Source organism: Neoarius graeffei, chromosome 18, assembly GCF_027579695.1.
Source record: "Neoarius graeffei isolate fNeoGra1 chromosome 18, fNeoGra1.pri, whole genome shotgun sequence".
Lineage (NCBI taxonomy): Eukaryota > Metazoa > Chordata > Actinopteri > Siluriformes > Ariidae > Neoarius > Neoarius graeffei.
In genome coordinates, this window is record NC_083586.1 from 7,476,478 (window position 1) to 7,548,566 (window position 72,089).

The 72,089-nt window shown below is 43.5% G+C and overlaps 2 protein-coding genes across 2 annotated transcripts; one reads left to right on the forward strand and one right to left on the reverse strand.

Moving 5' to 3' along the window:
- Window positions 1–26,732: 26,732 nt before the first annotated feature.
- On the forward strand, window positions 26,733–36,920 carry LOC132866579 (uncharacterized). The gene is made up of 5 exons (XM_060899392.1): window positions 26,733–26,764; window positions 35,321–35,449; window positions 35,901–36,041; window positions 36,137–36,251; window positions 36,543–36,920. Exons 1-5 carry the CDS (start codon window positions 26,738–26,740, stop codon window positions 36,758–36,760), a joined length of 630 nt encoding a protein of 209 aa, XP_060755375.1. The 5' UTR covers window positions 26,733–26,737; the 3' UTR covers window positions 36,761–36,920.
- Window positions 36,921–37,489: 569 nt separating this feature from the next.
- LOC132866610 (uncharacterized) lies at window positions 37,490–41,126 on the reverse strand. The gene is made up of 6 exons (XM_060899405.1): window positions 40,048–41,126; window positions 39,437–39,482; window positions 38,782–38,873; window positions 38,561–38,671; window positions 37,868–38,108; window positions 37,490–37,609 (listed from the first exon to the last, which is right to left on the reverse strand). The coding sequence occupies exons 1-6, from the start codon at window positions 40,137–40,139 to the stop codon at window positions 37,490–37,492; spliced, it is 702 nt and encodes a 233-aa protein (XP_060755388.1). The 5' UTR covers window positions 40,140–41,126.
- Window positions 41,127–72,089: the final 30,963 nt, after the last annotated feature.

The following is a 72,089-nucleotide window of genomic DNA, read 5'->3' on the forward strand; positions in this document are numbered from 1 at the left end:
ACCAATAATCTTACTGGCCGTGTTCACTGTGCATTGCAGAGTCTTCTTACAGGAGGCATTGCAGCCTCTATACCACACAGTGATGCAGCCAATGAGGATGCTCAATGGTGCTCCTGTAGAAAGAGCACATGATGGGGGGGGGGGGGGACTCATGCACTCCTCAGTTTGCGGAGGAAGTAGAGTCAAGTTTGAGCCTTCTTAGCCAGCGATGCAGTGTTGTTGGACCAGGAGGGGTCCTCAGCGATGTGCACCCCCAAGAATTTGGTGCTGCTCACCATCTCCACTGCAGCACCGTCGATGGTTAGAGGGGGATGCTGTGAGTGACCTCTCCTGAAGTCGACTACAATCTCTTTAGTCTTCCCCATGTTCAGGAAGAGACTGATATCTTTGCTCCACTGGACCAGTTGGCTCACCTCATTCTTATAGTTGGTTTCATGGTTCGTAGTGATGAGACCCACAACAGTCGTGTCATCCGCAAACTTGATGTGGTTGGTGTTGTAGATTGGTACACAGTCATGGGTCAGCAGGGTGAAGAGCAGTGGGCTGAGCACACACCCTTGTGGGGCCCCTGTGCTCAGCATGATGGTCCTGGAGGTGTTACTGCCGACCCTCACGTTCTGTAGCCTCCCTGTAAGAAAGTCCAACACCCAGTTACAAAGACAGGTGTTGAGTCCCAAATGTTCATTTTTTTGTATTAGCTGCTGGGGAATGATTGTGTTGAATGCGGAACTGTAATCCAAGAACAGCATTCGCACATAGGTGTTCTTTGAGTCCAGGTGAGTGAGGGCTGGGTGTAGAGCAGCGGAGAGAGCATCCTCTATGGACCTGTTTGACCTATATGCAAACTGGAATGAGGTCATGAGAGGGAGGGAGGATGGACTTGATGTTCTGCATGACCAGTCGCTCAAAGCAATTCATGATGGAAGTCAGTGCTATGGGCCAATAGTTGTTATAGCTGGATGGGAAGAGCTTCTTTGGCACTGGTATTATGGTTGTAGCTTTGAAACAAATGGGTACAACAGCTTGGTTTAGGGAGATTTTAAAAATGTCAGCAAGGACATCCTTGAGCTCCATGGCACAGTCCTTCAAAACATGACCAGGTATGTTGTCTGGTCCAGCTGGTTGATCCTGGAGAGGGTCCTCTCCACACTGGTTGGAGCCAGACATACAGCCTGCTCATCCTGGGGAGAAGTGGTCTTTTGTGCTGGTGTGTTGTTTTGTGTTTCAAAGCATCCAAAGAAGTCATTGAGGCAGTTTAGCAAAGTGATGTCACTCTCACAGGACCATGGTGGGAGTTTGTAGTTTGTGAGGGTTTGAATACCATGCCAGAGAGACTCTGCATCTCTGGTGTTACTGAAGTGTCAGCCCTCTCAATATATTTCTGAGAAAGGGGCAAGTAAGAAAGAGTAGTAGGCAGAGGTTAAGCCAGGGATCCCAGCAGTAATTGAAAAAAAAATAGAGGAATGTAAGAAACTATCAGCATGGGTCAAGGGTGTTGCAAGCCCTTTGTGGGGTGCAGGGGCAGCACCCCTGCTGGGGGCACAGGGAGCGAAGCCCCCTGAAGTTGTTGAGATTTTAACATTTAAAGATGCTATAGAACACATTTTTTACATAGATTTAACATAGAAAAGCAACAGAATTTAACAATAATATGTACCTATTTGATGCCATATTTTGTAATCTATGACATAAGTGGCAAAAAAATTGTTATTTATAAAAATTAGACAAAAATGTAGCTTTGAAGAATATACTTGCCAAAATATTCCACTGATTAGTATCCATAGTTCATGTCATTTGTTTATTTTTTTTGTTTCGAATTAATCTCAATACTAGTCTACTATAAGCCACACTCATTTTTCAAAAATCATGAATATGAGCAGAAATCAATGATTCAGTAATATTAGATACATACATATGTACAGCAAAAATTGGAGATATTTGATTTAAACCTTTCTCTTTTTGAACGGTTTCACTGCAGAGGAATTTAGTTCTCTTTTCTGGGGTGCATTCTGTGATCTTTCCTCCAGTTTTCTCTGCTTTTGTTTCTCTGATCTTTCCTTCTGCTTTTTCTGATGTTCCTGCAGTGCTCTTTTGGATAGTTTCTTGGCTACTCTGTTCGCATGAGCTTTTGTTTCAAGTTCTGTATTCACCACATTCATTAATCTCTTCTTGGATTCAACTTCCTCTCTGGCTAAGTGCAACTACGCTTTCCATGACACATTGAATTAAGTTCAACACATTAGAAACAAAAGCACAAACAGAGTTAAAACACGTTTTCTAGCAAATGGGCACAGCCATATTGTTTTCTCGTTCTATCGCATACAGTCTCGTGGTATTTACATCAATTTAACTTCTGAGTGTTCCCGAATGTCAATGAGAATAAACAAAGCCAACAAAAACATCGCTAAACAAGCAACCCAAATCAGAATGTATTCTGCTGGTCATTTTACTTAAACAAACATATTTTTAACGGATATACAAGAGATTAAAAAAAAACACTTTGGCTAGAAAAATAGCGGAATTCCGCTAAATAGTGGATGTCTGGGATCCATGTTAAGCGTAAGCTGAGCAGAGGCTGAGTTAGCCGCCGCCGCGAAGTATAAAAAAGGGGGGTCCGAGGGTCCTCCCCCAGAAAATTTTGAAAATGTAGATGTTAAATGGTGAATTCTGAGTGATCCTGAATGCAAAATTTTATTTTTATGAAGTATAAATTATGAAGTAAAAACTTATGAATTTCAATTCTTTGAAAAACCACTGTGAGTAGCCGGCAATGGAGTGTTTGTAGGCAGCAAAATTGCTGGTTGCCGGCAGTTATGGAGAGGACTGACGTGTCCAAATATTTTCTTGCTGTACTGATGTTTTGCCTCCCTGATGCCGCAGGACAGATTGGCTCTGGCTGTTGCTAGTCCTGCGATGTCACCAGCCCTAAAGGCTGCATCCTGAGCCCGCAGGAGCCTGTGAACCTCTCCTGTCAGCCAAGGCTTCTGGTTAGCAGAAACAGTGATGGTTTTGCAGTGAGTGACATTTTGCGATGTATGTGGTGACGGCCTTGGTGTATTCCTCTAAGTCAATGTGGTCACTCTAAGTGGCTGCTTCTTTGAAAATGTCCCAGTGCGTAGTGCTAAAACAGTCCTTCAAAGCATGGGATGCGCCCTCTGGCCACAGAAGTACCTGCTTTTGTGTTGGTCTGATGGCTCTCACTCTGGGTCTGTATGCTGGTCTCAGCATGATGAGGTGATCAGAGAGACCCAAGTGGGGGAGGAGAGGGGCCTTGTAAGCTCCTTTGTGGGTTGTGTACACCAAGTCCAGTAAGTAGTCACCTCTTGTTGGAAAGTCCACATGTTGATGTAGTTTGGGCAGTAAAACCTTTAAATCTGTGTGATTGAAGTCTCCTGCTGTGATGAGGAATCCCTCTGGGTGCGCTGTCTGTTCACTGATGGCCTGGTAGAGTGCATGGAGTGCCTTGCTCCTAACATTGGTGTTAGTGGTGGGAGGGATGTAAACTGCGACAAGCAGAATCGATGTAAGCTCCCTCAGTAGGTAGAAGGGTCGGCACTTGATGATGAACTCTGCCAGCAGAGAACAGTGTTTGTGCACAACAGTAGCATTCTGGCACCAAGCATTGCTAATGTAAACACACATTCCCCTGCTGCGGGTCTTGCCTCCTTCCGTAAAGGCTCAGTCGGTATGGTAGCATGTTAGCCCAGCTAACTGGATAGCGGAGTCCGGGATGTTGTTATTCAGCCAGGATTCCATAAAGATGAAAGCCTAGCAGTCTCCCACATAACATAGTGCAGATCTCATGAGTTCCATGTTATCCATTTTGTCTAGTGAGTCTACATTAGCCAGAATGAGGGATGGTCTGTGTGGGCTAGCAGCTAGCCTAGCCCGGATGCCTCCACACTTGCCATGCTTCTGTTTTCTGTCACACTGATCTTTTTTTTTACAAGATCACTTTATTAATAATAAACTGCTGTTATATTTATAGAAAAAAGTGGAGCTCACATTGTGATCAGATATATCAAAATTCCTGAAAGTATTAATTGCTTGCTAGCTGAGATGAATGCTTTTTTTTTTAACTGCACAAAATATTAACATATCTGGGAATGATCAGGCAAAAATGTAATACGGCATTATTTTTAATGATACACAATACATATATCTTTCTTTATATATTAGGAAATATTGTGTGTATAAAAATAACACAAATGCACCAACTCAAATGAATAGCTTTTGGATTTTTTCCAAGTCTTTTTCAGTGTAAATAAAATAAATAAATAAATAAATAACACACCTCGAAACAATCTTTTAGTTGTATGACCATGCATTCAGCAGTACACTTTCAAAATCAACAAAATGGATTATCCAAGCCCCAAATTCTAAAGATGGCAGTTACTCTAATGGAGATTAAATAAAATTTAAATGAATCCAGATGAGTAAATTAACTTAAATGGGTACTCAACTAGTTATCGGTTAAAAGTTGCAGGCCTGTATTGATGCTTGTGTGCATAGTAGCCTGTGCATAGAGATGGCGGCGCGAACAGACACAGTGGCCCCTCTCTATGTGTTTAGTGTCTAAAAGTGTATTCTCTAGTGTTCTCTGTGCTTTGTCTATACATGTGCAAGTAGCGCACCAACAATGTCGCTCACAAGATATCGTCGCCACTGCCTTCTGGGTATAGGAAACAAGACCAACCATCTCTTCTTGGACCAGAAAGTCACAGAGAAACTTCAAGGCCTGGGTCTTCTCTGCCGGACTACTATATCACCGGTCTCGCTTGCTGTGTCTCACCGAGACAGAAGGCGCCGGAAGCAGTGTGAGAGGAAACCGAAGCAAGGTAAGCGTGGAGGCATCCAGGCTAGGCTAGCTGCTAGCCCGCACAGACCCACTATACCATCCCTTGTTCTGGCCAATGTATGCTTACTAAGCAAAAAATAGACCACATAGAACTCAGGAGATCTGTGCTATGTGATGTGGGGGACTGCTGTGTTTTCATCTTTTATGGAATCCTGGCTGAATGACAACATCCTGGACTCCACTATCCAGCTAGCTGGGCTAACATGCTACCGCACCAACTGAGCCTTTACGGAAGGAGGCAAGACCTGTGGCAGAGAGTGTGCATTTACATCAGCAATGCTTAGTGCTGGAATGCTACTGTTGTGCACAAACACTGTTCTCCGCTGGTGGAGTTATCAAGTGCCGACTCTTCTACCTACTGAGGGAGCCTACATCAATTCTGCTCGTCGCTGTTTACATCCCTCCCACCACTAACGCCAATGTTAGGAGTGAGGCACTCAATGAACTACCAGGCCATCAGTGAACAACAGACAGCACACCCAGACAGATGCCTCATCACAGCAGGAGACTTCAATCAAACAGATTTAAAGGTTTTACTGCCTAAACTACATCAACATGTAGACTTTCCAACAAGAGGAGACAACTTACTGGACTTGGTGTACACAACCCACAAAGGTGCTTCCAAGGCCTCCCCCACCTGGGTCTCTCTGATCACATCATCATGCTGAGACCAGCATACAGACCCAGAGTGAGAGCCATCAGACCAACACAAAAGCATGTGTGTACGTGTGTGGCCAGAGGGGGCCTCCCATGCTTTGAAGGACTGTTTTAGCACTGCACACTGGGACATTTTCAAAGAAGCAGCCACTTAGAATGACCACACAGACATAGAGGAATACACAGAGGCTGTCACAGCATACATCACTGTGGCAGCGGGGGTGTGGCCAAGCAGCAGTCTGTGAATGAAGGGCGGGGTCGGGGAAGGTAAGTGGCTAAGTCATTCCACCTGCTGTCAATTAATGTGTGTGTGTGTCACTGTTTGTTACAGGGATGGAGGATAAAAGAAGAGATAGAGCAGAGAAAGGGAGCTCTCTCCCCAACCACAATGCGTGTGAGTGAGTGAGAGAGAATGAGTGATAAAAGGAAGCTGAAAAGCTCAATAAAGTTTTTGGATAAAACATCAACTCTCGCCTGCTGTGCTTCTGTGCTCCACCCACATCAGGAAGTGTTACAGTGGTGCTGAAACCTGGGAGCGCAGAAGAGAACCACCCCATGGAGTCCCCGCCATTCAAAAAGCTCATCCTTGCCCTTGCTACCGCCCAGCAGAACCAGCATCAAGCGCTGATCGCCCTCCGAAAGGAGCAGGAGCAATGCTTCAAAGCCTTGGTGCTGGCCCAGCAGGAAGATCGCCAGGCGTTCCGGCACTGGCTTGCGTCAGCAGGGCGGCGACCACCACTGCCGCCACCCTCACAAAGATGGGACCGCAGGACAATCCGGAAGCGTTCCTCGCTCTTTTCGAGCAAGCAGCTGAGGCGTGGGGGTGGCCGCAGGAGCAGTGCACAGTGCATCTTCTCCCACTCCTGACTGGCGAGGCACAGCTTGCAGCGCAGCAGCTCCCCGCTGACAGCCGGCTGGTCTACATTGGCCTAATGAAACCCATCCTGCAGCGGCTCGGCCGTTCCCCAGAGCAACATCGCCAGCGCTTCCAGACACTGGCATTGGAGGAAGTTGGCCGGCCGTTTGCATTCAGCCAGCAACTCCGGGATGCCTGCCCGAAGTCATCTGGGCCAACTAAAGAGCGGAAAACTCCGGAAGGAGTTTTCCGCTCCTCAGTTGGCTGAGGGTGGAAAAGCGTGATGCTGACGAGATCATCGATCTGGTGGCACTGGAGCAGTTTGTCTTTCGACTTCCGGAAGGAACGGCGGAATGAGTCCAGTGTCATCACCTGGTGTCACTGGAGCAAGCCATCGAGCTGGCGGAAGACCATCTGGAGGCGGCTCCGATGGCAGGCAGACGAGGCATCTCCCCTCGCTTCTCTCTAACTCTTTTCTCCCCCTGTCTCTTGCCCCCCTCCCCACCCTGTTCCCCTGCCATGGAGGTGGCGGCTGGCTCCTCCCCAGCTGGCCCATCACATCCGTGGTGTCCTCCCTTCTCCTGTGTCTGTGTTGTCTCCCCCTTAGGTGAGTGACACCCATAACACCAGTGCAGAGGGAAAGCCTGGGCCGGTGTGCTGGTGCGGCAGGGAATCGGAGCACCTCCAAGGTCAGAGCTCCGCAAGGTAGGTGGGCGCTGTAATCCAGATCCCCGACGCGCCAGAAACCGCCCCCGATCAGGCCGGAACATATCGCATACTGGTGTGTATCCAAGGGGCTACATATCACGCTTTGGTGGATTCTGGTTGTAATCAGACCTCAATTCACCAACGCCTGGTGCAAGATGAGGCATTGGGGGGAGCACAAGTGGTGAAAGTGTTGTGTGTGCACGGGGATGTTCACCATTACCCTCTAGTGTCTGTCCAAATTCTATTCCAGGGCCAAATGCATAGAATAAAGGCGACGGTTAGTCCCTGTCTCACCCACTTGTTGATTTTGGGTACTGATTGGCCGGGATTTAAAAACCTAATGGAATATTTCACATGCAGTGGGTCCTGCACTAGTAGGTCACGGGAAGGTCCCGGCGTGGCGTTGACTGGAGAAGCTGTCACAGAGCCGTCTACATCAACACCGAGACAGAGTGAGGAGCAGCCTGCTCCTCCTCCCTCTCTAGGGGATTCCCTTGGGGATTTTCCGTTAGAGCAGTCGTGAGACGAGACTCTGCGGCATGTGTTTGACCAAGTGAGAGTAATCGATGGTCAAACTCTTCAGCCAAGCGCAGCACCGACCTTCCTCTATTTTGCCATTATTAAAGATAAATTGTACCGAGTGACACAGGACACTCAAACCAAGGAACAAATAACCCAGTTGTTAATCCCAAAGAGCCGCACGGAACTTGTGTTCTATGCAGCTCACTTTAATCCCATGGCTGGACACTTGGGGCAAGATAAAACACTAGCCCGAATAATGGCCTGATTCTATTGGCCAGGTATTTGCGGGGATGTCCATCGGTGGTGTGCAGCATGCCATGAATGCCAATTAGTAAATCCCGTGGCCACTCCAAAAGTGCCTTTGTGCCCTCTTTCTCTAATCGAGACCCGGTTTGAGCGAATTGAGATGGATCTCATCAGGCCATTAGATCGGTCAGCAAGGGGATATCGCTTTATTTTAGTTCTAGTGGACTATGCAACGCGATATCCGGAAGCAGTGCCTCTCCGCAATATCTCAGCACGCAGTATTGCGGAAGCACTCTTCCGCTTTATCTCCCGGGTTGGGATTCCGAAAGAAATCCTGACACAACAAGGCACTTGGTTTATGTCACACACACTGTATGAGCTGTATGGGTTACTGGGGATTAAGTCTATCCACACCAGTGTTTATCACCCACAAACGGACGGTTTAGTAGAGCCAGACACTCAAAAACATAATCCGTAAATTCGTAAGTGAAGATGTGCGTAATTGGGATAAGTGGCTCGAGCTCCTGTTGTTCACAGTATGAGAGGTCCCACAAGCCTCCACGGGGTTGTCTCCCTTCAAATTATTATATGGGCATAAGCCACGTGGCATTCTGGATGTGCTACGGGAAAATTGGGAGGAGGGACCTTCACCAAGTAAAAATGAAATCCAATATGTTCTTGACCTGCGCACAAACCTCCACACCTTCATGCACCTAACCCAGGAGAATTTATGGCAGGCACAAGAACATCAAAGCCGGCTGTATGACAGGGGCACACGCCTTAGAGAGTTCATGCCGGGAGACGAAGTGTTTGTATTATTGCCCACGTTGAGTTCTAAATTAGTCGTCAAGTGGCAAGGGCCCTTTGAGGTCACATGGTGAGTCGGGGATGTCGACTATGAGGTGAAGCAAATGGATAGGGGTGGGGCACAGCAAATCTACCACCTCAACCTTTTAAAATGCTGGAATGAGGGGGTCCCCGTGGCATTGGCGTCGGTAGTCCCAGAGAAGGCGGAGCTGGGGCCTGATGTAAAAAAGATAACATCTCGGACCACTCCAGTTCCTTGTGCAGACCACCTCTCACCGGCCCAACTCACGAAGGTAGCAAAGTTGCAGAAGGAATTTTCCGATGTGTTCTTGCCCCTTCCTGGTCATTCCCACCTCATAGAACACCACATCGAAATGACCCCAGGGTGGTAGTGCATAGCCGCCCTTACCGCTTGCCCGAACACAAGAAAAAGGTGGTTCAGGAAAAACTCAAGACCATGCTCGAAATGGGCATAGTTGAGGAGACCCACAGTGACTGGAGCAGCCCAGTGGTCCTGGTTCCCAAGACCGATGGGTCGGTCCGGTTCTGTGTGGACTATAAAAAGGTCAACACGGTGTCTAAATTTGACACATAACCAATGCCTCGCATTGATGAGTTGCTTGATCAGTTAGGCGCTGCTCGCTTTTATTCGACACTGGATCTAACAAGATCCCCTTGACTCCTCTATCCCGAGAGAAAATGGCCTTTTCCACACCCTTTGGATTATACCAATTTGTCACGCTCCCTTTTAGGTTGTTTGGGGCACCTGCTACATTCCAGTGGCTTATGGACAGGGTCCTCCACCCTCACGCTGCCTATGCGGCCGCTTATCTAGAGGACATTGTAATCTACAGTAATGATTGGCCATGGCACTTGGAACACCTGAGGGCTGTCCTAAAGTCACTGAGGTGAGCGGGCCTCACAGCTAACCCAAAAAAGGTGTGCGATTGGGTGGGTGGAAGTACGGTATCTGGGGTTCCACTTGGGCCATGGGCAGGTGCATCCCCAAATTAACAAGACCCCAGCAATTGCAGCCTGCCCAAGGCCCAAGACCAAAAAGGAGGTGAGACAGCTGGCTGGCTATTATCATAGGTTTCTACCTAATTATTCGGACATCACTAGCCCGCTTACCGATCTCACTAAAAAGAGGGCTCCAGATCCGGTCCAGTGGACAGAGCAGTGCCAACAGGCCTTCTCTGAGGTAACAGCTGCACTGTGTGGGGGCCACTTTTACACTCCCCTGACTTCTCTCTCCCGTTTATTTTGCAGACTGATGCATCGGACAGAGGGCTGGGGGCCGTTTTGTCCCAGGAGGTGGAGGGCAAGGAACGCCCAGTGCTGTACATCAGCCGGAAACTCTCGATGCGTGAAAGCAGGTACAGCACAATCGAGAAGTGGTGTCTTGCCATCAAGTGGGCGGTCCTTGCCCTCCGATACTACAACCCCGATTCCAAAAAGTTGGGACAAAGTACAAATTGTAAATAAAAACGGAATGCAATGATGTGGAAGTTTCAAAATTCCATATTTTATTCAGAATAGAACATAGATGACATATCAAATGTTTAAACTGAGAAAATGTATCATTTAAAGAGAAAAATTAGGTGATTTTTAAATTTCATGACAACAACACATCTCAAAAAAGTTGGGACAAGGCCATGTTTACCACTGTGAGACATCCCCTTTTCTCTTTACAACAGTTTGTAAATGTCTGGGGACTGAGGAGACAAGTTGCTCAAGTTTTGGGATCGGAATGTTAACCCATTCTTGTCTAATGTAGGATTCTAGTTGTTCAACTGTCTTAGGTCTTTTTTGTCATATCTTAACTTTTATGATGCACCAAATGTTTTCTATGGGTGAAAGATCTGGATTGCAGGCTGGTCAGTTCAGTACCTGGACCCTTCTTCTACGCAGCCATGATGCTATAATTGATGCAGTATGTGGTTTGGCATTGTCACGTTGGAAAATGCAAGGTCTTCCCTAAAAGAGACGTCATCTGGATGGGAGCATATGTTGCTCTAGAACCTGGATATACCTTTCAGCATTGATGGTGTTTTTCCAGATGTGTAAGCTGCCCATGCCACACGCACTAATGCAACCCCATACCATCAGAGATGCAGGTTTCTGAACTGAGCGCTGATGAAACCTTGGGTCGTCCTTCTCCTCTTTAGTCCGAATGACACAGCATCCCTGATTTTCATAAAGAACTTCAAATTTTGATTCGTCTGACCACAGAACAGTTTTCCACTTTGCCACAGTCCATTTTAAATGAGCCTTGGCCCAGAGAAGACGTCTGTGCTTCTGGATCATGTTTACATATGGCTTCTTCTTTGAACTATAGAGTTTTAGCTGGCAACGGCGGATGGCACGGTGAATTGTGTTCACAGATAATGTTCTCTGGAAATATTCCTGAGCCCATTTTGTGATTTCCAATACAGAAGCATGCCTGTATGTGATGCAGTGCCGTCGAAGGACCCAAAGATCATGGGCACCCAGTATGGTTTTCTGGCCTTGACCCTTACGCACAGAGATTCTTCCAGATTCTCTGAATCTTTTGATGATATTATGCACTGTAGATGATGATATGTTCAAACTCTTTGCAATTTTACACTGTTGAACTCCTTTCTGATATTGCTTCACTATTTGTTGGCGTAGAATTAGGGGGATTGGTGATCCTCTTCCCATCTTTACTTCTGAGAGCCGCTGCCACTCCAAGATGCTCTTTTTATACCCAGTCATATTAATGACCTATTGCCAATTGACCTAATGAGTTGCAATTTGCAACTCCTCCAGCTGTTCCTTTTTTTGTACCTTTAACTTTTCCAGCCTCTTATTGCCCCTGTCCCAACTTTTTTGAGATGTATTGCTGTCATGAAATTTCAAATGAGCCAATATTTGTCATGAAATTTCAAAATGTCTCACTTTCGACATTTGATATGTTGTCTATGTTCTATTGTGTATACAGTATCAGTTTTTAAGATTTGTAAATTATTGCATTCCGTTTTTATTTACAATTTGTACTTTGTCCCAACTTTTTTGGAATCGGGGTTGTACCTGCTGGGGCGCCCTTTCACTCTCTGTTCAGACCACGTGCCCCTCCAGTCCAGTGGCTCCACCGCATGAAGGATGCCAATGCACAGATCACCCGTTGGTATCTCGCCCTCCAGCCATTTAACTTCGAGGTGATCCACAGGCCGGGGGCGCAGATGGTGGTGGCAGACTTCCTATCCCGTCGGGGGGGGGGGAGTCAGCTTCAGGCCAGACAGCTCCCCGGCCTGAGTCGGGCAGTGGGGGCATGGCCAAGCAGCAGTCTGTGAATGGAGGGCGGGGTCAGGGAAGGTAAGTGGCTAAGTCATTCCACCTGCTGTCAATTAATGTGTGTGTGTGTGTGTCACTGTTTGTTACAGGGATGGAGGATAAAAGGAGAGAGAGAGAGCTGAGAAAGGGAGCTCTATCCCCAACCACAATGCTTGTGTGTGTAAGTGAGTAAGAGAATGAGTGATAAAAGGAAGTTGAAAAGCTCAATAAAGTTTTTGGATAAAACATCAACTCTCGTCTGCTGTGCTTCTGTGCTCCACCCACATCAGGAAGTGTTACAATCACAAAATACACTGATGTCACTCACTGAAAAACCATCACTGTTTCTGCTAACCAGAAGCCTTGGCTGACAGGAGAGTTTCACAGGCTCCTGTGGGCTCAGGATGCAGCCTTTAGGGCTGGTGACACTGCAGGACTAGCAACAGCCAAAGCCAACCTATCCCACAGCATCAGGGAGGCAAAATGTCAGTAGAGCAAGAAAATATTTGGACACTTCAGCAACACCAGAGATGCAGAATCTCTCTGGCATGGCATCCAAACCCTCCCTAAATGACTTCAGGCCAGTGGCACTCATCAGTTGCCATGAAGTGCCTAGAAAAACTAGTCCTCACACACATCAACCACACTGTCCCAGACACTGTTGACCCCCTTCAGTTTGCTTACTGCCCCAATCGGTCAGTGGACAACGTGGTAGTAATAGCCCTACACCACACTCTGCAACACCTGGAAAGCAGCATAACATATGCCAGGATGCTCTTCCTGGACTACAGTCCTGCCTTCAATACCATCTGCCCGGGCAAGCTGATCGAGAAGCGTACAGACCTTGATGTCCAAACTCCCACCTGCAACTGGATTATGGACTTCCTGACAAAGACCCCAGGTGGTGAGAATGGGAGGACAGGTGTCTGCTGAGCTCACAGTCAGCACAGGATTCCCACAGGGCTGCTGCCTTAGCCCCAAACTCTTCACCCTGTACACCCATGAATGTGTCTCCACCCAGGACAAATACCTTCATCAAATATGCTGATAACACCACTATCCTGGGGCTCATCAAAGGGGGAGACGAGTCAGGGTACAGGACCCTGATAAACAACATTCTTGTCTAAAGAGAGAAAAATGACCTCATCCTCAACACAGACAAGACCAGAGAAATAATACTGGACTTTAGGAAGAATCCTCCCCCTCTATAGCCTCTCATCAAAGAGATTGAGCTGGAGAGGGCTGACAGCTACAGATTCCTGGGACTGCAGGTTATATCTGACCTGAGCTGGACTCTTAACAACACAGCCACAGTGAAAAAAAAAAGCCCAGCAAAGGCTTTATTTCATCAGGCTGCTCAGGAAAGCTGGTCTGAACCATCGCCCTCTCACCCTGGCCTACAGAGGACTGATCAAGAGCATCCTCACCACAGGCATCACCATCTGGTACGGTAACACCACACAGGCAGAGAGGAAGGCTCTGCAAAGAGTCATAAAGACTGTGGAGAGGATCATGGGGACAAAACTTCCTTCCATGGACTCTATGTATGTTCAGCGCTGTCGGAAAAGAGCAGAGGGAATCATTAGACTCACTCCACCCAGCTCACTCTCTGCTCAGACACAAACACTGCACATACAACCTGAGACACAGCAGATCAGACAGCATCATCACTCATAGAACATGGTTCTTCAACAGCTTCTTCCCTGCTGTGGGTGCAATCAGTTAATTATTGAAATTAAGTGATCAATCTCATTAAATCAGTCTCATTAAATTTGAAGGTTAATAATTAAAATGAATCAATCCCATTGAATCGTTTACTTTGACTCATTTGAATTGAATCATACCATAGAATCAGTCTCACTTGAAGTTAATCATTCAGTGAATCATTTAGTGAATCGTTCAATGAATCATTTAGTGAATCATATAGTGAATCGTTCAATGAATCATTTAGTGAATCGTTCAATGAATCATTTAGTGAATCATACCATTAATCCTGGTGCTTAATAATAAATTACCAAACAGCTAAATTATGGTATATTTCCAAATTATTACGATCACTGACCATATTACATAACTTATATGCACCTTTTTTTGAATTCTTTGAGAGACTGGGGACTTCAGTTATTGTTCACACCAACAAGATGAATACACACAGCTTTGATAATAAATGAATTTATTATACAAAGATAAAAATGGATAATCAATATATACAAATATGATGTGGTGTGTGTGTGTGTGTGTGTGTGTGTGTGTGTGTGTGTGTGTGTATGGCCTAGCTTGTTGCTAGCTAAAACTAAGGAATGTTATCTAAATAGAACAAAGGATTAGCTCTGTTGCTAATGTGTGCTTGTGTGTGTGTGTGTGGGAAGGACTTGACCATGTGTTTAGCCTTGTGTAGCTAACTACACGTGGTGGAGGCCTAGATAAGCCTTGTGTTGCTAGTGTGGGTTTGTGAAAGGCCCTATGGCCTAGCTAAAGTGTGTTTGTTAGGCCTGGTGAGGCCTACTGAGCACATGTTGCTAAAGACAAAAGGGAAGCTGTCTAAAGTGTATCAGGCCTGGTCAGGCCTGTTGAGCACGTGTTTTCTCAGTAACAAAAAGATTCCACACTCATAACATTACCAAACTCACTGAAACCTTGATAAGGTCAAAATGTATGATAAGGAAATTAAAGTGTTAGTCAGAGAGGAGCATGCACAGCCTATCTATTAAACAATTGAGAGAACATAGAACCAAAATAAATCAACACGCTGCGTGTCTAACAGTGTAACAGATAAACCTGGGTTTAAATTCACACTATTTCAATAAAAGCAAATTCCTAAGACTATCTTAATTATGCCCAAATGCCAAAATCTTACTTAATCCTGCCTTTAGCAAGGTTCTGAGATGATGTTCGCCGTTGTAGAGCTTCGCTGTTCATGAAGCATGTGAGCCACTCGTGTAGAAGGTGCAGAGTCTTCTTGGCTCCGGCGGAGCACTTGGGTGGTTCCCATGGAAAGCAGAGGACTCTTGGTCCGAACTTCAGCGTTCGTGAGGAAAAGTCTCTGATCAGAATAAGATGCACAGCGCTTTTGAGTTAAAAAGGATTCAATCGCTTCTTAACTTTTAACTGCCTGGGCTGCAGTCGTGACATCACTTCTAATACGAATAAACCGGTTGTAACTCAGGTTGAGTTTAAAGATCGTGCTATTCTGGACTTTTACCTTGGCCAGTGGTTAGACACAGAACGCGCTGGATGGTGAATCTTGCAAGAAAGAAGTGTTTTCGGGTTTGAGAGGATCTCTTTTATGCGTCTAGATTCCTTGGAAACCGGACGCGAGAGACAAAGAGCGGAGCTTCCGCTTGGACTTATGTGCGCATGGCAGACTGACGTAGATGATCCCGCCCACGCATGACGTAGGTCACACGGAAGAGGACTGGGACTTGTAGTCCCCAGAGACAAAATGGCGGCATGATACCTACACCTGCCATAGTCAGACCGATAGCAAAACAAAATTATTGAATAAGTGTAACAATAACCATTACTACCTCACCTCACTTGTCATATGCAATATGTGTGATATATCTGTGAAACAGGATTATGTGTCATATACCCTTTGATAAATGTCCAATATTTTAATTGCGCAATATCCCCACATAACTTTCATTCTCTTCCCAAAATGTGCAATATTTCCATATAACTTTCCCCTCTTTTAATAATCCAGGAACAGCACTCAGGACTAGCTTTTATTGTATTAAATGTTATTTAACATTTGCCCTCTCCTTCTGTTTAATACTTGTATTTAAAATTTTGAGCATATAACTTTTTTCCTCCCCCCCCAACGTATTGTATAGTGTTTCAATATTTTATATTTTTATTATAGTGTTTTATTTTCTGATTTGTTGACAGAGAGCCCTGCACAAAAATTCCAATGTGTCTGAACTGTTGGTTTATGCACAAATGGCAAAAAAAAAAAACCTTGACCAAATTACAAACTCCCACCACAGACCTGTGAGAGTGATATCACTGCTAAACTGCCTCAATGACTTCTTTGGATACTTTGAAACACAAAACAACACACCAGCACAAAAGACCACTCCTCCCCTGGACGAGCAGGCTGTATGTCTGGCTCCAACCAGTGGCTCCAAACAGATATCTCCAGGATCAACCCACATAAGGCAGCTGGACCAGACAACATACCTGGTCATGTTTTGAAGGGCTGTGCCATGGGGCTCAAGGATGTCCTTGCTGACATCTTTAAAGGTCCCATGGCATGGTGGTTTGTTGATGCTTTAAATGGGCTCGTGGAGGTTTCCGGATGTTATATCCGCAGTCTTTCTCGAAATGAACCCTCGGCACGTAGACATAGCCTCCTGGGAGAAAACCCCATTTCAGTGCTTTTCCCAGTGCGTCGTTTTGCTAATGAGAAGCAGGAGGCGGGTAAGGGTAGAGAGTGGGGGCGGGTCTTATCATTAATATTCATGACATGTAAACGTGTTACCTCTGATTGGCTAACAGCACTGTGATGCTACCTCCAGTGGGTCAGAACAAGCGGATGTGGGTGTCTTACTATGGCGAGAGAGAAGGAACAAACCACGAAGGGAAAAATACCACGCGCTGACGTCATTAAGGTGCGACGCGAGGAAATAAAATAAATTCAACAAATGTTTGGGTTTTTACTGAACAAACAAATAAAATGAACGAGTGACTTAAAAAAAGAATGTGGGTGTCTTTGTAAAAACTGTTTTGATTGGCTATTATAACAGAGCATGCTGCATGCTTTTTGGTTTTGTAGCGCAGAGTACCTGGCTAACTGCAGGAAGCAGTAACATATGCAGGCAATGCATAGTGAACATGGCCAGTAAGATCATTGGTACCCCTCAGCCCTCCCTTACAGACATTTACCACTCCCGCCTCACTCGCAGAGCCATCAGCATTGCTGGTGACACCTCCCACCCTTCACACTTACTCTTCAGCCTCCTGCCCTCAGGGAAAAGGTGCCGGAGCCTCCAGGCCTGCTCCACAAGACTGCTGATCAGCTTCATCCACCAGGCTGTCAGGATGCTGAACTCTGTCCACTACCTATCCCCTGCCCCTGGACTGTAACAGATTCATTTACACAAGAACTCTCTCAGCCATTTGCACATCACACCACAATCATTTGCATCATTGTTGTACTTGCTGCTGTTGCTCATTTGCACTACTGTCCATGTACACCTCATAAGCTGCTCTTCTAAGCACCTTCTCCGATATGGTTATTGTACTGTATTTGCACTACTGTTATTTTATACATTGTTTGACTTGAGTGTACTTTTACCTATATTATCTATATTTTTTATATTTTCATTTGATTTGATAAGTAAGGTGAGAGAGAAACAGCATTTCAATTCTCCTACATGTCCTGGATATATAGTGAATTGACAATAAAAATATTTGAATATTTGACTCTTGAATCTGAAGCAATATGGCTGCTTCATCAAAAACTCTCTTCTGGCACTAATGGTTGTCATCCTCACTGTGGCTGCGCTGGCTATGCTGGGAAATATCTCCACTTGCTGAGACTGTGCAGAGCTCATCGAGGCTGTATGGAGCTCGGTGGCCAAGTAGGCTACTCATGCAAAGTACTTAACATTCCAGTAAGCTAGATTGGGCAGACTAGCTTGTTGCTGTATTCTCAGTGGAAACACTATGCCAGTTTTTTCAACAGTAGTTGCATAAAACACCTCAAGATCACTGTAGAATCTTATAAGACACTGTCCATTTGTTTAAACACATTCACAATAATAATTCTTAACTTGATGTGTTACCAACTTATCAACTCAAGTGGTGTGCCCATGCAATTTTTCCACGTGTCTCTCCTCCCTCCATGCATCCCTTCCTGTTTCTTACTGACCTCTCACCCCAACTGCTGATTGGCTCCACATTCAAGGCAAGTACCTTGAAACTAACTTATTTCTTATTAAATGTAAATGTTATTACCACATTATGAAAGGTATGAAGTTAACATTTTAATACCAAGATTAAATAAATAAAACAAATAAATATGAACTTCTAACCAAATTCCCATTGTGCTACAGAAGGCCAGATAATTTATGTAACCCTGTAGATAACTATATCAGATCAGCAATTAAAATGTTTTACTCCCCTGAGAAAATGAAATAATTTCATTAATTTCCACATCAAAATCTTCAACTTGTGTACTAAATCCCTTATCTACACGATTCTTCAAACAGATAACACCAGAAGCAATTGAATCTCTAAAAATAAATCAATTCTTTCCTTAGAATTGGCCATGTAAACTAGCAATTATTAAGCTAGCAGTTATCAAACCCTTGATTAAAAAAACCTGACCTCAATCCCTGTTAGCTGTCCAATATCAAACCTCCCTTTTCTCTCTATGATCCTAGAAAATACTGTGGCACATCAGTTGCACACATCTACATCAGAAAAAACATCTATGAAATGCATCAGTAAGGATTTAGACCTCATCATAGCACAGTGACAGCACTTTTAAAAGTAGGAAATGACCTACTGTTGACATCTGATCAGGACTGTGTCTCCTTGCTTGTATTGCTTGACCTTAGTGCAGCCTTTGGCATCACTGATCATTCCATTCACCTGGATAGACTAGAAAATGTTGGGGGAATTAAGGCTACGTTTACACTAGACCGTATCTGTCTCGTTTTCTTCGCGGATGCACTGTCCGTTTACATTAACCCCCCTGGAAAAGCGGGGAAACGGGAATCCGCCAGCGTCCACGTATTCAATCTAGATCGTATCAGCTCCGGTGCTGTGTAAACATTCAGAATACGCGAATACGCTGTGCTGAGCTCTAGCTGGCGTCTCATTGGACAACGTCACTGTGACATCCACCTTCCTGATTCGCTGGCGTTGGTCATGTGACGCGACTGCTGAAAAACGGCGCGGACTTCCGCCTTGTATCACCTTTCATTAAAGAGTATAAAAGTATGAAAATACTGCAAATACTGATGCAAATACTGCCCACTGTGTAGTTATGATTGTCTTTAGGCTTGCCATCCTTCCACTTGCAAGTAATAAGTGATATGCGCTGGGATCACACACACAGCGGCTCAGTCCCGAATCGTGGCTTGTTCACTTCACTCGCGCACTCTGTGAGCTGCGCAGGGCCGGAGTGCGCACCCTCCAGGCACTCGCTGTTCAGGGTGGAGTGATTTGGAGCGCAGGATGCCTGCGGAGCCGAGCGTATCCGCGTATTGGTGTTGCTGTGTGCACGGCTAACGGTTTTAGTGTAAACGCGAATCATTTTAAGAACGTTAATCTGATGATCCACTGATTCGACGTAATGTAAACGTAGCCTAAGGGAACAACCCTCTCCTGGCTCAGTTCTTATTTAACTGCTTGTTGCCAGTTTGTTGATGGAAATGGTGATTTTTTTTTTTTTGATGCATACTAAGGTCAAGTTTGGTGGTCCACAAAGATCTGTCTTAGGCCCACTTATATATATTGCTACCTCTGGGTAATATTTGTAAGCATGGTATTAGCTTCCACTGTTATGCTGATGGCACCCAATTGTTTGTTTCTGCAAATCCAGATGAGAGACACCAGGCTTAATAATATTGAGAAATGTGTAAAGGACAGACACTGGATGCTAATTAACTTCCTTCTGCTTAACTCTGACAAGACAGAAGTACTTGTATTAGGACCACATGCAGCTAGGTTTTCTGATTATATAGTAACTCTGTATGGCCTTTGTTTCTTCATGTGTAGCAGTCAAAGACCTTGGGGTGATCATTGACTCCAGTCTTTCATTAAAAGTCATATCGATCACATTACAAGGACAGCTTCCTTTCATCTCAGAAGAAGAAATGTCACTTCATGATGCAGAAAAGAACAGTTGATGCTTTTGAAGAACAAGAACTTTATCACACGGTTGTGAAATTCCTCTCTGCATTTAATCCATCTGAAGCAGTGAATTCACACATGCACACACATGAGCAATGAGCACACACATACCCAGAGCAGTGGGCAGCCATGCTAACAGCGCCCGGGGAGCAGTTGGGAGTTAAGTGCCTTGCTCAAGGGCACCTCAGCCCAAGGCTGTCCCATATTAACCTTTCTTATCTCGAGGTTGGATTATTGTAATGCCTTACTGTCTGGATGTTCCAATAAGTGCATAAACATGCTCCAGTTACTTCAAAATGCAGCAGCAAGTGTCCTTCCTAGAACTAGAAGACATGCACACATCACCCCATCCTAGCCACATTGCATTAGCTCCCAATCAAATTTCACATTGATTATAAAATACAACTGTTGACCTTTAAAGTGCATATTCTGAACCAATTTTGTGGGGTTTTTTTATATGAAAGTATGTCCCTTTACACACTCATCCAGAAGGGTAATTTTGCACAAGGCCATCTGTCTACAGCAAAAAAAAAACAAAACAATGTGTCTGGAAAAATCCCAAGGGAGTCTGGAGCCATATTCGTGATGTTATCTGCAGAAGCGCAAGCAGGCTGTGTGAGCTTTGCACGGTTTAAGTGCACAGCCTGTGTAGACCAAGCACTCCCATTTCTCCCTCATTGTCCAGTCTTTTGGAAAATGATGAATACTAATCCCATCAAGATTGGTGTTGCTACACCCTCCTATGATACATCTGTTAACCATTTTAATAATTACGCGATAACGTTGAAGAAATTTGCAGAAAACCACCAGGTCGTTTTCTCATAAACAAACCAGTGCTGACATAGGATTCAGAGGGAGGCATCCTGCAGATGAAGTCACGAAAATCAATGTTTGCCAGGAAATTCAAATGCCAAGTTTTTTCAGAGGCGGACCAATTCACCTCAAATGGTTTGATTTCAACTGAATTTTTTCTGGTATTGTGCAAGGTAAAAACATTGCAGAGAATGCAGAATGTTACAGATATTTGACCAAAGTTTAATATAAAATAGGAGAATTACATTGATCTTGCTCCTGAATTTACCCGTGATATGCACTTTAAAAGCACTGAATGTCCTTGTACCACAGTACTTCAGTGAACTTCTGGTCCTCAATGACTGGACATCTATGGTACTTAGATCAAAATGTGCAGGCTGTCTGTTGGTACCTCTTATAGTGAAGGCTACATCAGGGGGCAGAGTCTTTTCTTACAAAGCCCCACAGTTATGGAACACCCTCCCAAGTAGTGTTCAGGACTCAGACACCATCTCAGTGTTCAAGTCTAGGTTGAAATCATATCCTTTTAGTTAAGCCTTTTGCACTGCAAAAAATGATATCTTAGCAAGTGAAAATATCTTGAATATAGTTGAAACGATCTAGCATTTCCTATTCGAAGAATACAAAACAGCAATTCTGGAGATTATTAAACCTAGTTCTAGATTGCAAACAACGTATTCTAAGATGTCTTATCAAGTAAAAATATGTGTCCTTACAGCAAGATAATTTCACTAGTACAGGTAGTCGTCGACTTACGACTGCATTTGGTTATGACTGACCAGTCGTAAACCGATCTGGTCGTAAGTCGGCCTATGTTAAATGAACGTAAGTATATTGTGATGGGTAATGATATTGTAATCATCTTAAAGTCTTATTTTATCAACATTTTCTTATTTTATTACCTTGGCTCATTATTTGGTTTAAGTCAAACACTGCATACTACACTGTGTACAGTACAATTCGTTTAATATGTGCAAAACAAAAAATATGAAATACAGGTGTGAAAAATAGAAAACATTTTAGTTTATAACATACCAAAATACAAATGTAAAACATAGCAAAATACAAAATTTAGTGACCGCTGGCATCACTGGTGCTTGGCTGTGGGTCGTCTACATCATCATCAGCTGTTGCAGCGCTCGGGCTGTCGGGAGCATTTGCTCGTTTCATAAACCAGGAGCTGGGGCAGAAACTGTATGACGGAGTGCACGATGGCGCATGAGAGAGACTGCGAATGTGCCGGGAGCTGGGGCGGAAACGGTTGTATGCCGCGAGAGGCGCTGCTGGGAGCTGGGGCGGAAACTGTTGTACGCGGCTAGAGGCGCTGCCGGGAGCTGGCGCGGAAACTGTCATACGCTCAGCTAGCTCAGCTGGGAAACACTTGCCAGTCATAACCAGATGGTCATAAAGTCGATCGGTCGTAAGTCAACGACTACCTGTATTAAGTAATTTTCTGCTCAATTTCATTTTTTTGGCAGTATTAGTTTTTTTTTTTTTTTAATTATGTAAGAGTCTCCATCTGGCAGGTCCTTAGGCATAGTGTTTTGCTAAACTGGGATTATGGATGCTGTGACACCCCCCACACACACACATTCACTTGGCTTTGTTGACGGTGGAGTAGTCGGTTACTTTATGTCCCAGGACTTTGTCTGTGTTACCTTCTGCCTCTCCCTTTTAGGTATGCTTTCATAGTTAGTCTTGCCAGAGTCCCTGCTTGTGCTCAGTGCAAAATGTACACTGTTCTTAACCATTAGGTGACACTGTGCATACAACCTGTGTTTCCCCCAAACCCCCAATCTCTCCCTCTGTCTCTCTGTTGAGTTACATGTCAATCCTGAGACAGCAGTGATGTGGACCACTTCTACTCTTCTGACCTGCCAATCCATCCTGATGTCCTGCGTCTGGCTGGAGTCTCATTACATTGCTCCTGTGGAGGATGGCCCCATAAGGACAGTCAAAAGTCACACTTGGAAGATGGCTCCAGACACTTACAGTTTTACAATGATAGCTGAAGACTAGAATTGCCATGATAACTTGCAGACTGCAGTAGTCATGAATGGTTTTGCACTCAAGTCTCCATCAATGAATAGTCAATAACTTCAACAAAATAGACTTCACGTTAAAATGATGATGAATTTTCTGGTTATACAGTTGTATTTTGTGATTATATAGGACAAAGTTATCAAAACAAGTTATTTATAATCATGCTCTCTTATCACTCAGATGAGGCTGGGATCCCTTTTGAGTCTAGTTCCTCTCAAAGTTTCTTTCTCAGATCATCTGAGAGAGTGTTTCCTTGCCACTGTCACCACAAGCTTGCTCATCAGGGATAGATAAATCAATTTATTAGGGATAAAATTAGCACAAGTCTTTAATTTTGTGTGAAGCTGCTTTACCACAATGTATGTTGTTAAAAGTGCCATACAAATAAACATGACTATACCCAGAAAAACAAGGCAAAAACATTCATCACTTTAATGCAAACATCTGTACCCCTGTTCATTCATGCAGTTATCTATCAGCCAATCATGGTGGAGCACAATCCCAAAAAATCATGCAGATCCAGGTCAACAGCTCCAGTTAATGTTCATATCAAACACCTGAATGAGCAAAAAAATATGATCTGTGACTAACTGTGGCATGGTTGTTGGGGCCAGATGGGCTTGTTGAGTATTTTAGAAACTCCTGATCTCCTGGGCATTTCACACACAGCAGTCTGTAGACTTTACACAGAATGATGTTTTTAAAAATCCATCCATTATCTCTAACCACTTATCCTGTGCAGGGTCACAGGCAAGCTGGAGCCTATCCCAGCTGACTATGGGCAAGAGGCAGGGTACACCCTGGACAAGTCACCAGATCATAATTGGGCTAATGCAAAGACAAACAACCATTCACACCTACAGTCAATTTAGACCCACCAATTAGCCTAACCTGCATGTCTTTGGACTGTGAAGGAAACCAGCAAACCCAGAGGAAACCCACACAGACACAGGGAGAACCCAGAACCTTCTTGCTGTGAGGCGACAGTGCTAACCACCGTGCCACCCCTATGGTGCAAAAAATAAATTAATTTAAAAAAATTGAGTGAGCGATAGGTCTAGGAGTGTAAATGCCTTGTTGATAAGAGAGGTCAGAGGGAAATGGCCATATCTGCCAGGAGAGATATAGTAGTTAATATCTGAACCTTGAGATGGATGGGCTACAGCTGATCACATTGAGTTCCACTTCTGTCAATCAAGAACAGGACTCTGAGGCTATATTGAATATAGACTCACAGAAACTGTACAGTCTTCAACAGTGTGTGCCCAAACTAACTTCATATTTCTGTCCTTGGCTGAAAGGATGGGACCTGATGTAGTCTTCTGCTGTTGTGGCTCATCCACCTCAAAGTTTGATGTGTTGTGCATTCGCAGATGTCTTTCTGCTCATCAATTCTGTTTCTGCTTGGTCTTTTCATTCCCTTCTGATGTTTCGTCATCAAGATGTTTTCATACCATCTGCTCACAGGATGTTTTTTGTTGTTTTTCACACCATTCTGTGTAAACTCCAGGGACTGTTGTGTGTGAACTTCCCAGGAGATCAACAGTTCCTGAAACACTCAAACCAGAACCTGGTACATGCCAAGTCACAGCAATCTTGACCTTTAACTGCATGAATTTATGCATTGTGCTGCTGCCACATGATTGGCTGATTGGCTAACTGCATAATTGCAGGTGTAAAGGTGTTCCTGTTAAAGTGGTCAGTGAGTCGAATATACCCCAAAGCCAAACACTGATTCTCTAGAATCTCTAGAAGTGTGTGTGCATCTTCACACACAATTTTTTAATCCACTGGTTGGTGGACCTTATTCATTTACAAGGGAGTGAAATTGGTGCGTACTGTATGTGACATACTTTTCATTGCAATGCCAGATTGTCTCTAACTAGGACTGATTGAGACCATGATTGTCATCTACCATCAGGACTTCATCAATAAGAGTAAGTAATATTTTATATACCACTCACATGTATTAGATCTACAGTATACCTACAGTGGTGCTTGAAAGTTTATGAACCCTTTAGAATTTTCTATATCTCATCTCATATCATCTCATCTCATCATCTCTAGCTGCTTTATCCTGTTCTACAGGGTCACAGGCAAGCTGGAGCCTATCCCAGCTGACTATGGGCAAAAGGCGGGGTACACCCTGGACAAGTTGCCAGGTCATCACAGGGCTGACACATAGAGAGAAACAACCATTCACACTCACATTCACACCTACGGTCAATTTAGAGTCACCAGTTAACCTAACCTGCATGTCTTTGGACTGTGGGGGAAACCGGAGCACCCGGAGGAAACCCACGCGGACACCATGCAAACTCCGCAAAGAAAGGCCCTCGCCGGCCACGGGGCTCGAACCTGGACCTTCTTGCTGTGAGGCGACAGCGCTAACCACTACACCACCGTGCCACCCACTTTTCTATATTTCTGCATAAATATGAACTAAAACATCAGATTTTCACATAATTCCTAAATGTAGATAAACAGAACCCAGTTAAACAAATGAAACAAAATTATTATACTTGGTCATTTATTTATTGAGAAAAATGATCCAATATTACATATCTGTGAGTGGCAAAAGTATGTGAACCTCCAGCATTAGCAGTTAATTTGAAGGTGAAATTAGTCAGGTGTTTGTCATCCCATTGATTGAAATCAGGTGTGAGTGGGCACCCTGTTTTATTTAAAGAACAGGGATCTATCAAAGCCTGATCTTCAGAACACATGTTTGTGGAAGTGCATCATGGCATGAACAAAGGAGATTTCTGTGGACCTCAGAAAAAGTGTTGTTGATGCTCATCAGGCAGGAAAAGGTTACAAAACCATCTCTAAGGACTTTGGACTCCACCAATCCATAGTCAAACAGATTGTGGACAAATGGAGGAAATTCAAGAACATTGTACCCCTCCCCAGGAGTGGTCAACCAACAAAGATCACTCCAAGAGCAAGGCGTGTAATAGTCGGTGAGGTCACAAAGGACCCCAGGATGTCTAAGCAACTATGGTTAAAGAAGAATAAAGTTAATACTTTGGAATGGCCAAGTCAAAGTCCTGACCTTAATCCAATCGAAATGTTGTGGAAGGACCTGAAGCGAGCAGTTCATGTGAGGAAACCCACCAACATACCAGAGTTGAAGCTGTTTTGTACAGATGAATGAGCTAAAATTCCTTCAAGCTGGTGTGCAGGACTGATCAACAGTTACCAGAAATGTTTCATTTCAGTTATTGCTGCACAATGGGGTCACACCAGATACTGAAAGCAAATGTTCACATACTTTTGCCACTCACATATATGTAATATTGGATCATTTTCCTCAATAAATGACCAAGCATATTATTTTTGTCTCATTTGTTTAACTTTGTTCTCTTTATCTACTTTTAGAACTTGTGTGAAAATTTGATGTTTTAGGTCATATTTATGCAGTAATATAGACAATTCTAAAGGGTTCACAAACTTTCAAACACCACTGTATGGCCCCCACTCACCAGTGGAACTGTTGACAGTCAACATTGGCTCAAACATGTATGGGAGCACAGGATCTCATATCAAGTATATTGCCCAATTTAAGTCGACAGATTTGAAAAATCCAGAAGTATGAAGGTAGGATAGTGCCATATAGCCAAAGAAGAGCAGACTATGATTTGCACTTGTAAAACCCGTAATTCGCAACTTGTGAATGCGCATCTCAGAGTTTGTAAGTGTAACTTCAGATCCACACATCTGCAAAAAGCAAACTGCCAAGCATATTTCACAACTTGTGAAAGCGCATCTTCAAATTTGCACTTGTAACTTCAGATCTGCAAAGCTGCACAACAGGATTTGCATGTGCAGGTTCCTATTTGCTCGCTCAGTTGCGTCATCCTTCTCACGTGATTTTTGGCACAATTTACTCGGATGGAGATTTGAAGGAAACGATTTGCACGCAGAGACCAGGAATGCCTGTTCTACCACTTTTGTCCAGGAGGTGGCAGTGTGGTTATTGGCCATGCAAAGTCGTATATAGGGAATAATATCTCAATAAACGGCTCTGTGGCCATGAATCTTGGTCTGCGACACGGCGCCACGAAAGCATGGAGGGAAGAGGTGTTCAACAACGTGTAAGTAACATTATGGTTTAAATGTCTTATAGTTAACTATTGCCGCTTTTCCACTACAAACGCAGCTGAGCCGAGTCGAGCTGAGTCGGGCTGAGCGGGGCTGTTGGAGTTGCATTTCGACTACAACCGCGCTGAACCGTGCTGGCTGGAAGTGGGTGGACACATTGGGTGGAGTTAGCGAAAGTGGGTGGACGTCATGTGATGTCGTTAAGCAGCGCAAACAGTGACATCAGTGACAGTGGCGGAACAAGTCAGAGCCGGGCCGGGGGCGGGGCAAGTGACCGGGCCCTTTATTAAAGCTTATCATAACATCATTTTAGGCTACAAAATGTCCGCAACTGCGGTGTTTACCAATTTCAACACTACCGGGTGCAACTATGTTATTTAGTACATCAAGTCCTTCAAACGAACATGTAACTCAGAAACAAAAAACATTAGGATACTGTACATGGCTCATAATAAAACATCAATAGCCTATACTGCGCACATTATTTGAAGGGCATACGAATGAGCGCTCAGAGGTTGCAACGGTGACAGGAAGAGTCAGAAATAAAAGGAGGGTGGTGCAAACCTCACTGAATGCACTGTGTTTACCAATTTCAACACTCCGGGGTGCAACTATGTTATTTTGTACATTAAGTCCTTCAAACGAACATGTAACTCAGAAACAAAAAAAACATTCGGCGACATACTGTACATGGCTCATAATAAAACATCAATAGCCTACTGCGTGCATTATTTGAAGGGCATACGGCGAGCCTTGCGCTCCGCGAACTCGTCCACGATGCTCTGTATGTCACTGATTCAGTGATCTTTTAAGCGGTAGTCTCACGACCCGAATAGTAAACAATAAACATGGAGGACATGGAGTCGTTAGTGTTGCTGGTCTTGGTGCTGTGGCTTGTTGTCACCGACAACGCGGACAGATACTGGCAAGAGCGTATAGATGAGGCGAGGCGCATAAGGCTTCAGAAATTCTCGTAATTCATAATTATTCTCCTTCCGGGTTTGCGGTGTTTACAGATCCCAGCGCGCTCGCGGGGCGTGTGTGGGCATGTGAGGACACTCCTCCTCACCAATCAGTGCACAGGGGAGTGTCTGCTCACGCCCCCAACCTCAGTCGGCACGGTTTGGCTCGCTTCAGCCCTACTCCAAAACGGTGCGAGTTTTAGGGGCTAAGCAGGGCTGAAATGAGCTGAGTCGTGCTGGTTTTTGGTAGTCGAAACGCGAGCCGTGTCGGGCTGAAGTGAGCTGAAGCGAGCTGAAGTGAGCTGAAAAAGGGTAGTGGAAAAGGGCCATAACTCTGTAATATACACGGTTAGTGAAATTATCCTATTTGAGGTAATGTGCACGTAAAAGCAGCCTTGAAGAATGAGGTAATTAGGCTATCTTGACAGGCTAAGTTGGCTAACTATATTGTAATACACATGTAGTAACATTTACAGTTCGCGAAATTATCCTAATAGAGCAAATGTGCGAGCGATACAGCTTGAAGAGTATAGGTAGTTATCCTGAGAAGCTACGTTAGCTAACTGTATATAATTGTGCTTGTAACATACGTGTAGTAGGCTAACGTTTCACATCAGTGGCGGGCTTACCATCAGGAGCATCGTGACGATTCCCACATATGTCGATGGGCAACATTAGATTGCGAATATCCAAGTTAGCTAATCAGTCCCTCCAGGATTGCGTTGGCCTTTTTGTGATTTTTGCGGCCTAAAATATCTTGTTTCGCGGCACTCTTTAAAAATGCAGTGAATGTTGTAATGTGTATAGGCATACGGGAGCAAGTGAAAGTTTAAGTATGTGGAAACATTTAAATTCCGTCAGTCATTACGTTTTTCACGTTTCTTTTCCAAACAGGTCAGTATACGGGATGCAGCACAGAACCTCCTCTCTGTCTTGCAACCTATTGTCCAGCAATTGCCAGATGAACCTGTGGGAACATCTCAACCACAAAGTAACCTAACTGCAGGGCAACAGCCTACAGTTCATCAGGAAATGACCAGGTTTGACCTTTGAAAATCATATTAACCAAAATAAACTGTTCAACAAATGAGGAGGAAATAAACACCATCCACTTTGTGCACATGCACCTGTCCCTATCTTGTAATACTCAGTGGTAATATTTGTGGCATTGGTAATTGCTGACTAATTGCTGGTGATTGCTGACCTTGTATTTTTGACTTGTGCTTTTCTGATACTAACTCAGCTGAACTTTGAATACTCAAATTTACACCCTTGATATTTTATCATGTGAAAGTTGTCACAGTCAGTAAAATGGGAGCTGCAGTGCTTCAACACATGAATTGAATAGAAATATCAATGACTATACTACAGCTGCAAAAAATGGTTTCTTAAGTCAACAAAATGACTGAATGTCTTTTTTTTCAGGTCATTTCCTGGATTGTTCCAGAGAGGTCAAAGAGGTAGAAAGAGGCCATATGTTGGAGTAAGGCAAAATGTCTCGGTCTCCAAGACATGCTCTTTTATTTTTTACCTGCTTCCAAAGACCATGAGCCGCACACCACAGCCGTCTGATGAAGTATCCTATTTGATGTCAGGGCTTGGCCGGAGGAATGTTTCTATGTCAGAGGACAGTGACCATACCCAGGTACAAACTAATTTACAGCTGATCTTATATTAGCATTTCGGCCTGTATCAGATCTGTCTTGAGCTTAAGTTTTATCTTCTCTTAGATCACATCACTTCTAACCCAAGAGTTTCCCAAAATGGGGAATTTAACTGGGGGATGGCTCCTCTACAAAGCCTCAGGTAGCATTTACTGAACTAGACCTCACGTTATACAAATAAGATTAAAATTATTATGAAAGAGTAATATAAATCTGTGTGTGTGTTCTTTTTGTATAGGAGGCACTGGACAACAAGCTAAGCTTGCTTCCACCCGAAGCAGAGGGGTACTCTGCCAGACAGTTAAAAATTGCTTCTAACAATGGCAAAAACACACTATTCACTATGCCTCTGCAAGAAGAACTTGATACAACTCCCCTCCCACAAGATGACAGTTTCTTTTCAAAAATGCCGAAAAGTGACTGTAAAAAATGTGGGTCAAGCATGCCGGTGCATGTTCTGCTAGTCCACCTGGAGAAATGTCAAGGGACACTACAGGTTCACTATTTTACTAACAAACCTATAATGATGATAAATATCTGTACTTTTGTGTTCAGCACATTAATAGGCCTGCTATTTACAACACAGTAGCCTATACAGTTGTTGACAAGGTTCATGATGAGGTGTAAATGACTTCTTGAATTTTTCTGGTGTACTTTTTAACGTTATGAATGAAATTATGTTAAATACTAACAAATATATTAATAATATAACTGTACTGCTTAGGTTATCACTACACTTATCAAGTACATTAAGTAATTTTTCCCGTAGAGGTTGTCTTTCAATAATGATGTCCCTTTTAAAGTGAAAATTCTCTCTTTGATTGTATTTCTGGAATGTAGTAATGCACAGTATGTGTTAATAGTTTCAATTTCCTTCAAAATCCAGGACTCTGAAGCATGTGATGAGATCCCAGAGGACAATGCAACATGTCCAGTGTGTTCATGTGTATTCTCCTCTGCCACAATTGAAATGCATGCCAGCATGTGTGGTGAGAGGTAAGTACTTTGATTTATTCAGTCAGTTTAGAAATGACTAAAGTTATGTACAATAGTCCATCCAAAAATAATCGAAAAGAGTTGTGTAACATACATGGTTGTCATTATTGTTACTGTGTATATCACAGAAAAATCTGATCATCAGAAACATGTGTCACACTCATGGACTTCCTTGACCACTCTCTGGACATTTGTGTTTTGGCCACTAGATGTCGCCCTTGTGGGCTAGCCTCATGTGATGTTACCTTTCCTATTGTGTCCTTGGTTGATTACTCTCACCTGCACCCTGTTACTCTGGTCATGTGCCTGCCTTGCCACCCATTAGCCATTTTGTATTTAAGCCATGTGTTTCATTCAGTCGTTGCTGAGTCATCGAGGAGAACACAGTAAGGAACTCTCTCTTGTTTTCACTGGTTTCCTTGTTCTGAAGTACCTATGCCCTGTTCTGCCTATGTTTTGCCTTATGGATCTTCTGTGCTTTTTGTGGACTGAAATCACCTTTTGGATTACCTGTTAAACTTACCTCGTGGAATATTTCTGTTTGGATTTTCTGTGTTTTTTGTGAACTGGATTTGCCTATTCTTTTCCTGTTGACCCGCTGTGCGAACTGGAATTATCTGTTTGAGAAACTGAGCTTTTGCCTTGAGTTACTATTGGAATAAACCCATGCACTAAAGACTTTCCTTAGCCTGCTATTGAGTCATACCATTCTCAGCTCAGTAGACTGGTGGGTTGTCCACAGATTACCACCTGGGAAACCTGGGTTCTAAGAACCGAGTGTAACAACATGGATATTATCTACATTTATAATCAATCTTTTACTTCTGTAGGGTAACACTTTTATTTTAAGTTCGTTTCTTAGACAAGGATATTTTTTTAAGCTTGTTACCTTGTTAACAGTTTCGGTGAGAATCTCCCGCCTTCTTCAGAAACAGTCACCAGATGTCGAGTGGTGACGTGCCTTATCAGCTGATGTTGCGTGCAGCTGTTTCTGAAGAAGGCGGGAGATTCTCGCCGAAACAGTTAACAAGGTAACAAGCTTAAAAAAATATCCTTGTCTAAGAAACGAACTTAAAATATTTGTAATAGTTAGACATAATGAACATCCACTACGTATTAAAAATAAGTTATGGAGAAGATTGTGCCAAAGAGGTACGCTACCTGGAAAAGCTAGGAAAAAAATTGGCTCGACAAAGAAACCATCTCCGCTTCAATCTCCGCTGCCGAGACGAAGGCGTCATTCCAGCAAGCCTCTACATAAAAAATCCGATACCAACAAGAAACGCGGAAAGGACCATCGAAAGAGCGCGAATGACTCTGGTAAGAGAAAGAATCAGATGCACGACTAACAAAATCAACAATTTAAACACAGAAATAGCACAAAGAAAACAAGAATTCAAACGCCAGTTCAAATTCAGCAGTGACATGGAAAAAAATATGGAAGAACATCTGAATGCAATACAAGAACAAGAGTTTTCAAAAACAAAAACACGCCATATTAAAAAACTGAACAGACTTATCAATAAGAAACAAAATAAATGCAAGGACAAGCAAACAAACGAAAAATGGATTTGCAACCTGTCTAAACACACACTAACAACAGCAGAACGCACTATACTCTCACGGGGACTAAACTATGCCATCACACCAAATAAAATCCCGCATGAAGAATTCATATTAGCCACGGAACTAGCGTGCAACATGATACAGGACCAAGGACAGAAAGCCGCATTAAGGAACGAAATAGCAGGCATCCTCACCTCAGCTAAACCGCCACCCAGAAACATAACCAAACAGGAAATGGAAGCCATCAGAACACTCACAAAGAACAAGAAAATAACAATATTACCGGCTGATAAAGGGAGGACCACGGTTATCATGGACACTAATCAATATGAAAAACAAATGAATGAAATGCTCACGGACCCAAACACATATGAAGTATTAAAAAAAGACCCGACGGAGGAAAAGAAAAGAAGACTAAAGCTATTACTCAAACCGTTACTGGATGACAACAAAATCGATAAACAAACATACAACCACCTCATCCCCACAGCAAACATCACCCCCCGGATATACGGCACACCGAAAATTCATAAACCCGGAGCACCACTAAGACCCATAGTAGACAGTATAGGATCAGTTACTTACAACCTTTCCAAGACGCTGGCAGACATAATCAAACCACTCCTCGGACTTACGAAATACCACTGCAAAAACTCAAAACAACTGGCGAAAGAATTAAAGGAAATCAAGATAAAAAAGGATGAAATGTTTGTATCGCATGACGTCATATCCCTCTTTACAAAAACACCGGTCACAAACACTCTCAACATAGTAGAAAACTGGTTAAAAGCAGACAGAACCCTGAAAAAACGCACAAAACTTACAGTACAGGACATAACAAAACTATTACATTTCATTTCCACTTCCACATTTTTCCAATTTAGAGGCATAATCTATAGACAAAAAGAGGGATTTGCAATGGGGGACCCGCTATCTGCCACTCTATGTAACTTTTTTATGGAGGATCTGGAAACCCGAGCCATAGAAACAGCACCGGATGACTGCAAACCTATCTTCTGGAAAAGATACGTTGATGACATTCTTGAAATAACCAAAACAGGCCACACACAACAACTCACGGATCATTTAAACTCCATAGACAAGACAGGCAACATCAAATTCACACACGAAGAGGAAACGGACAAGACAATAGCTTTTTTGGACTTAAAAATACACCACACAGAAGAAGGGAACATTAGAATTACAACATACAGAAAACCTACACACACCGACCAATATCTTCTCTGGACATCTGAACATCCCATCGCACACAAAATGTCAGTAATCAGAACACTATACGACCGAGCACAGAATATCACGGAGGAGAAAGACAGACAGGAGGAGGAACAACACATCCAACAGGCATTAAAAAACTGCCAATATCCACCGTGGGCAATTCGGAAAGGGAAATTACAGACACAAATAAAAGAAAATAAACAAACAAGAAAAAACACAGAAAAAACAAACCGGGGCTTTGTCACACTACCGTACATAAAAGGAGTCACAGAACGCATCCAACGATCCATGAGGAAATACCACATCAACACCCTGGTCAAACCATACAAGAACCTCCGACAGCTGCTAGTTCACCCCAAAGACAAAATACAACTGGACAATAAATGCAGCGTCATATATGAAATCCCTTGCCGTTCATGTAATAAAGTCTATATTGGTGAAACGGGCAGATGCTTCCATACTCGAAGGAAAGAACACCAATTAGAATGTGAAAAAGAAACAACAAGAAGACTCACAAGATCCAAAAAAGAAAAAGCACACCAAGAAAACCTAAAATCAGCCATTTCAGACCACTGCAAACGGCAAAATCACATAATGAATTGGGAAGAGGCCAGAGTCATTCGCGCTGAAGAAAATAGATTCCAGCGTTGGATTTTAGAGGCAGTGGAGATACGCAAGCGGGCGCAGAGGACGATGAACCGGGACGAGGGAGCGTATGCACTGTCGCACACCTGGAGCGCCGTCCTGGAGGAGTGACCTGACAGCAGGAGGCGTGGACTACCTGTCAAATTGGGCGGGACGTTCATGCCTCCTGCACGCAACATCAGCTGATAAGGCACGTCACCACTCGACATCTGGTGACTGTTTCTGAAGAAGGCGGGAGATTCTCGCCGAAACTGTTAACAAGGTAACAAGCTTAAAAAAATATCCTTGTCTAAGAAACAAACTTAAAATATTTGTAATAGTTAGACATAATGAACATCCACTACGTAGGGTAACACTTTATTTACATGTGCTACCATAAGAGTGACATGACACTACTTACTGTTTTGGAAAAAGAAACGGGTTTGTGAATGTCAGAATTACATTAATCATTGTGTTGTATTTATACTACTAGGGACATCGATCCATCAGATGGCACAGTTGGAGGTGAGTTGGAGGCCCTAGAAGGTCCATCCAGAAGTTTCTCAGTAGCAGCACCCACTGATTCTACTACAGATGGTATAACAAGATTTGTTAACAAGTGTAATTGGAAAAAATATTTATGGGATACACACATTCAATCTGACTTATTTTTCCTCACTCTACTATTTGAACAGAGTGGCAAGTAGCCTCGGACCCTGCTAAAGCTGCCATACTGTTCAGAGAGGCTCTTCTCAAAACGCATGACTCTGGACCCCCACTTCGTTTAAGGATGGATTTAAGAGAGAGCCCAGAAGACCAGGACAGGACAATTGTTGCATTCTATAAAGCACACCAAAAAAACTGGGCAGGTCCATTGAATTGCAAATTGGAGGGTAAGAATTACACAAACTTAAAAATTATGTGCTCTATTGAATTGAATTGAACACTTCTCATGTCCATCCTAGGGGACACTGCTATTGGAGAGGGGGTGACCCATTTCTTCTTCTCCATCTGCATGCAAAAGCTGATATCAGGCTTTTCTTTGAACTGTGGTGAATATAATTTTATTCTGTGCATTTTTTTTTTTTTTTAAGAATTGTATTCAATGAACAGAATGTTCATCTGTTAAGGTTGGTATATTTGTCATTTTGAATGCAGGAAATGACAATATCACTCAGCTTTTTGAGGGTGAGCCAGACTACTTGGTTCCTTTGCCATCACTGCTCGTTGACAGCGACCTTTTCCAGATGGCCGGAAGGATGCTGGGACATAGTTTTCTCCATGGTGGCCCAGGTTTTGTGGGAATGAGCCAGGCAGTACTACATGTCCTCCTTGGCGGAAGCCCTGACGTGGCAACTGTAACCATAAAGGACTGCCCAGATGTCGACATTCGTGAAACAATCACTTTGGTGTGTTGAGTTGAAATAACTGTTGGCCTTGCATTGTCCAAAACGGTGAACATTTTCCAAATGTCATGCTTGTGTTGTTTCTGTTTTTACAGCTTGATGGAACATCAGAGCTATCAGAACAAGAGAAAGCGCGTGTTCAGAATTTGGCCTTTGCATGGGACCTTCCCAGAGTAACTGAAAATAACCGAAGATGGTTATGTGAAAAAATGCTTCTTCATTCTGTGAGTCTTACTTTGCAGTTACTGTATTACTAGAGAGCAGTACTGTAGATGGAGCAAAAGATTCAATGTGCACTTAGTCTAGGCATTTAACACTTGTGCCTCAATTACAGATTTTTTCCCATTAGGGTTCCTTGGGGAGAAATCTTTCCACATAAAAAGACTGCCATAACAGATAACGAGTTGATTTTTAACCAACATTAGTCCTGTTAACATGTATAAAATATAAATTAATTTTCAGGATTTCAATTCTATTTTAAATGTGTTTTATATGGGTTTTTAATGGAAAAAATAAAATTATTCACAATCACAGCATTTAGCAACAGCATTAAAGTGATGTTCCGTTTCATGGCCATGTCGATAGCTAATTCCTGGAACCTTATTTTATACAAGATGTTATCCATGGACCAAGGACACTGCATTCCTAACATAAAAATATTTCTCATTTTTAAAGGTCATTGGACGCACCACCAGACAAGTGAAGCAACTGCGCAAGGGTCTAAAAGAGACTCATCTCTGGCATCTCATGACAGAAAAACCTGATGTGGTACCCTTAATTTTTCCAAGGGAGAAGGATGCCTCATTGACTTCAGAGGTAAAAAAAAATGCTTAAGTGCCAAGTGCATAGCCTTTAAGGGGAACTCTGGTTGATCTCAGATCTAACTCCTAACCTTCTGAAAATGTTTCAAGGCCATTCTACGTGTAATTACCTGGCCCAGTGCTACAGATGACGACTCTGAAGATGAATGTCCAGTCGAAACTACAAGTCGCATAACAGGATACCTTCGTGAATTTATTGAGAATGGTAGGTGACCAGTTATTTGTAACGTCTAAAGAATATTTTCTATATTTTACTTTGTCATGTAAACATGCTGTGTCAGTTAATGTCTGACTGTTCTCGGTTTACGTCCATGTCCACTCATAATCAGTATTAAGTGTCTTAGTATTAGTATCTTATACCATCCATATACATGCTGCAGCTAATACTGATTATGACTGGACATGGATGTAAACAGAGACCACCCAACTTCAATTTGTTCAAGAATCCATCATTTTGTAACGTATGGTCAACAGACATCTGGTCTTTCACCTGCAGCATCCAGCAATGACCGGAAAGAACTGCTGCGTTTTTGGACTGGATGGGAGGTCTTGCCCCATGAACTCATTGTCGCGATGACTTCATCAAAGTACCCAAGAGCAGCAACTTGTTTTGAAACACTCCATCTTCCCACTCATTACACTGATTTCAGGCAGTTTCAAAAGGACCTAGAGGCGTGCATCAAAACAAGCAACACTGGATTTGGGCTCATATAACAAGTGACACAGGCATAAAGTTATTTTGATTGACTTTCTACAGTATATGCAACCTTTCATGTAATTTCATTCAATTTTTTTAAGGTTTAGGTTCTCTGGAATGACTGTTTTTGTCTTTGTAGAAGCACTGCCTGTTAAGTGTGTCAACATCTAAAAAGTGAAGAAGGGGGAAAAAAAACATTAAAAGCACTGTAAAACATCAGCATGTTTATTTATTTAAGTAACAAAAGTGGACATTAACATTGTGGTAACTACAATATTTTAACTTGCAATCATATTCTGCACCACTTGCAGAGTTGCCAGGTACTGGTCTGTGCCAAAGGACAAAGATGGAGCCGTTGGATTGACCCTTTGTTTCAACTCCTCCATTTGTGCACTGCTCAAAGGGCAAGCAATTGAAGGCACAGTAACCCCAGGGTTTGGATCTGTTCTCAGTCCACTGCTTTCCCAGTCAAGCAGGGGAATGTTTAGCACCTGAAAGTGATATTAAAACAAAGTCATGATCCCATGTGAAACACTTGTTCACTATCTTGGGATAAAATGTATATTTTAAAAAGGTGCAGTCTTCTCCAATCTAAAAAAATCTTTATGTTGGAAAACTGGTTTAGAACAGTACATTATTTCAGTCTCAAGAGCACAGAAACGAGTGTCATAATTTGACTGTGGAACAATACAAAAATCCATTTGCCAGAATGGCAAATTGCACCTTATAGCTGTCTGTGTAGATTCTCATTCATCCAGGTCATCCAGGTCATGGTAGTCAAAGGAGTTAAGTTGTAAGCAACTGGACTTCTTGTTGGAGCTTGAAGACATTTCACCTTTTATCCAAAAGGATTCTTCAGTTCTGGCCTGATGTTGGAAACCAGGAGTTATATCTCACTCCAATTCACACCTTGACGGGTGACTTATGTGACCCTTTGTCATGGAATGAGGGGTGTGGTTTACACCTCCAGTGATCCAGAGATATAACTCCTGGTTTTCAAACATCAGGCCAGAACTGAAGAAGCCTTTTGGATAAAAGGTGAAACTTCAAGCTCCAACAAGAAGTCCAATTGCTTACAACTTAACTCCTTTGAGCACCTTATAGCTACAAAATGATTAACATACCTCTGTACCGAGATGCCACATCTGGTTTGGAGTCAGATTCCCTTCAGTACTCAAAGCATGATTGTCCCAACCTTCAGTGAAAGTGTTCAAGCTGGCTTGTAGGTGAGGAAGGAAGGTGTAGTGACAGCAGAAGAGGTGCACACTATCCGAAATGTCCAGAAGACCATCATCCTCGAGGGAATGGAGGGTGTTGTAGTAGGCACTTGTCACTGACCATACATCTCGCCACAGCCGCTCTATGCTAGGAGTACATAACACATTGACAAGACCAACTCAGTGTCACAAATGATCTGTATGAAAAAGCTTGTCACTGAAATATTTCCATCTCTTGTTGAATTCTTTATCAGTTGGTTAAAGGAGGTCATGTTGGTGCATTATTGGTGTATTATTATATCATACCAGTTCTAATGAGTTACATTAGGCCCAATAAGTTATTAGTTCTGAACTTTCAAAAGTACACGTGTGCCTCTTGCACATTACATAATGTTACACCAGTGTTTCCCATTTATGTTATAAACTGGCAGCGTAGCATTAAATCAATTTAAATCCTGATCCACTTCTAAATCAACTGCAAAGCAAGTTTATTATTGATAAGCAAAGACAATGACAAGAATTTCAATCATTGCATAGGTATATTTACATTTAGTGCATTTAACTAAAGAGACCGTGTTTGAAAGTTATCTTAGAACTTACCGCTGATTGTGCACACTCTTCCCTGCTATGAAGCTGCCTTTCCCTGTGCCTCGGACTGAAAACATCAAACGAGCCACGTCAACGTTTTCCATGCCATGGTCTCCCCGTACCCTAAGAGAGAAATTCACCAATTAGTTGTATTCATATTTTCCAACTTTTCACAACATTGGTATCTATTCAGTCATATCTGTTTCAATGTTTATTTACCAAAAAAGCATTACCTTAATGGAAAGCCAAACTGCTCCACTGCTGCCATGAAGAAGCCCAGGGTGGTTGAGGCTAGGTTATTGGGGGCAGCCCCCAGGTACATGATCTGCACAGAAACATCAATTCACTAATGAGATTTTGCCATGCCTAGCTTTGACACTTATCCTTGATTGATTGATTGATTTGTGCAACAGGCCTCTTGCTACTGTTGCAGACCTGCTGTCTTGCCTTTTCCCATATCACCTGGGTGTGGTTCGAGAGGGGGGTTGGTTTTTAACCATCAGCATAGTAAAAAGTTAGTAAAGTTTAACCAACTAACCAGCAAGACAAAAAACAAATCTCTTCTTCACTGCAACGTCCACAATGAGCATCGGGTAATAAAATTAACTTTCAGGGCTAGGGGTAACAGGACGAGGGAAGTAAGTGTGTGTTACCCTTCCAATGTCAATTTTAGATTGTTTTGTTTAGTATAAATCAAAATCATTCCACAAACCAAAACAACCCGCCATCTTCTCATCTCACCGCCAAACAATCACCTTTTAACCACCACAGCACCATATCACAGTAAAGCACAGATATTTACTGACAACTGTCGGATGTAGTGCAACAAGTAGCCAGACAGCTGAAAGGACAGTGATGAAAATCTGGACATACAGCAAGTTGTTTTACCTTGCGTGAATATCCATCAATACCCCCAAATATGACCATGTTGTACCTGTGTATTAAAAGAGAGGCATGTTTAAAAGACAAACTGTCGAATTAACTCTATACATCACATAACTTCACCTGCATACAAAAATAAAAATATCTTCCACACAGATGTCTGTGTAGATTCTCATTGTTGTTTCACCTTTTATCCCAAAGGCTACTTCAGTTCTGGCCTGATGTTTGGATACCAGGAGTTATGGTTGTTGTGGTCAGAATTATTATCAGAATTGTCAGAACTATCATTCTCTGGATCATGTGACCCCAACGACTCTCACTCCAATTCACACCTTGACGGGTAACTCATGACCCTTTGTCATGGAAATGAGGGGTGTGGTTCACACCTCCAGTGATCCAGAGATATAATTCCTGGTTTTCAAACATCAGGCCAGAACTGAAAAAGCCTTTGGGATAAAAGGTGAACGGTCTTCAAGCTCCAACAAGAAGTCCAGTTGCTTACAACTTAACTTCTTTGACTATCTTCCACACAGTTATGTAAACTCCTTTAGTTCGGTGGTTGTGAATATCACCACTTTTAATTAAACATCAGGCATGATTAAACAAAAAAAACTCACCTGATCAGTTTGTGATTGGTGTCAATGTGCATGAGAAACCTTGGGCTCGGAACAAAGTAGCTCCGTCTCACCACACACCCAAGGTTTATCATGCGGGAATACACACCAAGGGTGTCCACCCTATGCAGTGATGCTCAGATACGATCCCACTGCACTTTGTGTCCTTCTGCCTCCAATGCCCCTTTCATCATGCGGTATCCTGCATGTGGCATCCTGGTTTTAATCTCAGACACAATCCCATCAAGCTGCTCATTTGAGAGGTTGCTGTAGGAGGCCCTAACACTAAGGTTGAACTCCTCCATCCGCTGACGCACTGTTCTGATGGACACCCCAAGTAAATCAGCAATTGTCGGTACAGGGAATGACAACTCCAACAGGCTGCTTATTTGCTCGTCAGAAATGAGTGTCTTTGGGCGCCCTCTTGCACCTTGCTCCATACTCAATGCTGTTACTTTTTCTTGATCAATCTCAGTGTTGATCGCACGGTCCAGTTCATCTATTCCTGCAATTACCTCTGCTGGAATAGTGACTTGACCTGCTATGGCACTGAGAAAAACTCTCTCCTGACAACATACAAACTGCATGAAGTCCATGTCCAGGTGTGGCTGTTGCAGGACATGTTCCAGGCGTGTAAGCAGTCTTTGAAGGACATGACGCAACAGTGCCTGTAAATAAAAGACAATTTTCCATTGTTATTGTACTATACATGAAAGGCACTTAGCAAACATACATAGGTTCTGCATCAGTTACTGCACTTTTATCTCCCTTAACAATGGGATTCTCTTCCTTGATTGGCTGATGGGGTGGCCATTAACGTCGTATAAATGGCCTACCTTTGAAGTAGTCCCCAAAAAAGTAATCACCGTTCCATATCAATGCGCTTATGAATGGTAACAATAACAGTAGTAAAGTACCGGTAGCCAAATAACTATTGACTGACAAATCATGGACAGCGGAGAAAATATCGAAAAACCATAGTCGTATAAACATGTTTATATGTCTAGGGGAAAATGATGTACAAAATAGATTTAAAAATGGTCTCTCCTTATGTCAATTAAGTTCTCTGTTTGAATATCGTTTTTTTCCTGAAAAACAGAAGGGAAAGCCGCCAATAGTCACTGCAGCACTCAGGAAAAAATAATACTGCTCCTCTCCTCTCTCAGTGGAGGCGGATACTCTGTGCAGCCCAAAGACAGGCAGCGCGTTTTAATATACCACAATCCAATGTTGCCCATTGTCATAGGTGTATTTAATTGCTTACTATATTATTGCTGGTGAAGCTGACTGTTTAAATCAGGCTAACTGTCAGGCCACCAGGAGTGGTCCCGATGGTCAGCTCGCTACTGCTGTGAAACGTTAGCCTACTATATACAGTTAGCTAACGTAGCTTCTCAAGATAACTACCTATACTCTTCAAGCTGTATCGCTCGCAAATTTCCTCTATTAGGATAATTTCGCTAACTGTAAATGTTACTACACGTGTATTACAATATAGTTAGCCAACTTAGCCTGTCAAGATAGCCTAATTACCTCATTCTTCAAGGCTGCTTTTACGTGCACATTACCTCAAATAGGATAATTTCACTAACCGTGTATATTACAGAGTTAGTTAACTATAAGACATTTAAACCATAATGTTACTTACATGTTGTTGAACACCTCTTCCCTCCATGCTTTCGTGGCGCCGTGTCGCAGACCAAGATTCATGGCCACACAGAGCCGTTTATTGAGATATTATCCCTATATACGACTTTGCATGGCCAATAACCACACTGCCACCTCCTGGACAAAAGTGGTAGAACAGGCATTCCTGGTCTCTGCGCGCAAATCGTTTCCTTCAAATCTATCCGAGTGAATCATGCCAAAAATCACGTGAGAAGGATGACGCAACTGAGCGAGCAAATAGGAACCTGCACATGCAAATCCTGTTGTGCAGCTTTGCAGATCTGAAGTTACAAGTGCAAATTCGAAGATGCGCTTTCACAAGTTGTGAAATATGCTTGGCAGTTTGCTTTTTGCAGATGTGTGGATCTGAAGTTACACTTACAAACTCTGAGATGCACATTCACAAGTTGCGAATTACAGGTTTTACAAGTGCAAATCATAGTCTGCTCTTCTTTGGATATATGGCACTATCCTACCTTCATACGAAAAGCTGAAAAAAAAGAAACTTGTTAAATAATTAATTATGGAGGGGGAGGGTATGATCCAAGATGGCGGCATAGGTGTTTTACGTTTGTCTACGTTTATCTGTGTATGTGTGTTTTTATGAATCGGTTGGGCTAAATTACCTGATTTTTGGGATATTTCTTCATCAAGAACATTTTTTTACATGGGATTACAAAAATCTTGACATTGTGGCGATGGGTAGCCATAAACAGCAACGCAAGTCTAGGCCTACTCAATCATGCAGGTCTGGTTGCATCAACACCTTGAGACTTCCGGTTTACCTGCTGTTTGTGTTTGTGCTAAACACACCGTTTATGGGCGCTTTGGGAGCTGGAATTAGTGATGGATTATGCGCATCCTCCCCTCGGATTGTTTTTCCAAATTCTGGAACTTTGTTGTTCTTTGACACAACTGGATTTATACCCCTGTCTAATAGTTGTTGCATTGAACCCTTGCGCAAGTACGCACTCCTCAAGTGGCCCGAAATTGGACAGTTTCGGTCCACCTGTTGTAGGTGTGACAGGGGAGCCACCATCCGCATGGCAAGATCAGCTGGTTTTTGGATTATCCTTCTCCTGTTTCTATCAGGTGATATACACTCCAACCCAGGCCCACAACTGCCTGAACTTTCGAGCCCAGATGATTTGAAAAACAGCAGTGGGTTGCGTTTTATTCATGTTAATGTGCGCAGCCTGATAAATAAAATCGACGCCATTTGTCTCTGGGCTAAAATGACTGATAGTGACATAATCGTCTTGTCTGAGACTTGGCTTAAATCTTCTATTACGAGCAGTATGATTTACATTGATGGGTATACCTTATTTAGGATGGATCGTGCGAATAAAGGAGGGGGAGTAGCTTTATATGTAAAATCCTCCTTAGACTGCTGTGTCGTTGAGGCAATAACTAAGCCGAAGTGTTTTGAACTGTGTGCCATCAAAGTGAATCTCCCTAATGGCACTCCCGTGACGGTAGTAGGATGCTATCGCCCACCATCGGCAGTAGCTGGAGCAACTGCGCTTCTGTCTGACTTTTTGAACAAGCTCTCTAATGAGTACATCGTTCTGGGGGATTTAAACTGGGACTGGCTGTCGTCGTCTTCTGTGTTGAGAGACATATGTGATGCGCTGAATTTGACCCAACTAATACAATCACCTACTCACCTTAATTTAAAACGTATGGACAAATCTACTTTACTTGACGTCATCCTGACCAATGCTCCACACAAATACTCTGCGGTTGGTGTTTTTTGTAACGATGTCAGTGATCATTGTATGGTTGCTTGCGTCAGGAATTGTAAAATGGTTAAGACCAAACCACGGTTTGTTTTTAAACGAAATCTTAAGTGTTTTAATGAACAAGCATTTCTGCATGACATTTTCCATAGTGATCTAAATTCACTTTGTTTTATGGATGATGTTGAAATAGCCTGGGATTATTTTAAGAAAACTTTTGTAGCTATAATTGATAAACACGCCCCTTTTAGAAGATATAGAGTAAGGGGCAGGGACAATCCCTGGTTTAATGACTGTATTGTGACCGCCATTAGAGAGCATAATGAGGCATGGGTAAAAGCAAAAAGATACAATAGTGATGCTTGCTGGTTAAACTACAGGGTATTAAGAAATAAATGCACAAGACTAATAAAAAGTATAAAAAATGAGTATTATCTCAATCTAATAGAGGAAAATTTCAATGACCCTAAGAAATTCTGGAAAGCAATTAAATCATCCTCGGGTAATGTGCCACCTCCTACTATTCCTGAATATTTAGTGACTAGCCAGGGAGGAATTAGGGATAAACAAAACATGGTAGACACTTTTAACATGCATTTTATTAGTGCTGGAATTGCTATTCAGTCGACTCTTCCAACCAATTTTATTAATAGTATAATGACTGTCCCAGATCCAAAATTAAGTTTAAATAGTTTTAATTTCAGCTCTATATCTGCCTATGAAGTTCAGAGGGCTTTGCTTGGATTAGACTGTAAAAAAGTCTGCTGGCCCTGACCAGATCGAGCCTTACTTTCTTAAGACTGCTGCTAAGTTGATTGCTGGCCCTATTGCCTCCATTTTTAATCTTAGTTTACTCAATGGTTCTATACCTAAATCATGGAAGTCTGCATTTGTCCTCCCACTTTTAAAAAGTGGAGATCCTTTTGTAATGGACAACTATCACCCAATCTCCAGATTGTCTGTGCTGGCCAAACTGTTTGAAGCTCTTATAAATGAGCAGCTTCAACATTTTTTAACCGAAAACTCCATTTTAAATCCTATGCAGTCTGGCTTCCGACAAGGCCATGGCACAGTCACAGCCGTAACCGTAGTCACAAATGATATTTTAAATGCTTTGGATAATAAGAAGTCTTGTGCTGCAATATTTATTGACCTTTCTAAAGCATTTGATACGGTGAACCATGACCTTCTTCTGAAGCGATTACAAAGCATAGGCTTTAGTGGTACTGTATTAAGGTGGTTTTCAAATTATCTCAGTGGTAGAACACAATGTATTGTTATTGATAACTATACCTCAGGGGCGGCACGGTGGTGTAGTGGTTAGCGCTGTTGCCTCACAGCAAGAAGGTCCTGGGTTCGAGCCCCGGGGCCGGCGAGGGCCTTTCTGTGTGGAGTTTGCATGTTCTCCCCGTGTCCGCGTGGGTTTCCTCCGGGTGCTCCGGTTTCCCCCACAGTCCAAAGACATGCAGGTTAGGTTAACTGGTGACTCTAAATTGACCGTAGGTGTGAATGTGAGTGTGAATGGTTGTCTGTGTCTATGTGTGAGCCCTGTGATGACCTGGCGACTTGTCCAGGGTGTACCCCGCCTTTCGCCCGTAGTCAGCTGGGATAGGCTCGAGCTTGCCTGCGACCCTGTAGAAGGATAAAGTGGCTAGAGATAATGAGTTATGAGATGAGAACTATACCTCATCATCATTAGAAGTCTTTATGGGTGTCCCATAAGGGTCTGTTTTGGGCCCAATTTTATTTTCTATTTATATAAATGATTTAGGTAAGAACTTGAAGCAAGCAAAGGTGCATCTTTATGCAGATGACACCATTTTGTACACCACAGCTTCATCAGTGAATGATGCATTTGCACAACTGCAGTCTGCTTTTTATCATGTACAAACATTTCTTATTGAGTTAAGGTTGGTACTGAATGCTAAAAAAACAAAAATAATGTATTTTACACAATCACGCTCTCCAGCTAATATTGGTGTGTCAACATTAGATGGCACTGAAATAGAAAGAGTATCATCATACAAGTATTTAGGGATCTGGTTGGATGATAAGATGTCTTTTGGTGTACATATTGAGAGCCTCTGCAAGAAATTGAGACCAAAGTTGGATTTTTCCTTTAGAATGAGGAAGTGCTTTCCTTATCATGCAAGGAGAAGGTTAGTTCAAAGCACGTTCTTGTCAGTGCTTGACTATGGGGACACACTGTATATGCACTCCAGTTTGTTTTTACTTAAAAAATTGGATGTGTTGTACCATTCAGCGCTGCGTTTCATCACTGGTGTATCAGCCAGGACTCACCACTGCACTCTTTATGAAACTGTACAATGGTCTTCTCTCTCTCTCCGAAGGAGAATCCATGCACTGACTTTTATTACTAAAGCCCTAATGGGTAAACTACCCCTGTACATTTTTAATTTGCTTTCTTTTCATAATAGACAAGGTCATAAGGAAAAATACTTTTACATGCTCCACAAACAAGATCAGAACTTGGTAAAGCTGCCTTTTCTTCATATGCACCAAAGCTTTGGAATGAACTTCAAGCTACTCTAAATCTTGAAATTCTCCCACCCATTAATTCTTTCAAAGACCTTTTAAAAGCAACATTAACTGAGCATTGCAATTGTTTTTAATTTCATTATTTGTTTGCCATGTGATTTTTAGTTGTCTGTGTATACATAGGCTGTTAGCATTGATTTGTTTTTGTCTGTTTAGATGTGGTGTAGCTGTGTTTTGTCTTGTCTTATGTGTTTTATTGTAATGTACGGTAACTTTTTAGCCGCCTATCTTGGCCAGGACTCCCTGGAAGAAGAGTTATTGTAACTCACTGGGACCATTTCCTGGTTAAAGAAAGGTTAAATAAATAAAAAAAAATAAAAATTGATTCCTAAAACAGTGCACATTCTCCTAGATCAAAATATATACTAAAAAATAATAATTGAACTACCAGTTGTTAATATTAAGAAGAGTAGGACTGTGTGATAGCACAACCTATGATAAAATGAATCAAATCAGTACTTATTTGCTCAACATTTTTGTAGAGTGCCTTATTTTCTAAAATATTGTTAATTTTATTTAACCTAATTTATTGAGCCATGTTAAAAAAGCTGTGGTGATCAGCTAATGCTAACCCAATTAAATGCTTGCTGAAATCCAATTGATGACAACCATGTTTTTTTCAAGTCATACATCCCAAATCCACCACATGGTAGCATGTGAATCATGAATATTATATTATTGAATATTATCATCACCCCCTACTGAGCTACATGTGTCAACTGTAAGGCTAACTCAAAGTCATCAACTATCGGAGACACTTGGCCAAATTTTAGTAGAAGTGTTGTCAAGATATGATCTCACTTCCAGTTTCGTGTCTTTGCAGTTATGTGTAAACACCTTCAAATATCAAAAACCTATTCAGGTTTTATGATTCCCCCCCACAGTTTTGGCATACTATCCAAATCATTTCAACATTGAAGAGGCCAGATTTTCATAATTTCTCAGTCTTTTTCTTTGGTTTGAACCAATGGAGGACATGGAACATGAATTTGACACTTCCAGAGATAGGACTCAAAATGTAAAACACTGTTCTATAGTGTGACCATATGACATCTGTGTCAGGAGGAAGGTTTCACATGTCTGTGCTTTATGGTTGGTTCTGCATGATTCATTATTATACATTTTTCAGGACGACCTGAAAGTCTTAAAAAAAAGAAAAAAGTTCTAGATTGCAGTGCTTAGACCCTTGAATAATGTTTCACTTTCTTTATTTAACCAGTAACATACACTCAGGTCACTACTGACCTATTTTTCAGGTAGTCCTGGGATCATCATACACTACAATAAACACTACATAATAACATAAAACAACATCATTACAAAATGAATCGCAATTACAATACCATAAATACACAAATGTAAACATAAAAGAATTATAGTGATGTGGATTTACAGGTGTTACTGGTAATGCTACGTTTAAATGTCCTAAGCTGTAATATATTTTGTTGATTCAGAGGTAGAGTGTTCCATAGTTGAGCACCGTAATACTGTAGGCTGCTATGATATGAAACTACTTTAGCCAAGGGACAATGAAGCAGGTGGGGGTCATAATCCCTTAACCATTTAGCCTCAATACGTGTTAAGAATCTCAGTGTTGGAGGAGACTTCCATCTGAACAGTGATGACATGTACGACGGTGCCCTTACATGTACTGACTTGAAAACTGTGGCAAGAGTATTCATTTCTGTCCGTTTAGTCACCGTCTCCAGCCCTGCCTCATCTCGCAAGATATCAACTGAGATATCAACTGAGTTCTTGAAGTGTGTGTCTAGTGATAAGCCTTGCAGCTCTGTTTAACAGCCTTTCCAGTTGTAATGTTTGTGTTTTATTACCCACTACTAAACTTGGAAGCCATGCTGTGGCACAGTAGTCCAGATGAGACAATAACAGAGTCTGACACATAATTTGAAGTATTTCCTTTGTAACAAAGGCTCTGGCACGTCCCATGGCACCAAGACCACCAAGGATTTTTTCGTGATTTTCGCAACATGTGCTGCCCACTGGAGTGATGGATCGAGAGTGATGCCCAAGTAAGTGAATGAGTTGACTTGTTTGTAGACGTTCACCCCATCTGTTATGCTGACTGATCTCCCAACATGCCTCAGTTTCTGTGGAAGTCTGAATAGCATTGATTTGGTCTTTTTCGGGTGGAGTAGCAGTTTGTTTTCATTTAACCAGTCTACGACTCTCTTCATATCCTTAGAGACCGTCTCTTCACACTCCCTCATGGAACCAGCTGAATAGTAGAGGACTGTATCGTCAGCATACATATGAATGCTGCACTTTTCAATGATGTTGGGTAAGTCGTTTACATACATGCAAAATAACAGGGGACCCAGCACACTTCCCTGGGGTACCCTGCAGGTGACCTGAGGTTTTTTTTTAATTTTGACCTTGTAGATGTGTGCATTGAAACCGATCTGCAAGGTAGGAAGTAAACCATTTTGTTGCATTACTGTCAAAGCCGAGCTTCTCAAGTTTACCCAGCAGGATGACGTGGTTCACTGTATCAAAAGCCTTCCTTAAGTCCAGGAAGAGAGCAACTGTGACCTTACTGCAGTTATACGCAGACTTAATATCCTCAACAATCTTCTGTATGGCAGTCGCTGTACTATGATTTCTCCTAAATCCGCTTTGGTGAGTTGTAAGAAGTTCATTTCTAGCCAGAAAGCATGAAACTTGATCACCAACAAGCTTTTCCATCACCTTTGAGGTAACACTTAGAACAGACACAGGTCGATAGTTGGTGATGTTCCCTCGGTTTCCAGACTTGTATATTGGTGAGATCTGGGCCTCCTTCCAATCAGTCATGTTTGTTCTTGCATTAAAGAGCTACAAAAAGCATATTCTTTTTACAGCTTTTTTTAATGGATAAAACTGATGAACTCCACTGTTACAGTTCTAATGTTTGAATCTGTCAGAGCACAGGCATTTACAGATGCAATTACAGGGGAGAGCAGGTGCAGCAAAAACTGCAAACAATACCAAATCGTAGAGCAGAAATCTGTCAGGAAATGGGCAGAGGTCAGTCAATCAGCAAACAGAGTAGTACAGGGCAGACATGAAAATGAGGTCAGGTATAAACAATATAGTTTTCAACAGATTATCAGTCAGAAACCAAATGGCTTGGTAAAGTCAGATACAGGACATAGAATGATACTTCACAGTGAATGACTGTTCGAACGGGGTTTAAGTAGGTGAGGTAATTGGCAAGTAAATTGGTCACAGGTGATGTAATTAGTATTCTGGTGATGAGGGGCCCTGTGATTCATGGGGAGTGTAGTCCAGAACAGCTATGTTTGGAGACTGCTCCAAACTCAGGCTTTCAGCGTTGTTACTGACAAAATCAATTTTTTTCCACAAGTGCTTCAGTTTTCATTTGCTAGTTAAACAGTTTCAAAACCTAAAAAAAAAATGTATTGAGTATATTGAAAACATATTTCTGCTAAATGTATTTATGAAACTATTTTCCAGCTGATCCACTGGAGATTCCAGTGTGTGAAATTTGTTTGTGCCTCTTCTCCAGCTCAGAGACAAATAACCTAAAAGCATTCACAGGTGTCACATGGCATATAAATGATGCCCTAGCAGTGGTTTTAGGATCCAGAGGATTCCCATTCCAGTGGTGTCAGGTTCAACATAGTGCCAGTATTTCAGTCAGCAACTGTTCTGCAACTCTCCTTGACTGCTGAACCCCATATGTGTTTTATCATAATTTCCCACAAAATAGGTGAAGGCACACGTTTATTGGCGGTTTCATGCTTCACTGAGTGGGAGGTCTGTTAGTGAAACTGGCACCATCATGGCCAACTATGCCAGGCTCAATGCCAAGCAGCACACTAAACAGGTAAATGAAGTGATTTCATCTGAGACATCAATTTCCACTTCAGTTCAACAGTTTGCAGGGTGCAGCCTGACTTTTTGCACAAATCCACCTCTTGTAACAAAATAATGGCTTGAAAATTGTTAACCTGCTCATTTTGGTTTAAGACAATATGTCAAGAAGCAGAAAGAGATACTGAGGTTAGAAACAAGCACTGGTTGGTTGCACCAGAAATGATGAATCTTGCTGATAAAACATGCAGAGGGCATGCTTACATTTTCAGTCTCAAGGCCATTTCATACCATATTCATTGCACAAAGACTATATTCAATTCTACTTTAACAGGCATTTAAATTCACCTCAGTTGTCAGTGACAGTGTAAGTTCATGGCAGCTGTCAAACATCGCCACCACCAACTACAACTCAATTTGTAGCTCTTAAAATGTCCGCGAGATGTTTGAACCCCTGGCAGGCACAATGGGCTTTTTTTTTTTAGATTCAACTTCTCCATTGCATACTGTCCAGGGTTCCAAAACACTAAAGCAGACACTGTCTTGACTACATGCTTCCACCACAACCAGCCCAGAAGCCACACCCATCCTGCCATCCAAGTGCTTTGTGAATGCTCTCTCATGTGACATCAATAAGGAATTGGCCCAGAACCAAGCCCATAACCCACCTGAAGCATGCATGCAAGGTCTAACTTCAGTCCCACCTCAGTACAGAGGCCGCCTGATCACCTGGGCATGCTCTTCTCCAGCCATGGAACACCTGAACAGCAGATGCACCTCCAAACTTATCAGAACCAAGTATTGGTGGGAAAATGTGAGAACCAACATAAACCAGGTCATATCCTCCTGCTCAGCCTGTGCTCAAGCCAAGGTACCCTCAGCTCCACCCGTTAAGAAATTCATGCCATTATCCACACCCCAGAGATCTTGGTCACACACTGCTATCAATTTCATCATTGATCTACCCAAATCTCAGGGAAACACTGTCATCATGGTTGTAGTAGACAGATTCTTGAAAGCCCTGAAGCTCATCCCTTTGACTGGTATACCTACAGCCCTGGAAATGGCAGAGCTCATATTTAGCCACATCTTCAGGTATGACGGGATCCCCAAGGGTATTGTAAGTGACTGGGGAGCCCAATTTTCATCAAGGTTATGGGTAAGCTTTATGAACAAGCTCAGAGTATCAGTGAGTCTGACCTCAGGACACCACCCATAGTCAAATGGACAAGTCGAGCATGCAAATCAGGAGATTGGATGCTTCTTGAGGGTGTTCTGCCTAGAAAACCCCAAGGACTGGGTACAGTTCCTCCTATGTGCAAAATATGCACAGAACTCTCTCACACACTCGGCCATACAGCTCACACCATTCCAATGTGTCCTAGGGTACCAACCACCACTGTTCCTGTGGGATGACTCACTCACTCACATCCTGGCAGTAGACACTTGGTTCAAGAGGAGTGAGCAAGTTTGGGGAAGCGTTCATCGTTTGGACCATGTGGCCAGCAAATACAAACAGTATGCTGACAAACACAGAGGTGAAGATCCTATATACACATACACCAGGGGACAGAGTGTGTGGGTATCCACAAGGGCTCTGCATAACCCAAACGCCTTCAGAAAACAACTCACTCAGTGTCAGGTACATCGGTCCTTTCAAAATCCTTCATCAGGTCAACAAAGTCTTGTACAAACAAGAGCTACCCCCACACTGCCATCTTTCACCTACAATTCATGTATCGTGTCTCAAACCTGCCATCCTGGGACCATTGACAGAAAACACACGAGCCCAGGAACACCCAGTACCAGTTAAACTGGAAGGAGGACCAGTGTACCAGGCATACTACAACTCTCGTTGCAGACAAAGCAACTTCGAGAGGTGGGGTTCTGTCAGTGACAGTGACAGTGTCAGTGAAAAATTTTACCACAGGTGGCCAAAATTGGCAGAACCAATGAAACACAAGATAGCAAGTGAGTGCATAAATTTCAGACACTGTGGGAACATTTCTATTTCTTCATAGAAGTCAAGGGTGTGTGTGAAAATTCCCTGATGTGGGTGGAGTACAGAAGTACGGCAGGCAGGGGCTAGTGTTCAACAATTGCTTATTTTTATAGCTTTTCAGCTTTCTTGCTCCGCTAGGACAAACAAACACACACATGTACACTGTCGTGTTCTGGTCCCAACAAGCCCTTATCTGCTCTTCTACTCCTCTTATGCTCCATCGCTGCAAGAAACACACACCCACACAAAGACATTAATTAACACCAGGTGTAATGACCTTGCCACTTACCTTCCCTGACCCCACCCCCCATTCACAAACTAATGCTCAGCCATGCCCCCGCTGCCACATATCCCCACTGCCAGACTCAGGCCAGGGAGCCGTCCAGCCTGCAGCAGACTCCCCCCAACGGAACAGGAAGTTCGCCACCACCATCTGTGGCCCCGGCCTGTGGAGCACCTCAAATTTGAACAGCTGGAAGATGAGATACCAACAGGTGATCCACACATTGGCATCCTTCTGTAAGTCGTGCGAAGAACTGCTCCAGTGTCACCAGGTTGATAATTCCCTCGCCGTCGGTCATCCGCTGGCAGGCATCCCGAAGCTGTTGGCCGAATGCGAACAGCCAGCCGACCTCCTCCAACTTCAGCACCCAGAAGTACTGACGCTGTTGTTCTGGAGAGCGGCCAACATGCTGGAGAATGACTTGCTTCAAGGTCAGTGTAGATGATTTGGCTGTTGGTGGGGAACTGCAGCGTAGTGAGCTACGTCTCACCAGTCAGCAGCAGAAGTAGGCGCGCTGCTTGACCAGCCAACCCCACGCTTCAGCTGCTTGCTCAAAGAGCATGAGAAAAGCATCCGTTTCGTTGTGCGGACTCCTTCATTTAGGTGAGGTGGGGAGGGTCCACTGTGGTGGTGGTTGAGGACCCCACTGATGCAAGCAGGTGTTGGAATGCCTGGTGGTCTTCTTGTTTTTTTTTAATAAAAATATTAAACCCCACTGCTGTAGTTTGACGTGTCAATGGTTGTAATCAGGGCATTCTCAGCTGATTTACTGACCAAAGCCCCTGTGGAGCTATGTTCTTCTTGGGACAACCCCTACCTCTGGGTGCTGGTTTGTCAGAGTGTTGAATGTGGAATTCTTGCCTGAACAGCGGGTCCAGGATGTCTTTGGAGGCGATCCACCTCTTTTCTTCAGGGCTGTAACCCTCCCAGTCTACCAGGTACTCAATTTGTGCTCCTCTTTGTCTGGAGTTGAAGATCTTATTTACCTGATAGATGGGTTCTCCCTCAATGTCAAGCACTGGGGGCTCCTGAACCAGTGTGTTCTCAGCAAGGGGCCCTGGGATAGTAGGTTTTAGACTGGAGACATAAAATGTGGGTGCCAACCTGCTGTGTGTGTGCGCACGTGTGTGTGGGGGGGGGTGTTCCCAAATGGTACAAGACCTCTTTAAATCCAATGAAGGAGCTTGATTGGTCTTACGTATTGTGGCTGGAGCTGTCTTCAAGTTTTGGGTTCCCTTTGGTTCCCTTGTTGCCACCCATACTATGGTGCCTGGTGAAAAGTCTGGAATGTTTGCCCCATGTTTATCTGCATACTCCTTATATCAGGCATTGACTGTTTCAAGATGTGAGTGGACCTCTTCCCATATTGCCTGGCTGCATGAAAACCAATCCTGTACTGACTGTACTTGGCTGGGCGCATTATCCTAGGGGAACAAAGCCGAGTATGCACTGGAATGGTGTCAACTGCATTGTGGAGTGTTTAAGAGAGTTCTGTGTATACTCAGCCCATGGGAGGAAGCATGCCCAGTCCCCCTGTTTACACATGCAAAAAAATCCTTAAAAAACAGCCAATTCGATTGTCTCTTCCCACTTGGCTGTTAGGTTGAGGATGATATCCAGACATGAGACTCACAGACTGGGGATATCTATGAAACATGTCCAGAAGTGTGAGATGAACTGAGGGCCCCAATCACTGACAATGTCCTCAGGTAGGCCATAGTATCTGAAGACATGCTGAAATAGTAGTTCTGCAGTTTGACAAGCTGTGGGGATGCCAGGTAACGGGAGGAGTCTTCAAGCTTTTGAGAAGTAGTCGATGATCATTATGGTGGTGCTACCATCTCAGGGATTGCATTAGACTGGTTTACCTCTTATCTTACTGGTAGGAGTTTTAATGTTTCTATAGGGGACTTTTTCTCCTCTTCCTCTCCCTTGTGGTGTCCCACAGGGGTCAGTTCTGGGCCCACTTCTTTTTACACTGCACATGTTACCACTGGGTCATATTATAAATATTTTAATATCACTTATTATATGTATGCAGATGATTTACAACTTCATTTTAATTTTAAATCCAAGGAGGCGTCAAGGCTCTCTAGGCTCCTAGATGCCATCAAGGAGTGGATGGCAGGAAATTTTTTGCAGCTGAACACTGGTAAAACAGAGGTGTTAATATTTGTTCCTGATAAGGTTACACCTGAGATTACACAGAATATTGGGCCTTGTTCACCTTTTGTTTGGTCCAGTCTGAGAAATCTAGGGGTGACTTTTGACAAGTCCTTGTCTTTCGAAACACAAACAATTAACCAAATCATGTTTTTTTCATCTGCGTAACATTAGATGAAATATTTAACCCAATATGATGAAAATGGGTTAAAACTCGAAAACATGAAAATCCATGCTTAGAAAGTTGTTTCTAGTCAAATGTGCTTGACTGCACTCATTTCACATGAAATCAATGTTCGTTGTCAAACGTTTGCTTTAGGCACAGAGAGATTTAATGCGCTCCTGTGCTAGGAAAGCTGTTTTCATGCACTCGGTGACACAATGTGTGTTTTCCTACTCTGAACAAGTGCTTTTCACAGCACTTTGTTGAAAACTCATTTCAGATGTGCTTATACAGTTAAAATGACAAATATGATGAAAATGTGTTAAAAGCTCGAAAACATGAAAATCCATGCTTAGAAAGTTGTTACTTGTCAAATATTCTCTAATGCACTCATTTCACTCGAAAACAATGTTCGTTGTCAAACATTTGCTTTATGTGTTGAAACGGCCATACAGAGAGACTGAATGTGCTCCTGCGCTAGGAAAGCTGTTTTCATGCACTCAGTGACACAAAGTGTTTTCCCACTCTGAACAAGCGCTTTTCACAGTACTTTGTTGAAAACTCGTTTCAGATGTGCTTATACAGTGAAAATGACCAATATGATGAAAGGGTGTTAAAAGCTCGAAAACATGAAAATCCATGCTTAGAAAGTTGTTACTTGTCAAATATGCTCGAATGCACTCATTTCACTCGAAAACAATGTTCATTGTCAAACATTTGTTTTATGCGCTGAAATGGCCGTACAGAGAGACTGAATGTGCTCCTGCGCTAGGAAAGCTATCATGCACTCAGTGACACAAAGTGTGTTTTCCCACTCTGAACAAGTGCTTTTCACAGTACTTTGTTGAAAACTCATTTCAGATGTGCTTAAGGGTGATGCATTAAAACAGCTTAGTTTTTTGAGTCAATTAATTGATCTGGAGACTTCACTGAATAAGAAGGCCCCTTAGATATCTCTTCAAAGAAGCCTTGTGCTCAGGTAAGAATGTATTTCCTGTTACAGTGTAACTTTTTAAGGGACTCTGTCTTATGCCTCAGCTGAGTATAATCTAACTTTACACAGAATAATATAAACTTAGTCAGATCACAATGGAGATCTTTGAGCATGCATGGTGGTTATTGTCCAAGTAAGTTTTTTACTTATTAGTTTAGCTCCTCCCAAAAAGGCACATGGTGTATGTTTTTGTGAAATATAACATGCAGGGGGCGGCACAGTGGTGTAGTGGTTAGCGCTGTCGCCTCACAGCAAGAAGGTCCTGGGTTCGAGCCCCATGGCCGGCGAGGGCCTTTCTGTGTGGAGTTTGCATGTTCTCCCCGTGTCCGCGTGGGTTTCCTCCGGGTGCTCCAGTTTCCCCCACAGTCCAAAGACATGCAGGTTAGGTTAACTGGTAACTCTAAATTGACCGTAGGTGTGAATGTGAGTGTGAATGGTTGTCTGTATCTGTGTCAGCCCTGTGATGACCTGGCGACTTGTCCAGGGTGTACCCTGCCTTTCGCCCGTAGTCAGCTGGGATAGGCTCGAGCTTGCCTGCGACCCTGTAGAAGGATAAAGCGGCTAGAGATAATGAGAATAACATGCAGGTGGCATCTTCTATTAATGGGCTACCAAGGCTCAGCTGCCCCCTGCCCCCCTTGTCTTTCCAAGGTAAGAGTTTGTTTGTATTTATTTATTTATTCAGGGGCCTCCACATGTTAGCTGTTAACAAGTGTAACAGCATCACTTACAGTTGTACAAAAAACAAGCAAAATATGAAGCCAGACTGTGGGCAAAATGAAATGAGCCCAGTGGTGTAGGCAATGATACACTGGTGTAGGTGTTGCACTCTGATGAGTGGAGAAATCAAGAAAGAAAGAAGGAGTCTTAAACAAGGGTGCGTAGCCTTGCTGGAATTGTGCGGTTCCACCTCGTCCTCGGCCACCATCTCGCCAGAAGCCTGTGGGCATATATTCAAACTGACGGGCATCAATGCTGGATGTGGACAAGTTTTGTGTTAAGGCCATTTGTGGATGCTGGATGGAGTCTCGAATCTGACACATTTCAGTGCTTAAGTTCTTCAGAACAGCAATATCTGCTTTAATTTCCTTCAGCTCATCCAGGAGATTAGGCTTGGTTTTGTTTTCTGGCATCTCCTTTTTCTTCTCAGATACAACTTGAGCCTCAGTGCACTGAGCTGAGTGAACACCTATGGACCGCTGTGGTGGTATCTCTTTTCTTTTGTTCTGTCTCTCTGTTTCAGTCATACAGGCAATGTTTAACTTTTCCAGCAGGACTTCATCATTCACATCTGCTTGCTGCAGGTAAGACTTCATATAATTTCTTATGTTGTCATTTTGCAGCCCTGTCAGAACTGAATGCAGAAACATGTTCTGCACAAGGATGGGGTCATACCTCAGACTAGACTCTGCCTCTTGAGAGGCGAAAAGAATCTTCTGTCTTAGATCAAGCACATGGAAAAGAAAGTTCTGCGGAGTCTCTTTGCCATTTTGGGCCTCTGCTGTAAGTTGTTTGTAGAGTTCTGTTGCACCCTTTTCTTGGTAGTGTGATTGGAGTATGCTCCTCAGCACTGGGAGAGTTAAATCTGCTTTGCCCTCCAGGTAGCTCCGCAATTGCATGCCTGGTGCTATGGCATTTATAACAGCATGGACAATTTCATATTCAGGGACTTTTTTATTTAATCCGGTTTCAATCTGATGATTGAGACTGGAGAATCTAAGCCTGTCCTTTTGTCCTGGCTCTCCAATTTGTCCTACGATCCTGAATTCCCTATGCCAGGGGCTGAGAACAGATGACTGTGCATAGTCTTGAATAAGGGCATAAGGCTGGGGCATGTTCTGATTACTGGCTAGTGTTTGGTTCCTACCACCCTGTTGCTGAGATTGTAATGACATCTGTAAAGCTAACTGTAGGGCCTCAACCTGTTTTTGGAGTTTTTCCTGTTCTGATAACAGTTCTATCTGTTGTGGCTGTGATGGGGTAGGGGGCAGTGTGTCTGAAGCTGGTGTGGCTTGATCACTAGGGGGCAGCTGGACTGAGGTAATTTTGTCTTTAAGGCTAAGAAAGCGTGACATGCCCTTATCTTCTAGATCCCCTATCTCATCTTTATCCATGTGTTGTGTAATTTGTGTAATCAAAAAGGAATGACCTTTATCAGAAAAATCATCTTGGGCTATTCCCAAAAATTCACATACATGTACCAGTTGTTCACTAGTGAGAGTATAAAGCAACCCAATTACTTCAAGTCGTAAGTCCTCCAACACATCCATGTTTGTTAAGAATGGATGACCAGTGATGTAGTGAAGCAGGACGTGAACGTGGCAAGGTGGAACCTGTGGCTCTCCTGGTTAGTGTGATATAACCTCAGATGACTCACTGTCCTTCTTGCCCGACCACCGTGCTGCTGTGCTCCGCTGATCTTCCAGGTGTAGTGGTGAGTCTGAACGCAGGATGGGGTACTGCCTCTTGAAATAGGACCTCTCACGCATTCATCCTCGCTGGGGCCTCCAAAATGATGCACTCTGATGAGTGGAGAAATCAAGAAAGAAAGAAGGAGTCAGGACAACTGCTTTCATTCTGATGCTGTAGGTGTTATTGTGTGAAAACGTAGCAACTTAATAACTTCAACTTCATATTTACAATACATTCTCTTTTTCCTTGTTACCAGTTCAGTAGCTTAACAAACTTTTTCCTCTTTTAACAGTCCAGTAGCTTAATGTAGGCAACAATCTTCAACTGCGAGCAACAAAGTAAATAGAAAACATGACAAGAAATGAACATAATACAAATCATGGATGAGATCAAATTTCCATTTAAAGTCCTTTTTCTCCATTGTAAACTCAGTTACAGTAAGTCCATTTTCTGCTTCGCCATGGCTGATTACTGTAAAACACCTTAACAGATCGGTGCAGGCAGCACTGATTCCTATACAGACAATAGCAATTACTTGCAGTGAAGACAGAACAGGCAGACAATAATACAGAGACGTGGCCCAACATTTAACTACTGCATCACATATCATCTTTCCAAAGATCAGGATATACACAATATATCAAGTTTTCACTCTTCTAGGAACTAGTGCTTGCAAAGATTAGCGAGGAACCACACTTTTGCATGCTAGCTTCCACTCGTTTCCATGACTAGCCAACTTTTCCCCATTCAAAATTAACACATTAGCAACTGATAAAAATAAGAGACATCATTTCACAACGTTTGAAACCTTAAACAAAGTTGGTCAGAGTTTTAAACGAGTTGCATACCTGATGAGTGGAGAAATCAAGAAAGAAAGAAGGAGTCAGGACAACTGCTTTCATTCCAATGCTGTAGGTGTTATTGTGTGAAAACGTAGCAACTTCCTGGCTAGAAGAGCAATGCATTCCCAGCACATTCTCCAGGCAGGTAGTGCCCTCTAGGGGTTATTTGAATGAACTCTAAGGGGCATATAAACCAAGTCACTACATAGGTTCATACAGCCAAATCAGTGATGGTGATAGTCATGTCATGTGACTACAGTACATGACATGCCCACCTAGTTTTGAGCTCTAATATTTTAGCACATATTTGTGACATTTCAGTGTCACCAGTAGGCATGTTACAGACTCAGTTGCAGGTGTAATGAAGTGGATTATAAACTCTATAATTTTTCCATGAAAATATTTTTGGAAGATGTGGTGCCCCCTAGTGCTTGGGCTTGGACACAGACTCAGGAGAGAAGTGCAGTGGGGGGAAAAAGTGCTCTTTTATTTATACAAGTGGCAGAAAGTGTGGAAAAGGGAGTGCAGGTGGGAGGTGTCAGTGATTCTTCCAATCCTGGCAGGATAACTTCTGTTCAAGCCTGTGGAAGCTCCACTGGCTAAAGGAGGTGTCAAGTAGGAGAGTTACGGTCCAAAGACCAGTGTGAATTGTCAGAGCTTGAATCTGTTGGCAAGTAAAGAGAGCAGCACAGACTTATGATTTCCTCTCACCATCCTCCTATTCACCCAACTGATGAAGCAGCTTCCTTTTCTACCCGCCTTGTGTCAGGAGATTGAGCGTCTTGATTAGCAAGCTCCAACCATGTAGCTTTAAGTGTCCCCACCCCTTGGCCACATGCGTGTTGTTGACAGACATTGGTGCCAGGGTGACTCTGTGTCTTCAGCACTGCTGTGTCAGCATGGCAAGGGCTGCTAGCCCACCATTGTCACAAGGAGAAACTGAAAGTTGATAGCTTGAGCATACCTTATGTCAAGGGTGCCCAACCAGTCGATTGCGGTCTACCAGTCAATCGCAGGCAGAGTTTTAGTCGATCTCGAGAAATGTTTTGTAACCATGTAGGTCTATTTAATAGGCTATGACAAAAAAAAAACCTGTTCAAAAAGCACACTAATTAAGTCATTGTTCATGAAAAAGACCAATATGCATTTTCATAACGATAATAATAATAATAATAATAATAATAATACATGCGACCTTTTCTGGTGCATGCTGGGTATGGTTTGGCAAGGTTGCTAGGTTGTTGTAACTAAGGACTCTAAAGCGCGAAGAAGCTAGAGCTGAAGAGATAATGGCGGAGGTCAAAAAAGCCAAAAATTATCACTTTCATTCCGAATGGGAAGAGGATTACTTTTTTGTTTATTCAAATTCAAGACCAGTGTGTCTGATCTGTAATGCGACCGTGGCCATCCTAAAGAAGGGCAATTTGGAGCGACATTTTTAACACCATTCACAAGAGGTATGCTAGTGACTTCCCGGCGAAATCCGCTCTGTGAACCCAAATGGTGAATGAACTGAGGAGACAGCTAGCTGCAAAGTAGGCAGTGTTCACTAGACCTGTCAATAAAAGTAAAGCTGCGACGATAGCATCTTACCATGTTAGTCGCATTCTCACAAAATGTCAGAAATGTTTTAAAGACGGTGAAATGGTGAAAGAAGCACTTGTGGAGGCCGCAGATGCACTTTTTGCTGACTTCAAAAATAAGAACGAGATCATGTCGGCTATTCAGGACCTGCAGCTATCCAGAAACACTGTTACAAGGCGGTGCGAGACAATGTCAGAGGATGTTGAACAGCAGCTAAGAAATGACATTGACATGTGTCTTTGTTTTTCTTTACAATTTGACGAATCTACTGATGCTGTGGACGTGGCTCAGTTATGTGTTTTTATTCGAATGGTTTTTGATGACATGAGTGCAAAGGAAGAGCTGCTAACCATTTTGCCTCTGAAAGGGCACACGAGAGGGTTGAATATTTTTGACACTTTTATGGAGTTCGTCACTAAGACCCATTTGCCCCTCTTCAAACTTATCTCAATCACAACGGATAGGGCTCCATCAATGGTTGGACATACCGCTGGATTCGTTGCTTTGTGCAAACAGTCCGAATCTTTCCAGGATTTTTTGAACTACCACTGCATCATTCACCAACAAGGGCTGTGCGGGAAGATTTTAAACATAAAAGACGTCATGGATGTAGCTATGAAAATCGCTTGCTCTGTTCGTGCCAGGAGTTTACAGAGGCGGCTATTCCATGCCCAGCTGGAGGAGACAGGCGTAGACCACACCGATCTGCTGCTGCACACTGACGTCAGGTGGCTGAGCCGAGGAAAATTCCTTGAAAGATTTTTGGAACTTTTGCCCGAAATTAAAGAATTCTTGAAGCACACAACAACCCATGCTGCTGATTATACTCAACTAGAGGATGGGCAGTGGCTCATTGATTTGGCTTTTCTCACCGATGTCACCAATAAGATCAATGACTTGAATCTCGAGTTGCAGGGGAAAGGAAAGCACATCGTCAGCATGATCAGTTCAGTGAACACATTTAAAGCCAATGTACAAAAGTCCATCTGATATCCTTTTATGTTATGCCAATTATCCAGTTTCCTATTTTAGTTAGGCAGTTAATTGGCCACCCTTTAGATTTGAGGACCCTTTTAGGCCCCCTTTTGCATTTGTCAGTAGCAGAATATAAGATCAAGGTGGCAGCAGCAGTTGGATCATGTTTGCAGTTTTTCATAGATGTTTCATAGTTTTGTGTGCGTGCATCTACTGGTGAGTGCCTTTATTAATATTATAAATTTGTTGGGTGTTTAAACTGTACCAGTTATGTATGAGTCTTGTAAGTACCAAATTAATCTGGTTTTGTTAAATTGATATTGATTGGTAATTCTTGCTGTGTCATGCTAGCTAGTTAGTACTGTTATATGTAGGCAGTAATTATTACCATGATGGTAAAGAAAATTGTATCCCTTCCTTTATTTCAGAACCACACACATGTACAGAGACAATGTTTATTTTGATAGAAAGAAGAATTTATTCATGTGTGTTGTGGGTGTAAAGATAAATAAAGAAGACCTTTGCTTGGAAATACTTCTCCCTCATCATTGTTCTGATCGGACAACCTGTAGAGCTTGCTAATGGATTAGTAACCAGAATTCATTTTACCTACACATATTTTACATGGTCCTTCGAGTCGGATATAGCAAGTTCTATAGCTAACCAATGTCGAAGCAAGCAGAAGACGAAGCCAGTCACTCAGCTGACACTCATCAGTCACCCACAACACAAGAAGCACTTCAAGCTGAGAGCGCACATACTCCAGAGCTGAGGAGGCATGTATATCAACTTGCTGAAGAGAATGCTGTGCTGAGACGCTATATAGAGGAGATGGAGGAGCAACAGAGGTCTCGGCACATGAGACATGAATATCACTCACTCCCAAGGCATCGAGCTTCATGCTCTAGATCAAGCTCACCGCTGTCATAGGAAGGGGAGATGCTTCAAAGAGATCATCAGGATTCACGTCCTCCACAACCTGTAGCTGAATTGGCAGCCACTGAGAGCAAACAACAGCATGCACTAAAAGGAGATGATATTGATGAGCTCACTAGTGGTCTTGACAGGTTACTATGCCATCACAGGCCATCAACCAGAGACCACTCAAGCTGAAACCCAAGCCGCTACCCTCAGTCACCTCCTCGCCGCAGCCACTACTCACCTACAGGCCTTCGTCATGACTCAACCTGGGGTATGTCACAACGCATCTGCAGTCATTCTATGTGCATTATCATCGTAGCCCACCTGCTGAGGGCTATACCAGGCAGTATAGATATAACTCTGAGAGGGGCTATGACCCAGGTTGGCATTATGATTCTCGACACCTTGAGTCATCGTACTCACCTCCGCACCATAGCTTTCAGTGCCAGCCATCCTACTCACCTCGGCGTCATAGCTCTGGGCATCGCCAGTCATCCTACTCACCTCAGTGTCAAAGGTCTCGCTCATCTCGATGCTCCTCACCACCGCGTCCTGTAGAGACAGAGCTTTTCTATTGAGGTCCAAAGGCAAAGTTCCCTGACTTCCAGCGTGAAGATCCACGTGAGTTCAATAGGCTCAAAGTTGCTCTAGACAACCTTCTTCCCCCAGATGCAACGGAGCAATTTAAATTTCACATTTTAACGGATCACCTGAAGCTGGAGGATGCGTTGCTAGTTGCTGATTCTTACAGTAATAGCCGTTACCCCTACTCTGATACAATGTACGCTCTTACTGAGTTATATGGGCAACCACATCAACTTGCACTTCAGCGTATCTCAAAGCTAATGGAGGAACCAAATGTCAAGATGGGTGACACCAAGGCGTTCAAGCAATTTGCGCTCAAAGTGCAAGCATTAGTAGGTATGTTAGACCAGCTTGGCCATGCTGGGGATACAGAGCTATGATGTGGATCTCATGTTTCACGTATATTAGGGAAGTTGCCTTATGATTTAAGAGCGAAATTCAGGAGGTTTGTGGATCCCAAGGGGACTCCCATTCCCACTCTACTTGACCTGGCAAAATGGCTGGAATATGAAGTGAAGATTCAAGTGGATAATTTACAGCCAACTGTCGAGCCTAGTAAGGAACGTCAGGGCCCCAAGGAGCAACGCAAAGCTCACAAGTCACAGCCTAAGCCCACGACCGTTCTTCACAGCACAGAGCAGGACAGTTCCCTGTCTGAACCACAGTCGAGTAGTTCAGACCAGCTTAGGGAAAAGCCAAAGAAATTCTGTCCCTTCTGTAACACCACAAAGCACTATTTGAACCAGTGTGCAAACTTCCAAATCCTTACTAAGGAACAAATTGAGAAGTGGATCCGGTGCAATCAGAGGTGCTGGAAGTGCGGCCGTGAACATTTAAGTGCAGAGTGTACTCTTAAGGCTAAGTGCAAGAAATGTGACAAGCGACATTTAGAGATCCTTCATGAAGTGAACGTGGGGAGTAATAGTAAGACGACTACTTCTGTGAAGAACACGATTGGGTTATCGGAGAATTTCAAACCAACTAGCTCTACTGCTCAAACCTTCTATGTGGACAGACCTACTGGCAGTAGTAAGGTGCTACTGAAGATGAGCCGAGTCATCTTAAGGAATGGTGACAACTCATTAGACACGTATGCACTGCTAGATGACGGCTCTGAGTGTATCATTTTGCTGGGTGAGGCAGCACAGCAACTTGATCTTCGAGGTACACCTGAAGAACTGTCTTTACGTACAGTACGCCAAGAGATGCACGTCATCAAGGGAGCCACAGTGTCATTCTCAGTGTCACCTGCTCACCAACCTGGGAAGATGTTCCTCATTCAAAGGGCATTTACAGCTAAAGAGCTCGGTTTGACATCTCATACTTACCCAATTGCTGCACTCAAGAAGTCATACCTGAAGAATGTGCCTCTACAGCCCATTGACTGTGTGCAGCCTTCCTTATAGGATCAGACCATCCACATCTCATCATACCAACGGAGCCTGTGCATCTTGGTCCGCCGGGAGGGCCTGCCACCATTAAGACCCAGCTGGGATGGTCACTCCAAGGGCCTTCTAAGCTCATGAAACATAGCCTCACCACTCAGCAATGCCTTCTAACATCCATTACCTTGAGCAACTCTGAGTTACTACAACACGTCGAGAAGTTGTGGCAATTGGATACTTTGCCCTATCGTAGTGAGAAATTTGTGACGCGCTCAAGACAGGATATAAAGGCCATCCAAATCCTTGAGGAGAAGACCATCAGAGTGGAGGTAGATGGAGTTTTGCGGTATGCCACACCACTGTTGTGGAAAACTGATCTACCTCCGTTGGTTGCTCCAAAGGAAGCTGTGATGGCCCACCTGCATGGTACAGAGAAGAGGCTTGCTGCTGATCCAGACAAGGCTGCCACCTACAACCAAGAGATCAACAAGCTAGTCATGGCAGGCTATGTGAGCAAGATCCCACTGGAGGAAGCAACCAACAGTCCTGGGTGGTATATCCCCCATCATATGGTCCACCATAATGGGAAGAACAGAATCATCTTTAACTGTTCCTTCACTCATAGAGGCATCAGCTTGAATGATTATCTTCTCCCTGGACCTGTGCTGGGTGCCACTCTGCTTGGGGTTCTCCTCCGCTTCCGGGAACATGCCTTTGCAATCAGTTCTGATATAAAGGGCATGTTTCACCAAGTCCGCCTCCTCCCAGAGGACCAGCCACTGTTGAGGTTCCTGTGGAGAGAAATGCGAAGGAATGACCCTCCAGATGTCTATCAGTGGCAAGTCCTGCCATTTGGAACAACTTCAAGCCCCTGCTGTGCCACTTTTGCTCTCCAAAAGCATGTGGTGGACCACACTGAAGATGGAGACAAACTGCGCACATCAGTGGAACAGTGTTTTTACATAGACAATTGTCTACAGAGTTTGCAGTCAGCTCATGAAGCTAGAGATCTTGTCAACAAACTGCACCATCTCCTGGCCGAAGGTGGATTTGACCTGAGACAATGGAGCAGTAACTGCCCAAGCATCATCAGCTATTTGCCCTCAGAGAGTAGGTCTGAAAGTGCTGAACTCTGGCTCACCCAGGATGCGAGCGACCCAGAAGAATGCACCCTCGGCTTGATTTGGCACTGCCAATCAGACACCTTGGGCTTCAAGCATGGGCAGCTTGAGCTTGACGCACAGCCTACAATGCGCAGTATCTATAGCATCCTAGCCAGACAGTATGATCCACTTGGATTCATTGTGCTTTTTACCACCAGAGCCAAGGTCATAGTGCAGAAACTCTGGCATCGGAAGCGCGAATGGGATGACCCCAACCTACCTCCTGATATTTTACAAGAATAGCACTCCTGGGTAGAGGAACTTCCCCAGCTATCACGTCTTACTGTGCCAAGGTGCTACACCACCCCTGAGCTGGACATTAACACCTGCAGACATAGTGTCCACATATTCTGTGATGCTTCTGAAAAGGCATATGGCTCGGTAGCATATCTTCGCACAGAAGACACCAGTGGATGTGCTCAAGTTGCCTTTGTTGCTGCCCGCTCAAGAGTGGCTCCCAAACGGCAATTGTCAATCCCAAGGCTGGAGCTGTCTGCTGCCTTAACAGGTGCCCAACTGGCATCAGTTCTGAAGAAAGAGTTAACTCTGAATGCCCACCATTACATCTACTGGACAGATTCTATGACAGTACTTACCTGGCTGCAATCAGAATCCTGCAAGTTCAAAGTTTTCATGGGAACTCGGATTGCCGAAATTCAGGAGCTAACCGACTTGGGGGCATGGCGCTACGTAGACTCACAAAGAAATCCTGCGGACGACATCACAAGGGGAAAGACCATGTCTCAGCTGACTGATGACAGTTGATGGCTTCAAGGTCCAGTCTTCCTCTGGCAACCGGAGACCTCCTGGCCTGAGCGACCATCTGAGTGCATATCGAATGTTCCAGAGGAGCTGCGGAAGCAAGCCTTTTGTGGAGTCATAGCAGTCCATAGTGGTTCACTGCGGATTGATGTGAGTCAATACAGTACATTTCAGGAACTCCTGGAGGCTGTAGCCCGTTCAGCACATGGGGCGGCTTCAGATCCCAGCAGCTTGTCAGCCAATGACTTCAGGAATGCTGAGCTGGATATTCTTTGCCAAGCCCAGGCAGAGTGCTTCCAAGATGATCTGACTCAGCTTCAATCTGGAAAACCAGTAGCGTCAACCAGTAGATTAGCCACACTGGCCCCTGAATTAGATTCCAGCACCCGGTTAATACGCGTTGGAGGCTGCCTACGTAGATGTGATGATATAAGTCAAGACACTCAACATCCAGTTGTCCTCAACCCCACTCATCATGTCACAAGGCTGATCATCCAACGGTATGACGAGGAGCTGCATCACCCTGGGCCAGAGCGAGTCTTCGCCGAAGTTAGGCGACGCTTCTGGATCCTGAGAGGTAGACAAGCAATCCGTAAGTTCCAGTACAAATGCCCTGAATGCCATAAGTGGCATGGCGCACCAGATAGTCCACGGATGGCTGATTTGCCTCCCTCCAGCCTAAGGCTTTACAAGCCCGCCTTTCATTCAACTGGAATAGATTGCTTTGGCCCTTTCCAGATTCGAGTGGGAAGGTGTAATGAAAAGCTCTGGGGCATCTTGTATAAGTGTCTTACCACCAAGGCCATCTATATAGATCTCCTGTCAAGCATAGACTCTGACTCGTTCCTCATGTCACTATGTCGTTTTGTGTCCAGAAGAGGCAAGCCACACGAGATCTTATGTGACAGAGGGACAAACTTCAGAGGTGGTGATGCTGAACCGAAGGAGGCATTCCAGGCCCTCCAACCTGCCTTGAAGGAGAAGCTTGCTGCCCAGCAGATTGACTTCTGTTACAACCCACCTAGTGCACCACACTTTGGTGGCTCCTGGGAGAGACAGATACGGTCTATTAAGGCAGCACTGGCCACAGTCCTTGGAGCACAAGCTGTCCCGGAAGAGGTACTATGGACAGTCCTGGTAGAGATTGAAGGAATACTTAATTCCAAACCTTTGGGTTATGTGTCCTCGGATATCTCAGATCCTGACCCTGTGACTCCAAATTCTCTTCTGATGGGGAGGACTGATGCTTCTCTACCCCAGGTGATTTACCCAGAATCAGAGTTGCTAAGCCGCAAGAAATGGAGACACAGTCAAGTACTGGCTGATCAGTTCTGGGCCAGGTATATCCGTCATTACCTACCAAGTCAACAGATTCGTCAGAAGTGGCAAAGGGAAAAGGAAGCTCTGACTGTTGGCACGGTGGTGATGATTGTGGATCCTCAAGCCCCAAGGGCCCTCTGGCTTGTCGGTATAGTTAAGACAGTCCATCCTGGTTCAGATGGGAGAGTGAGGACAGCTGAAGTATTGGTGAAGGACTGGATCTACCTGCGACAGGGGCCTTTCTGTGCAGAATTTGTATGTTCTCACCATGTCTGTGTGGGTTCCCCCCAGTTCAAAGGCACGTGGTTAGGTTAATGTGGGGTGGCCTTGGGCTAAAGTGCCCTTGAGCAAAGCACCTAATCCCCAACTGCTCCTCGGGCACTGTAGCATAGCTGCCCATTGCTTGGTGTGTGCATGCGTGTTTACTGCTTCAGATGGGTTAAACGCAGAGGATGAATGTGAGTGTGCATGTGACAAATTCTTCCTTCTTTCTACCCTTCCTTCTTTCTCCTCCTGCCCTTTCTTATTATGCCTTTTCCTCCTTCAATGAAACCCCTATCTTTCAACAAACTGTGGATATCACAGAAACAAGTGGCCTGCATGTTGGCCTGGTAGTGCACATGGTGCTGACAATTCAAGGATATGATCTTAATCCATTGTCCCAAATTCTCATGCTCTGTCAAAAAAAAAAGCAGAATCTCTGAAAGAGTTGTGAGTTTACTTCAAAACAGTATAGAGATACTGAGGCATGTACCAAACCATTGGTTCTCTATTGCCTATAATTCAGTGGCTCATGGATTGGTGACCTGCCCTGACTTTTTTTATTTATTTATTTTTCTCTTTTGTCATTGGGAAAGAAGATTGTCTTCAGTAAACCGGCTGAGAATGCCCTGACTACAAACATGGACACCTCAAACTACAACTCCCAAGTCTCACAGTGCCCTCTGTCTCCTGGTTATTGAACTCAGCTGGCACTCATTTCTCATCACCGTAAAAAAAAAAAAAAATTCCCATTTAAGCCTCTCACACATGCCACTTCAGTGCAAAGTATCATTCTGCTCATTTCAGTACATACCAAGCCTGGTTTCTCTGACTCTATTTTTTTTTTTTTGCCCTTTTGTCTCATCTCTACCAAGTTGTTCACTGATCATCTGACCCTCACTAGTCTCTGACCATGATTTCTGTCTCTTGTTTTGGCCTTGTTTAGTTTTTCTCATCGTCTTCTGCACACATCCGTAAGTGCTTGCACTCTGACAGGATACTTCACCACCATGGATATAGTGGAGGAAGTGAAACAGACTGCACTTAATGCTCAGGGATAACTTCTAGGAGAACATCAGCAGATGCTAGTGGACCTCAACACATGGATGGTGCAACTAGCTTCTGTGATGTCACAGGCCCTCCTAGCACATCCCAAAGCTCCTCCGAGCCCCGTGCTGCAACTTCCGGCTTCAGATTGATTCACTGGTGATACAAATGCATGTAAGGGTTTCCTACTGCAATGCTCCATGTATTTTGCTACTATGCCTCACCTGGCTGATGAACATAAAATTGTGAAGTTCATCTCTTTTTTTTTTTCTCATGTGCAAAGCAGTCCGATGGGCCAGTGCTGTTTGGAACTAAGGAGAGGAGCAAATGAAGTCTTCTGAGCAGTTTCTCATCTAATTTAAGAGGGTCTTTGACCATAAATCTGAGGGAATTGAGGTAGGAGAAAGCCTTCTCAATATTTCTCAAGGTTCCAGGTACATGGCTGAATAAGTCCTAGAATTCAGGACTCTGGCAGCAGCCAGTGGTTGGAATGGTCCAGTTCTGAAGGCTGTTTTTTGTCAAGGTCTGCATCCAGAAATCCTCAGAGCTCACCTGCAAAGAAGAAAAATGCACAGTGGAGTCACTCATTGACCTAGCCATTCTCCTGGATCATCTATTGACACCGGCCCTCCATTCAAGAAAGTGTTCAACTGGTTCAGTCATCCAACAGCAGTTCACCCATGAAAGTGTCACATGCTTGACTGTCATGGTCTGAACATCTCAGGAGGAAATGGGAGGGCTTATGCTTTTACTGCAGGGGTGCCGAACACCAGCTCAGGCAGTGTACCATCCATCCTGTACAGCAGCCCCAGCACGAACTGAGTCCAACATGAAGTTTTAATTCCAAATTGTTTAAGGTTCTTGGACTGTTAAAGTTGGCAGATGCCACACGTACTTTTTTGCTTTTATTGACTCTGGAGCAGAAGGGAACTTTTGTCAGTGACTCAGTTACCCAGTGGTTTAACTTGACAACCACTCTTTTCCAAAGTGTACTCAGCATCCAAGCTATTGACAAAAGACCCATAGGAGAGGGTTTCATCACTAGGTGCACCACTCACCTTCACATCCAGGTGGGGGCATTGCATTCAGAACTCCTGTCTCTCTGTCACCACTACAGAGAACTGACTTTGTCCTTGATAACCCTGGCTACAACTTCACAACCCCTTGATCTCCTGGCAAAATAAATACTCCAGTGGTCACCAGCCTGCTTCAAAAGTTGCATAGATCAACCACAAGTCAACATTTCATCAACCTTGGTGGAAAGCCCTCAACCCGATTCCCTTGACAACATCCCTGAGTGCTACCTGGACATCAAGGAAGTGTTTAGCAAAGGAAAAGCCTGTGGGTTACTGCCTCATCATCCATATGACTGCACGATTGACTTGCTGTCAGGTATGTCACCCCCACAAGGCTGCATTTATTACCACCTGTAGCACATCATTTATTAGACACTGGAATATGCTAACATTTAACATGGTAAACACCCACTCTCCCAGAAGGAGCATGCAGCTATGGAGGAATCTATTTAGGAGGCTCTCAAACAAGGCTACATACAACCTTCCAGATCTCCAGCCTTGGTGGGATTCTTCTTTGTGGAGAAATGGGGTGGCAGTCTTTGGCCCTGCATTGACTATAGAGGTCTTAATCAAGTCTCAGTAAAGTATCCATATCCTCTTCCACTGGTTCTGGCAGCTTTGGAACAACTTGGGTTTGCAAAAATCTTTTCCAAGTTTGACTTATGCAGCGCTTATAACATCCTAAGAATCAAAAGGGGCAATGAGTGGAAGACTGTCTTCAGCACTACCACTGGTCACTTTGAATACTGGGTAATGCCATAGCCTTTCTTCAGCACCTAACATAGTGTCTAATAAATGTGCTACGGGACATGCTAGACAAGTATTCCATCGCATATATTGATATCCTCATCTACTCTCCAGATGAAGCAACCTCCATGGATCACGTTTGAGCTGTTCTTACTTGCCTGCTCAAGAAACACCTGCATGTCAAAGTGGAGAAATGTGAATTCCATTAGAGACGTATCTCTTAGGCCATGTCATCAGTGTTGAAGGGGTTAGCATGGACTCCTCCAATGTTTCAGAAGTCACATCCTGGCCCACTCCCAAGCCCATCAAAGACCTCCACTTTTTCCTGGGTTTCGCCAACTTCTATCATTGCTTCATTAGGGGCTTCAGCATGGTCACTACTCCCTTAACCACCTTGGGTGGCACAGTGATGTAAATGGTTAGCACGGTCACCTCATAGCAAGAAGGTTCTGGGGTTGAGCTCAGTGGCTGGTGGGGGCCTTTTTGTGTGGAGTTTGCATGTTCTCCCCATGTCTGTGTGGGTTTCCTCTGGGTGCTCCATTTTCCCCCACAGTCCAAAGACATGTGGTTTGGTTAATATGGGACAGCCTTGGGCTAAGGTGCCCTTGAGCGAGACACCAAACTTCCAACTGCTCCCCGGGTGCTGTTACCCAGAGCAGTGGGCAGCCATGCAATGTGTGTGTGCTCATTTGCTCATGTGTGTTCACTGCTTCAGATAGGATAAATGCAGAGAGGAATTTCACAAGCACGTGATGAATAAAGTTGTTCTCAAGAAGGGTCCCAAGCAGCTCCAGTGGAACTCCATGGCAGAAGAGGTCTTGGAATGTTTGAAGCAAGCTTTCACCCCTGCTCGGATATTACAGCACCCCAACCCATCAATCTTTCATCCTTGAGGTTGATGCATCAGATACCAGGGTAGGTGCCATCTTGTCTCAATGTCTTGGAGAAATTGAGAACTCACCCCATAGCCTTCTTTTCCAGGAAACTCTTGTCTGCTGAAAAGAATTATGACATGGGGAACAGAGTTGCTTGCCATAAAATTAGCCCTTGAAGAATGGCAACACTGGTTAGAGGGAGCTACTCATCCATTTATCCTCATGGACTATTAACCTGGAATACCTCAGAAAAGCGAAGATTAAACCCATGCCAGGCCAGGTGGGCTTTTTTTTTCTCTCTCTTCCACCCCCCCCCCCATGCATTTTGATTTCACCATAGCTTTCCACCCAGGCTCCAAGAACACTAAGGCTGATGCACTATCTCGAGTCCTCAGCAGTGCTTTGTACTGTCCATCACCTGGGACTTGGATGGAGAGATAAGGAACTTACAACCTCTGACCCTACCTCACAGCCTCCCACTGGGGCTATTGTATCAAAGCGCCTCAAACTTTTTCACCTGGGGTCATGCATCTCCTGCCACTGGACACTCTGGCAGCCAACACTCCCACCAGTTGTTAAAGAAGTATTGGTGGGAGAGCATGATCATTGATCTCAACCACTTCATCGCTTCGTGCTCCATGTGCAGGGCTGCTGGAGGTAGTTTTTAACAGGGGGTGCTGTAATC

Excerpts from the sequence above, each read along its gene's own strand:
- LOC132866610 (XM_060899405.1), bottom strand. The coding sequence starts at position 40,139 with ATGATAAACCTTGGGTGTGTGGTGAGACGGAGCTACTTTGTTCCGAGC. Across the intron at positions 38,874-39,436 it reads TTGATGGATATTCACGCAAG|ATCATGTACCTGGGGGCTGC; the intron begins GTAAAACAACTT and ends GTTTCTGTGCAG. Across the intron at positions 38,109-38,560 it reads AAGAGTGTGCACAATCAGCG|CATAGAGCGGCTGTGGCGAG; the intron begins GTAAGTTCTAAG and ends ATGTACTCCTAG.
- LOC132866579 (XM_060899392.1), top strand. The coding sequence starts at position 26,738 with ATGGAGGGAAGAGGTGTTCAACAACGT. Across the intron at positions 26,765-35,320 it reads GAAGAGGTGTTCAACAACGT|CTTGATGGAACATCAGAGCT; the intron begins GTAAGTAACATT and ends CTGTTTTTACAG. Across the intron at positions 35,450-35,900 it reads AAAAAATGCTTCTTCATTCT|GTCATTGGACGCACCACCAG; the intron begins GTGAGTCTTACT and ends TCATTTTTAAAG.